Source organism: Eschrichtius robustus, chromosome 3 (genome assembly GCF_028021215.1).
Source record: "Eschrichtius robustus isolate mEscRob2 chromosome 3, mEscRob2.pri, whole genome shotgun sequence".
Lineage (NCBI taxonomy): Eukaryota > Metazoa > Chordata > Mammalia > Artiodactyla > Eschrichtiidae > Eschrichtius > Eschrichtius robustus.
In genome coordinates this window covers 108,712,075-108,774,622 of record NC_090826.1, presented here as the reverse complement: position 1 = coordinate 108,774,622, position 62,548 = coordinate 108,712,075, and the positions used below count along the sequence as shown (strand labels likewise).

Genomic DNA, 62,548 nt, shown 5'->3' with positions numbered 1-62,548 from the left:
AAAAAAAAAAGAATTGGGAAACACCTGCAAGATTTAGAATCAAAGACTCTTTTATGTCAGCTTCTATCCCATTTGTCTCCTAGTGACACTTAGTATAAATAACTCCTTTTTTATTTCTTCCTCATTGTGGAAACAGCTTTCTTTTTATTTTATTCGTATGCTACTTCTTTCTACATATATATCATTTTATGGTTATTCACATATGTTCGGATCTACTGTAAGTGGCTACTGGAAAACAGTAGGGAAAGGTGCAGAAGAAAGTAGGTCCCAACCAGGTACTTGTGTAATAAGGTTCTTTGGCTACCTCCCCTAAAACACAGAGGCACATACACACAGATGCATCCTCATCAATTACGCTAATAGAACTCACACAAAAACTGAAGCCCTGGACTTCCTTGGTGGCGCAGTGGTTGAGAATCCACCTGCCAATGCAGGGGACATGGGTTCGAGCCTTGGTCTGGGAAGATCCCACACACTGAAGAGCAACTAAGCCCGTGCGCCACAACTACTGAGCCTGCGCTCTAGAGCCTGCGAGCCACAACCACTGAGCCCATGTGCCTAGAGCCCACGCTCTGCAACAAGAGAAACCACCACAATGAGAAGCCCGCGCACCACAAGGAAGAGTAGCCCCCGCAACTAGAGAAAGCCTGCGCACAGCAACGAAGATCCAATGCAGCCAAAAATAAATAAAGATAAATAAATAAATAAATTTATTTTAAAAAATATCTAAAAACAAAAAAACAAAAAACCCTGAAGCCTGCCTTAGAGTAAGCCAGGTTCAAAGTACCAAAATAGAGCTAGACTGGGACATGATTATGCTTATCAACAAACTTTTATTGAATGCCTACTTTGTGTCATGCCACTGACTCTTGGACTACCAAAAGACAGTAAGTAGCCATAAAAGATAAATAGTAAAACAAGGTAGCATATATTGAATGCAAAATAAATTATATAGGCAGCAGCATAATATAGTGTAAAGCACTGGATTGGAAGTCAGGAGATCTGGATTCTACGCAAATTCTGATACTGAGGCATATGACCTTGAACAAGTCACTTAAACCAGTAGTCTACAAAGTACTGCCTACCGGTCAAATCCAGCTCCATGCTTGCTTTTGTAAATAAAACTTTATTGGAACACAGCTGTGCTGTTTGTTTATATATTAGGTATAGCTGCTTTGGGCTACAATAGCAGAGTTGGGTAGTTGCAGCAGAGATGTATGGCCCACAAAGCATATATCTATCTGGCTCTTGCTGACCCCTGACTTAAACGCTCAGTCTATTTCCTCATTTGTAAAATGGAACTAATATCTGCTGTCAATCACACAAAATTCGTCATGGGAATCAAATGGGATAAAATATAAAAATACTTTGAAAGAAAAGAAGAGGAAAAGTAGCATTTTTGAGAACCTACAATATACCAAACCTTGTACTAAGCAGTTTATGTACCTGATTTCATTTAATGGAGTAAAGGGCCAAAGACTAAGCATATATATCTTTAATGGAGTGAATAATTGGGAGAAGGACTTGAGTTAGTCATTGAAAGAAGGGTAGGGCTTAGTTAACAGAAGCAGGAAAGGCTGGGCAAGGTGAATGGCATGAACAAGAGTTTAGAGGCAAAAAGGCTTACAGTGTTCAGGGCAAACAACAAAAACAAAAAACAAAAACCTGGAACAGAGGGATCATACAGGGGAGCAGAGGGAGAAAGAGAGACCTTGACTAAAGGTTCTGGACTTTCTTCTCAAAATACCAGGGAGCCATTGAATAGGTAATGACATGCAAAGCATTGTTCCAGGAAGATTAATCTTGTTATCAGTGAGAAGGGTTTAGAGGTAAGAGAGGCTATTGCTATAGTCAAGGTTTAGACCAGAGAGGTGGCAATGGAATGGATAGGAAGAAACAGATTTCAAGAGACATTCCAAATACAGAATAAAAGGGATTTGGTGATTAAATATACCACGTTTTAAGCCTAGTTATATAGAAAAATGATGGTACCGGGGCTTCCCTGGTGGTCCAGTGGGTAAGACTCTGTGCTCCCAATGCAGGGGGCCCGGATTCAATTCCTGGTCGGGGAACTAGATCCCGCATGCCACAACTAAGAGTTCGCATGCCTCAATTAAGAGTCCACACGCCACTAATAAAGAGCCCGCATGCGGCAACGAAGATCCTGTGTGCCGCAACTAAGACCCAGCGCAGCCTCAATAAATAAGTAATAAATAAATAAATAAATATTTTAAAGAATTAAAAGAAGAACGATGGTACCATCATTTACAGAGAAAAAGAGGTTGTAAAAAGGCAGAACGGGACATCTCTAAAAGAAGGATAATAGTTTGATTGGTGAACACTAGAAAAGGTACCAGACTGGAAAATGAGTTCTGTATGACACACTGTGTTGTCTTACACAAGCTACCTAAGTTTTCTCATCTATAAAATGAAGGGGTTGAATTAGATACAGATGGTACCCTCTTGGCTCTAAAATGCTGAAATTTTCAATGTTTTAGTGTTAGTAATAAGTAAATGGAACTGTCCAGCAGAAATGTAGACATTCAGTATGTCATCTCAGGGGAAAGACTGGGACTGGAGATGAAGCTTCAGAAGTCTTCTACTTGAGGCAATAATTAGAACCATGAAAGGAGATGAAACCTTGAAGTGAAGGAATGTAGTTAGAGAAAAGAGCCAAGGGCTGAGCCTAAGGGAACATGCATACTCTGGAGTGGGCAGAAGTGAGGCTATTAAGAGATATAGAAGTTGTTGCCAGATAGGTAAGAGGAGAATTAGGATAGCGTGCTGACATGGGATCCAAGGGAGGAGAGTTTCAGTAGGCATTACCAAGAGTGTCAAATGATACCGAGAGCATGGAGTACCTAGGCTTTGTAAAAGCCCCTGGATCTAGCTATTGACTGGATGGAAGCTACATTATAATACTTTAATTCTGTAAGATCTTCTTAGTGACTTAAGAAGGTGCAGTAGAGTGATAGCAGTGGACGCTAGGCTGCAAGAATTTAAGGACTGAGTGGTGGAAAGGAGTCAGAAAGAGTATGATTAGACTACTCTTTTTTTGGGGGGGGTTGTTTGTTTTTGTTTTTTAATTTTTTGGCTGCACTGCACGGCATGGGGGATCTTAGTTCCCCGACCAGGGATCAAACCCATGCCCACTACAGTGGAAGCACAGAGTCTTAACCACTGGACTGCCAGGGAAGTCCCTGGACTACTCTGTCAAGAATTATAGAGAAAAGATGAGAAAAGGGCAATTGGGCTCAAGAGATATTTTCTTTTTTTAAAAATTATTTTTAAATTTATTTATTTATTTATTTTTGGCTACGTTGGGTCTTCATTGCTGCACGCGGGCTTTCTCTAGTTGCGGCGAGCGGGGGCTACTCTTCATTTTGGTGTGCAGGCTTCTCATTGCGGTGGCTTTTCTTATTGCAGAGCACGGGCTCTAGAAGTGTGGGCTTCAGTAGTTGTGGCTCACAGACTCTAGAGCGCAGGCTCAGTAGTTGTGGCGCATGGGCTTAGTTGCTCCATGGCATATGGGATCTTCCTGGACCAGGGATCTAACCCATGTCCCCTGTATCGGCAGGCGGATTCTTAACCACTGTGCCACCAGGGAAGTCCTTCGAGAGATATTTTCAAGAAGGGGGTACCTGATCATACTTGCGGGAGGAATAATTATTACTTGTAGGAGAACGAAAGAATAAATAATTCAGTAACAAATGGAAGTTACAAGGTAAAGAGGGCGTAAGTGACTCAGCAAAAGTTCCAGAGGTGCAAGGTAATCAAAAGCACAACTGGAGAAGTTTGCCTTAGGGGGAGGGCATGTTGTCTGAAATAAAATGAGACAATAATTCACTGAGAACAGAGGACTTGAGAAACAGGTGAAAGACGTATAACCAGCTATGAGGAATATGCTAAGTAGCCAATATGCAATAACTAAAATGACTAAGTAGTCTGAAACACTGCCAAGGCTGGGAGAGGACATGGTTTTGATGGAAACTGTGACAAATCAGAAAGAGTAATACATGGAGAAGGGTAGATGTAGGTAAATTCACAGACTTCAGTTTTGCCCTTTGATGACACTGGGTAGCATACATTTAGCAGCTGCAGTTTTTTGAATAAGGAGGCCCAGCATCTGAGGGGACTTCCCATTCTGACAGTTCTGGGGCACTGCTTCCTCTTCAAAACTGGCAACCACAGTGGCTGTTCGGGCTTTTGTGTCCCTCCTCTGGCAGCAGTAGATTACATATGCATTTAGCCACAAGCATCAACAGCTCCCAACAAAGCAAAGAGCTACCCCAGAGCAGTAGAACCTGCTAGTCTGGGCCAGCTGGAAGGTTACAAGAGTGAGAGACACAAACAGAAAGGTACTAGTCTCTGAGCCTGAATGAAAAAACAACCCAACTCTGAACCCTGTAACTGTCCCAAGGGTGTTCCCTAGGAAGACAGCAGCAGAGAGTCCCTTTTCCTTTCCCGCAGGACGTATATTGTCCCCTCCAGACTTCTAATTTGGTGGAGCTCGGGTTCACAAACATTCCCATCCCCTTTCCTGCAGCTCAGAGGATAAATATTGGAATTCGAGGCAGAAGGTTTCAATTTCCCCCAGTCAGCAAACTGTTTAGGTATAAAATTTATTTAATCAGAAAGGATTTCTCTTCCCTCAACACAAATTCACACATTAACAGTTAAAAAAGTATATAGAGAGACATATATTTACACAAATTAGAAACTACAGTCTCAAGTCCTGCATTAGGGATTGAGAGGAGGGACATCAGGAGCAACAGAAGGGTGGCTTCTCATCTGTTCTAGGTCTCCCACGGTCATCTCTCTGGTCATGGTGGGTACACCAAGAGGGGATGGGGTACAGCTCCAGTCTGATGGCAGAGTTACTGGCAAATTGTGGCAACAAGGCCCCTCTCCAGAGAGTATCTTAGGATCACCAGGGATGACAGGAGATGCTGTAGTAGTAGATGGAACTGGAGTGGTTGGGGCTGAGTGGGTGAAGGGCCGTACTCCATGCTGGAGGAAAAGGATGACACCAATGCTGGTTCCAGTGCCTAAAGGACCATGGCTAAAGGAGATGGTACCTGGGGAACTGAGAGGGGGATTGCAAATTGGAGTAGTGTGGATCCAAGTGAGGTTCATAGCTGGCCATTCAGTGAGGTGCCAAGGCTGCTTTGGTTTCAATATTAGCTGTCCTAGCTGTGTCTGGTCCATCTTTTCCACAGAAAGTGCAGGAGAGGAAGCAGCTGGATAACTGTGGTGGCCTGGAGAATGCTAGGGAGGGGGAGAGAAGAGAAAAAATTATGTGAGAAAGCTTTCAGATTAACTCCACCTGGTTGCTTAAACATTTGGTTTCCTTGGGAACTCTGTAATGCTAACATACCTTGTTTTATGCAATAGATAATTTCCTGTCAGGCCATGATTAAGTAAAAGTTTTAGTAACCAAACTGTACTTTCATTTATTTAACAAATTCTTGTACCACACACTATATAGGCACTGGCTATTCACACGTATGCAAAATAAAACAAACAGTCCCATTGATTCTCACTATTTATAAACTAATTTATTTTAGAACTTCTTTCTAAAAAGTCTATTTTTAACTGGAATCATCATTTCCCAATTTCTGTATTTTAAGTTCTAATTTCCTATGTTGAGTTCCTTAAGAAGTGTAGATTAATATGCAGGCAAGATCCTCCTGCTTATGTTTATGTATTTATTTTTTAATTTTTAAAATAAATTTATTTCATTTATTTATTTTTTTGGCTGCCTTGGGTCTTCGTTGCTGCGCGCGGGCTTTCTCTAGTTGCGGCGAGCGGGGGCTACTCTTTGTTGTGGTGCACGGGCTTCTTATTGCGGTGGCTTCTCTTGTTGTGGAGCATGGGCTCTAGGAGCGCGGGCTTCAGTAGTTGTGGCACTTAGGCTCAGTAAGTAGTTGTGGTTCACGGGCTCTAGAGCGCAGACTCAGTAGTTGTGGCACACGGGCTTAGTTGCTCTGTGGCATGTGGGATCTTCCCAGACCACAGCTTGAACCCGTGTCCCCTGCGTTAGCAGGCAGATTCTTAACCACTGTGCCACCAGGGAAGTCCCCTCCTGCTTATTTTTAAATCAATTATTCCCACAGCAGTTGAAAACAAGGACTGTCCATTAGCTACAGGAGACTTTCCTCTCCCTCTCATTTGAGTGCCCCCTACATACTCTATTATTTGAAGGCACAGAAAATAGGTCATTCCACACTAGATCTAAGAATCTTTTCAGGGACTTCCCTGGTGGTGCAGTGGTTAAGAATCCGCCTTCCAAGGCAGGGGACATGGGTCCAGGAAGATCCCACATGCAGCGGAGCAACTAAGCCCGTGCACCACAACTACTGAGTCCGCATACCACAACAACTGAAGCCTGTGCGCCTAGAGCCCGTGCTCCACAACAAGAGAAGCCACCGCAGTGAGAAGCCCGCGCACCACAACGAAGACTGGCATCCGCTCGCCGCAACTAGGGAAAGCCCGTGTGCAGCAACGAAGACCCAACGCAGCCAAAAATAAATAAAAAAGAATAAAAAAAAAAAAAGGAATCTTTGCAACACTCTCCTTATGGGTGCCCCATGGGTGCCTTCACCCCTCCCAGTGATGTACTTCTTGTGACCAGTCCTCAAAACCCATGCTTCCAGAGGGATACAAGGGTACTTGGGAAGGAGTAAAAAGAGGGAGAGGAAAAGGGGTTTAGGGGCAGCAGAAGAGAAAAGATTTGCAGAGAGAAGCTGAGGAATCTTCCTGCATGATTCATTTGGCCAGGTAAAAAGCATTCTGTATCTATGCAGAAAGCAGATAAGCTACAACATGAGGAACAGGGCTAAATTCCATGGAGTTCCTTGAAATGATCCAAACAAAATAGAACCCCAAAACACCTAGAAATCAAGACAATGAAGGAATTTTAGGCATTCCCTTCCCTGAAAAGAAAACTTGTTGAAAAGATGAAAAGATCCAAAAGAAAATGGAAGAGGGAGCCCATTTTTGCGTGTACACTTCATTTCTTTGGTTATTTCCCCACCTTTTCCTCAGGTTTATAAGTTCTCACCTTGGTCAGCTGACTACGCAATGATGACTTCTGGGCAGCTATATGAGGAAACCAAGTCTTTAACATTCCTTCTACCTGTAGCAGGGTTCCTAGATAACGCTCTCTGTGGGGGGGAAAAAAAAAGCCATTAGGTGTGAAAAAAGTAACAGGACAGGATTGGAGATAGCTCCTTTTTTATGAAGTACTGAGGAAAGAATCAAGAATCAATTACCCCATCTGTGGCTTCTGCAAAACACCTACTATGCGCTGGATCCTGTCCATTGCCACGCTCTGCTGGAAACTGCTCAATCCTGGGGTCAGGAAAGAGGAAGAGAGATCAAGGATTGAGATTCAAGAATTTAATCAGGTAAAGGAAAGACAGAAGGGCTTAAAATGGATTCACCTAAAGAAATTGTCACAGGAGAAAAAGGGAATCATCCAGGCCCCAAACAAAGACTTAAGAGAAATACACATTCAAAACATATTTTGAGAGACAGAGAGATGAATGTAGCTCAAATGAATACAAGTAATCAGATAACTACCTCTCTCAAATCGACCCATCTTCAGTCCATTCAGTAGGTCTGTGAGAGGGGGTATGAATCCTCGGAGCTCTTTACACTGTAGAAAAACAGGACAAAGGGTATAGAAGACCAAGAACTGCCCACACCAGTACTTATTCTTCCATCTCCCAATCTGAGAGCCAATACTATCCTCATGGGGTCCTTACCAACCAACTGGGTGCTAAGCCACTTGGTCGTTATCTCCTTTCCCCAGCTTTCTCTTACCTTCTGAGCAAACAGCAGGTCTCCTTCTGTGGTACAACCCTGGATGTTTAGACCGGCCTCCAATTCACCACCTCTTGATCTTTTGACCCCAGATCCTGACATAGAAGAAGCCAAGCCCCGCTGTTCCGAGTGAGATGCTGTAGGTTGCTTACTGGAAACCTTGGGTCGTTGCCTGCAGCGGATAGGACCAGGGCTGGGCCGAGAACCTCCCCTCTGACCAACAGTGTCTGGCCTGGGGCCATGGGCCCACTTGTCCTCCCTCTCACTATCGGAGGGGAAGCCAGAGTCACTGTTCACTGGGGAGGTGGAAAAAGAGGAATAAAGAGAGTAGGAAGAAACGCTAGATGGAGAATCCATAGGTTCAGAAGCAGGGGCTGGAGAGCAGCTCCCGGAGTGCCCAAACATCGGGACCTGCAACTGAAGAGCAAAGCGAGGGAGTTTGAAACCAGAATCTGAGTATTAGGAAATGGACTGGGAGACTAGGGTGTACTGTCTGCGATCATAATATCTCTTCTCTCCCTCCCCAATATTACCTGTCTCAGGGACAATAAAAAAAGTCATCTTCCCCGCCTCCCCTCCTCCATTAAGAACCTGGATTGCCTCTCTGGCCTCCGCAGAGCAGCTCTTAGCCTGACACAGACTCTTTCCCCTCAGTTCAGAGTAAATATAATGATTTGACACCTTTCCCCGGTTCGCCTCTTCTGGTCTCATCCTGACCCCGCAGCGAGCCTCCCTACCTGAGATCACGCCACCGGCAAGCCGGAAATCTGCGGCACCCGAACCCACCTAGGGACACCGCAGCAACCTCCCTCCTCTTGCCAATCTTTCTGATCAGGATCCCTGCGCCGGACCATCTCCAGTCGCGCCTGCCACGTGATGCGATCCCTCGCAATACCAATATCCGCGTTGAGTCCCTAAGCCCACTCCCACCGGGTCTGATCCTCCTGCGCGGATCGCTCCCTGACCTGAGTCTCCTCACCTGTGTCGGTCGGCTCAGCCCAGGCAGTCTCCAGCTCCTACTCCGACTCTCGGGTCAGGGCTACCCACCTCCGCCTCCCTCCCACTGGGTCCCGCCCCTTCCCCCTCCCAGACACGTGCAGCTCCGCACGTGCCTTCCCCCGGCGTACACAGACCTCGCACCCTCATTGGTTGTCTAGCCGGTGGCACGTGACTCTCGTTACTGAAGTTCACATTCCATTTGCTACAGCATACAGGGGCTCGGCCAATAAAGAGGCAGTCAGGTGACGATTGGTTGGAAGGTAAGCATTCCGTGCTCCGCCCCTACATGCGGCTAGCGAGGAGGACCCGGTGATGAGAGAAGGAGGAGGATGGAAAAAGAGTGGAAAAGAAGGGAGGGGAGGAAAAGGGCGGAGCCTGTGGCTTTAAATAGGATGGTGGTGTGCCGGATCCGCGCAAATGGAGTGTGCAGACTGGTTGTGTGACCTAAGGGGTGAGCCTTGAGATGTGGGACTCTTGGCTCTTCCTTGGGAACCGACCCCTCTGCCCCCTCTTTCAGCGCCTCCGCTCACGAGTGCAGCACGTGGAAACGATCAGCGACTTGCGTCTGCAACGTGTGTGAGAGAATGGATGTGTGCCACTATGTATACTCTCCCCCTCTCGGCGGCCCAGCTCTCGTGACTGCCCCGTCTCTGTTTCACCCTCCCCTCCTCCTCCTTCTCTTACAAGTTGGGTGCCTCCTGCCCTGCTGGGTGAGGAGGGTGGGGATTGCTGCCGAGAACACCGCGTCCTCTCCCCGGCTCCCGCTGGGGCGGCTCCACCAGCCCTTTCCTTATGTAACCCGCCACGCACGTTACCACCTCAGATGCCAGCCCGCCACGACTCCAGAGGTCAAAGCCCCGCTGGGTTGTTCCTGACTTTTCTACCCTGGTTCCCCGGGCCCTGTGCCCTTAGTTCTGTGTTTCTTAACACAAGAAAAGGAGAGTGGGTAGGTCTCTGATCTCCTAGATTATGTACTTGTGCAGCTTCAGTTTCTTCATTTGTCCTCTGGAGAAGATTTGAAGGACGGAGGGTGGCAAGTCCGGAGTTTACTATTCACTGGCCCTTGCAGTGCTTTGTTTTGTTTTGTTTTGTTTGTTTGTTTTCTTTTGCTGTGCCGGGAGGCTTGCGGGATCTCAGTTCCCCAACCAGGAATTGAATCCGGGTGACCGCAGCGAAAGCCCGGAGTGCTAACCACTAAGCCACCGGGGAACTCCCCCTGGCAGTATTGAGGGCACAGTGGAGAGAAGGGGACAGGACCCAGGGACTGTGGGCTGATTGAAGCTAAAACATCCAAGAGACCGCAAGGGGGCAGCCCAGTTCTGATTAGGGTCGAAGGATAAAAGGAAAAAAAAATTTTTTTCTTTTTAAAGTTTGTCCCTGGGCTTCCCTGGTGACTCAGTGGTTAAGAATCCGCCTGCCGATGCAGGGGACACAGGTTCGAGCCCTGGTCGAGGAAGATCCCACGTGCCGCGGAGCAACTAAGCCCATGTGCCACAATTATTGAGCCTGCACTCTAAAGCCCGCAAGCCACAACTACTGAAGCCCACGCGTCTAGAGCCCGTGCTCCACAACAAGAGAAGCCACTGCTATGAGAAGCCCGCGCACCGCAACCAAGAGTAGCCCCCGCTCGCCGCAACTAGAGAAAGCCTGCAGCAACAAAGACCCAAAGCAGCCAAAAATAAATAAATAAATTTATAAGAAGAAAAAAACAGTTTGTCCCCGAATGCCTTAATTACTAACTGAAAAGGGTACATAGTTAGGAGCTGCAGTGGGGAGATAAGTGGAGGAGGGTGTGAATTTTAAAAATCTATTCTAAGTAGTTTTGATATTTTACGTATGTTTAACAATGTGCTTATTTTATAAAAAGGAAAAAAGGGTTCCACTTCAACTTTCTTTCTGCAAACATACTGTCTCAACACCATATATGATAAAGCAAAACAGTAGAATTAGAGGGAATTATAGGCTGTGAATAAACCTGTTGTTTGTGGGTGTTTTTCTCCATTATTCCCAAAATTTCAGGGTTTATTTTTTCACAGCCCTAATAATTCCCTCTAACTGTACTGTCGCCTAACTCCCTTTCTAATCTACCCTTCCCACACCTATATCCTGGTGCTCTCTTCAGTGTTGCAGCTTTAGAACTGACCCTCATAAAGGAGTAGAGAGTAACCAGATTACGTCATTTATTTATTTAATCTTCCACTCTCCTCTTCCCAAATCCCCATCCAATGAGTCGTAGCAGCCTTCCCTCTCCTAAAAAAAAAAACGAAGAAAGGGAAAAACAAAAAACAAAAAAACAAGGTCAGGGGACTCAGGAAGCCCCTCCCACCTCTATGGAAACCCCCCAGATTTCTTATTTTGAGCTAGATTTCCCCATGACATCCACTAGATGTGTCCCCCTCCCCTCTTCACTCCTTCCTTCTGCTAAACCCCTTCATGCCCATAGTTATTTAGATTACCAACTTAAATTCCTTCCCTATAATACAGGTTTCTCTTCCTTCCCCCTTTCCACCATCTCTCCCCTACACTAGGGAACCACCCCCACTTCTGCCTCTTGACTCTGCCAGGTTGTAGGGCCCCTCCCATTTTGCCCTCTATCACCTGAAGAGCTTTAAACCAGGCCAGCTGGAACCAGCTTTGATTCCTCGAGGCAGACTGGAAACCTGGAGAAGTTTCTTCTCCATTCCACCTGCTTCTGCTCTAGGAGGTCCTGAAATCCTCCCAGTTCAGAAAAAGTAATGACTCTTATTACAAAGGCCTTTGCCTCAACATCTCCTAAACCTCCTTAAAGTTAGATAAGATTTTTCTATATGTGATCCCTCTTTAAGCAGCTGAGAGAGAATTGACCAGGCTGGAAACACTAGCCAGAGATACTGGTAAAATTGCTTCACAGACTCCCCCAAGGCCAGTGGCTGCACTCTCACCTTCTACATGAAATACATCCCCCCCTGAACGAGGGCCCAGGACAGGAGGAGTGCACCAGGACTCTGCAGACTGGATACAGCATTGTTCAGATCTGGACTCTGCTAAAATACAGACATCCCCTCATAGTAGGCTAGTGTCATCCTTCCTACTGCCCACCTCCCACTCTGGAAGGATAACCATCTCTTTACACCAATCTCTGTCTTCTTTCCTCTGAGCTTAGAGAAAGATCCACCCCTCCTCCCCATCACTATAAGAAGTCCTTTCCTCTGTGCCTTTCAGCCATTCCTGACCATACCAGGGAGACCTGACTCAATTCAATGAGATGTTTTTTGTTTTGTTTTTTAAGCTATGTGCATGACACTATGCTAGTCACTGTGCTAGGTGCCATAGGGGGGATATAAATATAATTAAGACAGTGGTTCTGTCCTCACAGAGTTTACAATCTAAAGGGAGCCTACTATATACTTTAAAATATTTATCTGTCCTTATCAAGCATCAGCTTTCCATTTCTACTAATTCTTCCCATCTGTGTTCAACTATATTCAGACTGCACTTTGATCCTGTTGCCCTTTCTAGCTGTTGCTTCTCTTTTTGCATTACCAGATTTCTCAGATGGTTGGTCTATCCTCTCCCTCCACTTCCTCACAATGTATTCCCGCTCTAACGCCACAAAATCTAGCTTTTGCTACATCCACCCAATTAAAACTGCTTTCTCTGTGATTATCAATCACCTCCTTCTCCTTGGCCTCTTGGTAGCTTTTGATTGATTGTATTAAGCTTTCTCTTCTAGACTTCATAATACAAATTTGGCTATCTGCCTACCTCTCCAATCAGCTTGTCTCCATTTCCTTGGTTGATTCCTCTTCTACTAACTACCGGCACAGTCATTGGCCTTTTGGTCTTCTGTGTGTACTGGCTCTAATGAGCTCATCTACTTTTGTAACTGTGACTTTGCACTTAGAACTGTAGCACTGACTTAATTCAGCTACCTTTACGACACCCTCATAGGGCTGTCACTGTAAATTCAGCTTGGCCAATACCAAATTTGTAACTTCACTCCTAAATCACTCTGATCTCCCACAGTTCCCATTTTGGTCAACCATTTCCCCCGATATCCATGTTTAAAACTTTTAAGTTATTTTAACTCTCTCCTCATTTATTGCCCATATGAAATTATCACTGGAGCAAGGCATTTTCTTCAAAATGTTTCTTATTTTTCTCCTCTCCATTCAAAATGCCACTTCCCTAGTCCAGACCTTTAATGGATTGTTTCTGGAATGATGCAAACCTCATGAGTCTCTCTCCACTCCACTGCATCCTTCATACAACCAGATAAATCATTTTTCAAAAATACCACTTTCATTGTGTGTTTACCACACTGAAGAACTTACTAGGCTCCCTATTGCTTATAAGTCTGAACCTTGCCCGGATACTTCAGACTCTGTAATTTGGTCCTATCTTCCCATATGTGAGATTACCAAGCAAGTACTTGGAGCATTGTAAATTTTATTTCTTAATTTCCCACCGTTCCTTTCCATATACCCTCTCCTTCAGTCCACTAAACATACCCTGCTTGTTCTATCCCCCTTGTCTATGCAGCTCTTTCACTCTTGGAATAACTATTCTTCCCCCTAATTGCTTTCATCCTTTCATAACTTCCTGCCAATCGAAAGCTCACCTATTCTTCAAAGTGTATTTCAAACACAATTACCTCCTAAAAGTCTTCCAGACAACTTCAGCCTGTGCTAATCTCTCTCCTTCCACAGCCTAAAGCACTTGTTTGTCATATGCTGTCAAATGTATATGCAATTTAACATTGTGACAAATCTTTTCATTTTGTTTTAAATGTTTCATAAGTGTAAACTTGAGTTTTATGAATACTTTGAGGATAATAACAACATCACAGATTTCTTTTTCAGCATCATCAGCAGCTTTAGGCATAGGTTACTTACACATTAAATACTATTCAACTGAAATTTAACTGCACCAAATCTTCCCAGTGTTCTGTATACAGGGTTAGTGTTAAATCTCAGTGAAAGAAATGATGGCCAAGCTGAGATGAACACCTGCATTGTAGTGCTAGTTATTTGGTTCCCCCATCCACCAAAGCCTCCCTCTGCTGCACGTCACCAGCCCTGGGATCTATCCAGGGTAAGGGTTGTCTGTCTCCCTCCCCCCTTATCCCCAATCCACTCACTGGTTCCATTGTCACTGGTTTCTCTGTTACAGGCTTCTGATGGTCTGCAGGGTCTGTTTCACCACTAATGGTAGTCTCTACTGCTTCCATTACCTCCTTATCCAACTTGTTCTGCCCTCAGTAGGATTAGGAAACACAGAGTTAATCACTGCCTCCATTCAATATCCTCATAGATTTTCTATTTAGAGTTCTTTTCTCCTTCACCACCTCTTCTCCCCCCTCCCCATCCCCCAAGACTTAAACTCAGGGATCTTCCCTACTTCATGTTTGCATGGATTATGTACCCATCCCATTCACCAATTCCCTTGACTCAAGGATTGTTCCTCCCTTTCAGTGTCTTAGCAAACCTACTGCATTCTGGCTTCATCCCCAGCTTTGGTTAACAAATTTGTTTTGGGCTCACTACCTAGTTTCACTTCACCTAACTAATTTTTATTCCTGTTCATCATTTACATTTCAACAATGCCCAGTTTCTTTTTAACTGTTACCTATCCTGATCCTCCTAGAGGGTCATGTAGATATCACTCACCAGCCTGTTCTCTGACTCAAACATAGAGTAATCAACAGTGAAGTTTGCACCAAAGTCATCTGGGGAGGAGAAAAAAAATCAGTAGTAACAAAGGTAGCACTAGATCTGGAAATGAGAAGAGGAAGAAATTGTTCAGAATACTTCAATTTGCTCAAGTTGTAAAATTTACTGGTATAATTCTAATGAACTTTTGATGTTAAAATGTTTGTGGGGGCTTCCCTGGTGGCGCAGTGGTTGAGAATCTGCCTGCCAATGCAGGGGACACGGGTTCGAGCCCTGGTCTGGGAGGATCCCACATGCCACGGAGCAACTAGGCCCGTGAGCCGCAATTACTGAGCCTGCGCGTCTGGAGCCTGTGCTCCGCAACAAGAGAGGCCGCGATAATGAGGCCCGCGCACCGCGATGAAGAGTGGCCCCCACTTGCCGCAACTAGAGAAAGCCCTCGCACAGAAATGAAGACCCAACACAGCCATAAATAAATAAATAAACAAATAAATAAACCCAAAAATTAAAAAAAAAAAAAAAAGAAATTGCTGAACTGTCTATACCACTATACCATTTAAAAAAAAATGTTTGTGAATGTGTATGCATTTATATTTTCAATCTGGTGTCTAAAATCATGTACAAATTTGAAAAATTTCAAGTTGTTTCAATCAATTCCTAAAGGATTGAAAATCACTAGTTTGAGACATGACATCATGAGCTTGATAGTTTTTGCTCATAGCCACATTTCTCTCTGACCTAGTTATACCATTGTAAAGGAAAAGTCAAAGTGTCAGAAGTGAGCATCTCCCAAACCTCTCTCCATCCTGCGAAGGGTCAGAACCTTATACATACTCACCATAGTTGGGGGTGACTGTGTAATAATAGACCACCTGATAATAGTCATCCTCTTCCAGTCCTTCTTCATCCTCATATTCTTGTCCTAGGGGGACAAGGACTAGAGGTCAGGGGGCATCTGGAACTCCTTAGCAATAGAAGGACACCTGACGTTGACCTCAGCTCTATCAGTTTCCTTTCCTTCTGCCTCCCCTCTACTATCTCCCTGCCTCTGCACCTCTAAACCTTTCTCAGTCTTCTGGGCTCCATAACTCTGATGAGACCTGTTACACTGTGCCCTTTCAATCCGGGAACTCCCAGAAGAGAAAACGGGTCCCTTCACATACTATAACCCAAACTAAGCCTTAAAAAGGTAGGAAGCAGAGAGACACCAGAAATTAAGACCTCCAAATCCACTCCTCAGTATGCTCTACACCTACTTTATTTGTGAGAGATGTTCTCTTAGCAGTGGCTCCCACAACTAACACACACACACAGCCTCTTGGACTTGGACTTTAGTTCCAGTTTCAATGCTAACTAGTAGAATATCTCTGAACAAGCCAGTTAACATCCGCTCTCTTAAAATGAGTCAGCTGGACTAAATGATCCATCTGCATTAGTTTTTCTTCCTTTCCAGGATTAAAAATATGTGGCTTGGACTTGATTGGGTCAGGAATTCTAGGCCTCCTGCTAAATATTTCCCTAAGCTCCTTGAATGCTCTCTCTTAACCCCAAGCAATGACACAGAGTCTGGAGGAAAGGGAAACAATGAGAGCACCTGGCAGACTGGGAACAAAGGAGGGAAGGAGCCAAGCTACTTTTGGGACCTTGTCCCTGAAGGCAGACAGTACTCACTATCCTAAAGGCCACCCCTTCTGTGTCTTTACTAATACAAAGCTTTTCTCCAACTCGCTGGGAAAGAAGATACCCTGGCTTCCCTCGCTAGTTTCAGACTGCCCCACCTTCAAAGAGTCCACCTCTCTCCACTCTCACTTTAGTCCTTCTCATCTTGTTCAACTCTGTGGTGATGGCGAGCTGAGTTCACTCTCGTTAGGACCTCCCCATGGCTGGGGCTCCATCCCCGTCAGCTGTCTCTTCTTTGACAGGACTATGCTCTCCTCCCCTTTTCCTGGCCCTAATTTCCAGGTTCCCCCTCTGCCCCTGACATCTAACACAGTTGAGAAAGTGTTATCACTCCTTTTGAACTGCACCTCCCGCCCTCTCCTCATTTTCTTTTCTCCCACCCCATTTATGGTAGAAGACCTGGCTCAAAAGCTCACGGAGAGACGTGTACTTACCCAGGATGAGTGGCACAGCAAGGATGGCTACAAAGAGGACATCCATTCTGGATTCTGCACTAGTGCCTTGAAAGTAAAAAAGGAAATTACAGCGTTTCCCACCAAACTTACCCCGCCTTCTGCCCTCCTCCAAAGCAGGGAAGGAGCTGCAGCAACCCTTCTCCCAGGGGGGGGAGTTCCCCGCCCACTTGCTGACTGACTGGGCCATCAGTTACTACCAGTGCGGTCCTCAGCCACAGCTGCCCAGATCAAGAGAGGCAAAGTGAACTTTGATGGAAACATGTTCATTGAGACCCTCTGGCTCTAGACTAGATCCATTCAGGCCTCCTGCTGCCACTTCCAGAAAAACAAAACAAACAAACAAACCCACGAAAAACCCAAAGAAACCCAAACCAAACAACAACAAAAACCCCAGCCTACCAAGGAGTTTCCCCTCTCCCCTACTTTGCTTCCTTGTTCCCAGTCCTCACAAAAAGCTCACCCTCCCTCTCGCTGTCCCTGACTTACTATCACTATCCAGAACTGCCCTTCTCTCCGAGGCTTCATCACAATCTCTTTCTTCACAGTCAAATTATTCTGAGGAAGGGATGAGCATTTTTCCTAGACTGAAAATAGTCTCCCTTCTCTGCGTGTCTCGGACTACGAAGTATGGGAACAACATCAACATCATTGTCTGACTCTCCAAGCACCTGCTGCATTGTTTCTGATTTCAAAAAAAAAAAAACTTTCAGTCAAGACTAGTTACTTCCTCTCTGCTAAGTACTGATCTCACCTCACCTCCTTCTCAACTTTCTGCACACAGGATAGGAAAAGGGAGGACGCAGGTAGTCTCTTTCCCTGCTGTATATGCGACACCCCTTCTCCCACTTTCAGTCACTTGGTATGTTCCCTTCATTCTAGCCTACAGGGGTGGAGTTCATCTTATCCTTCTCTCTGCTTTTATATTTCCCATTTTCATTCAATTCAATTTAGAAACATCAAACATAACGTATGTGCTAGGCACAGTGTGCTAGGCCTAGTCTGATAGGCAATTCAGGGTTCAGAGGCAAGGGAATAAGAAAAGAATGCAGGTATTTTTTTTTAAGGGAGTTAATAAACATCCATTCAACATCTACTATGAGTCAGACACTATGCAAGTCTCTGGGGAACTACCAATGAACAAGATAGGTTTGATTCCCGTTATTAAGTCAGCAAATGCTGTGGTAACAGCTCAAAGGAGAGATGAGAAGAGTTGTCTTATCCCTATCTCTTCTGGTTTGCTATGCTCAGAAGCAAGACAATAGAGTCTTGAGCACTGGCCAGGATGTTCCCACCCTCTTAACCTTATTGGGGGAGGATTTGCATGGTGACTTCTCACGTACATCTATCTAATCTATTCCTTCAGCTCCTTTCCAGAATTTTCTGGAAAAAAATGTAAAACTCTTATGTGGATGTACATCTATGCATTGCCATAAATCATTTCCAGGAAGGAAAGTAAGCCTGGTTCTCTCTGAAGAATTTCTATAGTTTTTTTGGGTACTTTGATTACTCTCTCAAGAACAATATTCCAGTTTCCCTCACTTTCCCATCCTGGTACTCTTTTTCCTAAACATCCTCCCTAAGGACTAACCCCACCTGCATCCAAATGAGGATACAATACCCTCTTCTCATACTTTAACTTTCTTTCGCTCTAATATGCATCTCCTGTGCCTACCCTTCCCCCCAGCCTGAGGAAAAGACACCACTGAGGTTCATTTTCAGAAAATAAATGGAGGAAGTATGACATAAAAGGAACTGAGTAACTTGGCGGGGTGGGGGTGGGGGGGGTGTCATTTTCCAACTCCATAGCTCTAATTGCTTTTTACAAACAACTTTAACTCTCGATTTTAACTCAAAATCCCCTCTAACCCTCCTAACATTGCTCTCCAGGCTCCTTTTACTTCGCTCTGATTCTCCTGTCATTACGGATGAAGGCTTCATTAGCGATACACTGCATTGCATGCTTCCTATAGTAGCCTGTTCAAAGAGCTCCTACTTTTAAGTGCAACCTTCATCTCTTAGGCAGTAGCTCTAGCTCATTTCCTCTCATTCAAGTAAGAACAATACCCGTCCCTATCTCCCTGCACCCTCTATCCTGTGCTTTCTTTGTATTTGTCCTTTAGGTTCCAACAGGATCTTCCCTCCTCTGCAGCTGTTCAAGAAGCGTAGGATTGCTACCACCCTGCCCCATAAAATAACGAAAGGGAACAGCGACCAAGGTCGAACCGAACCCAGGAACCTGGTTTAACCGGCTGGAGCCACTCCCAGGGCCGAGGTCCAGGAGGAGGGCAGGACTACAACTCCCAGCACGTCGTGAAGCCACGCCCCCGCCTCCGCAGCTCCGCCCCCGCGGGTTCTCCATTGGCCTCCAGGGGGTGGGGATTAGATGGGAGGTGGCCATGGGGCCGCGGCAGGGGTTTGTCCCCTCCTCGGCTTCCGTAGAGGAAGTCGCGCCGACCTGTATCTGGGGTTTCGGTGTCCCCGCCTTCCCGGGGGTCCGGGGTGACATTGCACCGCGCCCCTCACGGGGTCGCGTCGCCACCCGACGCGGACTCCCTGGCTGGCGTGCTTCACCCCTTCGCCTCTCTTGGCCGGGCCCCCACCTCGCCCCCAGCTACCCAGCCATGGGGGCCGCAGTGTTTTTCGGATGCACTTTCGTCGCTTTCGGCCCGGCCTTTGCGCTTTTCTTGATCACTGTGGCAGGAGACCCGCTTCGCGTCATCATCTTGGTCGCCGGGTGAGTTAAGGGGTTGGGGAGACGCGGGAGGACGCCGAAGAGAGAGATCCGAAAGGGGCTGGAGGAACTGGGGCGAGCCTGGAAGCCTGAGAGGGGGAGACAAGTCGGAGGTGAAGATTGGAGAGGGTCGAGTCAGGGATCTGGGTGATTTGCCCTTTCCCGCAGTTGGTTTCCGCCTTCCAGAGATCGCACAGATTCCTCCTATACTCCTCCCGCGACGTCCGAGGAGGCCCAAGGCGAAGACTTGGAAGGGGGCTGTGCTGACCTCGGCCGGCCCTAAGGGAGTATCCAGGAATGGATACCTCGCCCTCCTGTCCTCCTACACTCTGGCTCTCATCACTCTGAAGACTCTTTAATCAGATTTCTTACCCTTTCCCTGCGTTCGGATCCCTACAAACTCCCTTGGTGGAGACACCTATCCTATCTCCTCCCTGTCTCCCTGGACAATCCGGAAGTCTAACTTCCACTTTTTATGCTGCAGCCTCGGTTGGTTCCCCTCTTTGATTTCCCTGGATGCCCCCTACCCTTGCTTGTCTGATTGCCTTTGTCTTTCCTCAGGGCATTTTTCTGGCTGGTCTCCCTGCTCTTGGCCTCTGTGGTCTGGTTCATCTTGGTCCATGTGACCGACCGGTCAGATGCCCGACTCCAGTATGGCCTCCTGATTTTTGGTGCTGCAGTCTCTGTCCTTCTACAGGAGGTGTTCCGCTTTGCCTACTACAAGCTGCTTAAGTAAGAAGATGGGGTGGTCTGGAGGGGAGAAGGGCAGAGGACTGAACTATAAGTGGGGCAGCCCTGGGTGGTGGTTTGGACGAGGAGGTACTAAGGGCAGATATTAGAGGGGAAGGCGATTCCTGCCCTCCCTCATGTTTCCCCTATCCCACCCACCCCACCCCAGGAAGGCAGATGAGGGGTTAGCATCGCTGAGTGAGGACGGAAGATCACCCATCTCCATCCGCCAGATGGCCTATGGTGAGCCAAGGGAGAGGGACTGGAGGAGGGAGTTGGACACTCCTCTCTCCCAGGGAAGTCTCTAAACATCCACATGTCCTAAGCGGCTTCTTGTTTTTCTTCATACCTGACTTCCAAGGAGAGGTGGTCTGGAGGGAGAGTAGGTGTGGGGGAACTGTGACTGGGAATGGGGAGGGATCACTGGTAATAAGGCTATAGTGATCTTTGACATTGATGAAACCCTCCCTCCCCCCAGTTTCTGGTCTTTCCTTCGGTATCATCAGTGGTGTCTTCTCTGTTATCAATATTTTGGCCGATGCACTTGGGCCAGGTGTGGTTGGGATCCATGGAGACTCACCCTATTACTTCTTGACTTCAGGTAAGATCCACTTTCTTTCTTGCCTTCATGCCCCATTCATCCCTGACCCTGATCTGGTTTATTGGCCTTCCCTGGGAGACTTCTTTGGCTCAACATCTCAGGAGGCTGGGAGAAGATGAGGGATGTATCTCATCCCCATCTCCCTCCCTGCAGCCTTTCTGACAGCAGCCATTATCCTGCTCCATACCTTTTGGGGAGTTGTGTTCTTTGATGCCTGTGAGAGGAGACGGTACTGGGCTTTGGGCCTGGTGGTTGGGAGTCACCTACTGACATCGGGACTGGTGAGTTGGGGACAGGGGCCTGAGTTAGAGAGAAAAGAACTTAATGGTGAGTGGGATGGAGGGGAAATATATTCTCACTTCTTAACATTTAAAAACTTATCTTGGGAGGAGGCGGAAAGGTGAGTCTTTAGACGTCTCTCACCTCAGCATCAATTGTATAACCTGCTCTGCGGATGCTCTAGGGAGGAGTTTGAATGGATTAGTCAAACTAATGCAGGTGGCCTGAGGTGAGCAGGAGTGGCAGAAACCTCTGAGGGGGCTGAAAAATCACAAATGCCCTTAACCACAAGATATCGGTGTTCTGAAGGACTGGGAGATTTGAGTGAGATATCTGGGGGAGATTTGGGTCAAAGGCACAAAGAGAATATGGGGATTAGAGGAAGAATCTAACCTCTTTTCTACTCTTCCCCCCATCCCCAGACATTCCTGAACCCCTGGTACGAGGCCAGCCTGCTGCCCATCTATGCAGTCACTGTTTCCATGGGGCTCTGGGCCTTCATCACAGCTGGAGGGTCCTTCCGAAGTATCCAGCGCAGTCTCTCGTGTAAGGACTGACTACCTGGACTGATCGCCTGACAGATCCCACCTGCCTGCCCACTGCCCATGACTGAGCCCAGCCCTAGCCCGGGTCCATTGCCCACCATTCTCTGTCTCCTCGTCGGTCTATTCCACCACCTTCAGGGTTTTGCTTTGTCCACTCATGACCTTTAGTCTCTAGGCTTTACCAGGAGCAGTCTGGGTTCAGCCAGTCAGTGACTGGTGGGTTTGAATCTGCACTTATCCCCACCATCTGGGGACCCCCTCCCCTTGTTGTCCAGGACTCCCCATGTGTCAGTGCTCTGCTCTCACCCTGCCCAAGACTCACCCCCATTCCCCTCTGCAGGCCGACGGCAGGAGGACAGTCGGGTGATGGTGTATTCTGCCCTGCGCATCCCACCCGAGGACTGAGGGAACCTTGGGGGGGACCCCTGGGCCCGGGGTGCCCTCCTGATCTCCTCGCCCTGTATTTCTCCATCTCCTGTTCTGGACAGTGCAGGTTGCCAAGAAAAGGGACCTAGTTTAGCCATTGCTGTGGAGATGAAGTCAATTGGAGGTTCAAGGGTAGACGAGCTCTGAGTTTCCCAGTACCCCCTCCCCAGACTGGATATCTTAGTCTTTTTCTCAGGTCTGAGGGGAACCATTTCTGGTGTGATAAAGGCCCCCAAATTGCCTTTTTTTTTTTTGAGCGGGAGGAGGGAGGAAGTATGTTGGAATTCTTCTCCTAACCTCCTTGGACTATGTTTTCCCTCCTCAAATTGCTCCTTATGGCTGGGCTTATATCTATCCAGCTTTCCCCTTGGTCCCAGGCTTTGGGGGAAAGGAAGGAAGTGCATGTTTGGGAACTGGTATTACTGGAACTAATGTTTCAACCTCCTTGACCACCAGCATCCCTCCTCTCCCCAAGGTGTACTGGAGGGTGCTGCGGGGAGCTGGCCCACCCCAGAGCCGCAGTGCCACTGGGGGAGTCAGCCTACTGTGACATCGCAGGGAAGGAGGGCAGATTTTTTTCTAGTTTTTAATTGGGGGGTGTTGGGGGGGGCGGGGAGGTTTTCTATAAACTGTATCATTTTCTGCTGAGGATGGCATATCCCATCCTTTTAATCAAGGTGATTGTGATTTTGACTAATAAAAAGGACTTTATAATTGTGAGGGAACTTGGCTTTAAAAGGAGGGGATAAAAAAAAAAAAAAAAGGAGGGGATAACATGTTAATTGAGGTTTCTGCCCTCTCATGTCTCTTTTCCAACCTCCCTCCTAACCTGGCAACCTCTGGTTCCCTCCAAGCATAGCTTCGATACAGGGCAGAAATCTGGGCTGGGTGTCTAACATGTCAGAAGCTCTGGGTTAAGCATTTTCCAGAAGTGGATCTCCCCTTCTCCAGAATTGGGGTAAAAGGAGTTATTCACCCATTCTTCCTTTTCCCTACCTTTTGCCCACCTCTGCCATCTGAGGCATTAAGGAACTCTCCCGTTCTCAAGAGCCCCCAAAGTAAGGCCGGAGGCGGGGTCGGCAAATTTAATTTCCTAATATATTGAGGGAAAAAAATACAACAGCAGCAACCCTTTTTCCTAAGGGGAGATCTTGTACTGTATCTAGGGACAGGGATATAAGGATGAGGGGGTGGGGGACTTTGGGGCACATCCCCAGCTTCCCCTACAACTAAACACAGTTTACCCTCTGCATTGTCAACATAGGGCTGTCCTGATCTACATGTTTTGAGAGGCTGAAGGTTCTGTTGTTTTTCCTTGAATGAGAGCCTGTCCATACCTCTGTGTAGGGGCTGTCTGGAGGAAGGAGGGATGTCAGCCGACTCCTACAGTATTTTCTGTCCAGTCCCTGCACCCCACTTTAGAAGCTCCCTGATAGGCGAGGGGAAGGCATCTGTGGTGACCGGGAAGGAGTCTATGCCTCGGTGGCTCGTGCTGAGGTGAAGACCACACTTTTCCGGTTTCCTAGTCTCTTCTTCCTGGAAGAGGGAGAATGGTTAGTGGAAATGACTAATGTCCTAGGCGAAACGGGTTAGAGGTGGAGTAGGCGAATGCTTTTCAACGCCAAAGAAGGGACTGGAGGAATGGAGAATAGGACCTCACCGAATCTTTCTAGCAATGAAATAAACAGCCAGCAGAAGGCAGAGACAGCCAACCAGGATTCCCACTCCCAGACTCAGCATTTCACCTGGGAGAGATAAAGATGGAAGGTGTCAGCCTAAGACTAACATAGATATTGAGCTTTTCCCTAACTCACTGAGGAGAACCCTACCCCGCACTCCACCCCTCGATACCTGGGTAGGCCTGTCTTACCTGTGGTATACAAGGATCCCACTGTAAGGGAAGAAAACTTGGGTCAGTGAGACTAGATCCCCACCCCAGTTGGGAGTAGCACACTGTGCCAGTACTCGGGGTTGGGGCGTGGTTCCCAGTCCAAGCAAGTCCTGGAAATCCCTTCCCCTGTTAGCCTTCTTTTCCTTCCCAGGGATTCCCTAGTTCCTGCCATTGAGTCCCCCAGTTTCCCGTCTCCTTTTCCGAGCCCTGTACAGTTACCTTGGATGAACGAAGCAAAGACCGTTCGCTGATTGAGAGACTGGGGGGCTCGGTAGTTCTGTACCAGGAGCTTAGATGGCTCCTCTTCCGTGGAGAACAGTGTCTCTTGAAGCTTTTCCAGCTGAGAAGTAGAAGAGTGGGATTAAGGGACAAGTGGCACTCGCTCTCGGGAGTGGGAAAGGGTTTGAGGTTACAACTATGTTTTGCTGTCTCACCTCTCCACCACTCACCTGTCCCATTGAAATCTGGGCCCTTCGACTGAAGACTGTCCAGAGCACACTCTGGTAGCAGGGCGGTGTGGTGAGCGAGCCATTGTAACGGAAGAACTGCGCCAGCAGTGGGGGGAACAACTCTCTCAGGTTGAAGGGAGGCACTGAGGTCTTCTGATCTGGGCAAGAACAGACTAGGACTCATCTCCCTCTCACTGCGCCCTCGCTTACCTAGACAGGGCTCCTAGAAGCGAACACCCCGCCCACCTCCGGCCCCAACTCACTGCCTCGTTCCAGGCCTCTCAGGCCTTTATGAGAAATTTCCCTGAAGCCTAATTAATGTTACTTTGTCTTAAGATAGATTTTTAGGGCTCACCTTTATGCCTGATTTCATGCAAGTGACTCAGAATGTGTTCATAAGCTGGATTCTTAGTCTCACCCACCTGTATGGGGAGGAAAGGGCGAGAGAGTTCGGGATGAGTCCATGTTTGGGATAAGACATTTGTGTATAGGATAAATGGTCAGAATGGGTTGCTGACTTGTCTTGAGAGGGCGACCAGCAACAGACATGGGCAAAATAGGACTGAGGGATGCAGAGGAAGTGGAGAGAGACCAAGGAGGGATTGCGGGCCACTGACCTCAATGAGGAAGCCCAAGACAGCCAGGCCCTGAGGCCTCTGAGCAGCCTCACTTAAGCTTTCGTAGGAATCAGAATCATAATGTACGATGTGGAGCTGAGGGAGGGGAGAGGGAATTGAATCATTTAATGTTTCTCCACTACCCCCTCCCAAAAGCTTTTATCCTAGCCACCACCACCACCTCTAGCATGTCCTAAATCTGTCCCACAAAGTTTGCCCTTTCCCCCCAAGTATGACTTTTCCCAGTTTCCAGATCCTTCCTTTCCCCCGGCACCGACAGTGCCTACCACTGTGTCCTAATCCAGGCTTTGCTCCCTGGTACCTCTGCAGCTGTGGCTTCGCCATTGATCTGGTGCTCTGACCCCCCCGGGGATCCTTTCTGACCCCAGTGCAGGTGGAGCTGGGCAGCTACGTATTTTCGGGGAAGTCCTTCCAGATACAGGGTAGGGGGCAGAGAGAGTTGCACTGTGAGGGAAAGAGAGCGAGTTAGGGTTGGTGGACGAATGTGGATACGTTCCCACCCCTGGGTTGCCACCACTTTTGGGAGATTTGGCCAGCCTTTTCTGTCTCCCTGCACAGCACCCACTTCTTCGCATAGGCCACTGCTTTTCTGTTTTCTTTTTAGCCGCGCCCTGCGTGCGGCGTTTGGGATCTCAGTTCCCCGACCAGGGACCAAACCCGTGCCCCCTGCAGTGGGAGCTTGGAGTTTTAACCACTGGACCACTGGCTGGAAGTCCTAGCCACTGCTTTTCTAGTAAAGATCAAGTCAATGCTATGATGCTAACCCGCCCATAGAGCTTGATCATACACATTCAGTTCCCGCCTTTGGCTACAGGAGCCTGATCCCCATTCTCATGTCTCCAAATTTATAGATGAAACCTTCTGAGAATTTAGAAGTTAGGAGAATGCTTCTTCACCTCTGACTCCTAAGATTGGAACTGGAGCTTATATCTCCTTGGAGGCCTGGTCTATTTACCTGTGTGGCCATTATTGTGCAGGTCCAAAGGCTCGGTGCCAGGCTGTTCATATCCATGGGGCTGCAGAGGTAGCAACTCAGGGTCAAAAGTCACACTGTCTGTCTGAATGTTGATGGGGGACTGGGCGTTGCTTCCACACTCAGGGTAAGAGGCTGGCCAGTGGTCTTGACCATGTGGACCTGGTGGGGGTTACCACAGACATCTGTCCTGTCCTCCAGCCCCTAACCACCCTTCAGCAACCCTCCACCAAGCTATACACCCGTGTGGAGGCAGAAATGCACTTCTCTCCACCCCAGATGAAGCTCCCAGTTGTGCGGGGCTGGGTGAGCAAGGCGTCCCTGCTGGACTTGCTGCTGCAGTCCCTTCACCTACGCAGAGGCAGTGATGATTCCCCAGCTCTCCTGATGAACGGGGAGAGTTGCTTTTACTTACTTGTCCTCTTGTTGGAAGGCAAGAAAGCTAAATGAGAGGAAGAGGGGGTGGATAGAAAGCCCGCATACCCGGGAAGGTGGGATTTGAGTAGGAGCAGGAAAACTGGGGAAATGAAATGATCCTAGAGAGGTAGGGTCTCCTTGGGACCCCCCCTATCAGGTGGCCTTAAGACTCAGATCTGCTGACTTTCCATCATTCATTTCTTGCTTTCGCACTGGACCTTGCATTGACTCTGGAATTCGGTTAAGTTATTAATCAGAAACGCAAATGAATCGGGTTCCACTTCTGCCAGGGTCACAAACTGTCCTGCTGGCCTCTTCCTCACCCCTGACCTCAAGCTCTGTCCCAATTCCAGATTCAGGTGGGGGTAGGATCCATCAGGATAGAGAGAGAGCCAGGAGGAGAATTGGCAGCTAAGCTTATGGCGCCTTTCCCCACCCAGTTCCCTTTCCACTCCAGCTCCCTCACTCCCACACAGATTGACTGAGGACATAACTGGCTTTTCTGCTGAATCAGGGTGTGTGGGATTTGCTTGTTAGAACAGGGTCTAGGAATCATATATGTGAAAGCTGGGGCATGGGGAGTCAGGGAAGGGAGGAGCTAGTGTGAGGAGCTGGAGGAAACCTCCCCACCCACGTGGCTAAGTCTTCCCGCCAGGTGAAGAGGTCCTAGTGGGGAAGGGGTGTCGGTAGGCCTTGGGTTCTGCTCTCACCGTCGTATGTCCAGTGTTGACCTGCAAGGCAGAGTAATTTGAGTTACAGCCAGCGCAGCCTGGGGCAGGGCCCTCCTCCACACCGCCCCCCTTTCTCCTCCCTCTGCTCTAGCACTTCCCAAAGGAAGCCCTGAAACTGGACACCTCAGTGGAAAGGTCGGGGGGGGGGGGCGGCTATTTAAAATCACCAGCCAGGCTGTGCTTGTGCTCGCTGAGTAAAGGGGGAGGAGAAATGAAAAGAGATAAATCCAGGAGACTAAAATTAACCTGGATCCAAATGTGCAAAATACCCAACCCTCACTTTTCTACAGCCTCTGCCAAACCAATCTAACCCTTAGAAGATGGGGCTGAGGTGACGGTGTAGGGTTTGGAGGAAAGGGACTGGAACAAAGAGAGGGGCAAGAAGTTCAGCGTGGGCGGGCAGTGCTGCTGAGGGAAGAGGGCGATTATTCCTTTGCTTGGAAGCATTGCATGGAAGAAGGCACTGAGCTGTAAATGAACATTTAAGTTCCTCCTCTGGTCCCAGGAACTCTAAAGGAAACTTTTCCCATCACCAGGAAGCTCTGCTCCCTAGATTCCCAGATGGCTGGGGAAGGTGGGAATCGGGCAGGGTCCGCTCCACGTTGTGGGTAGTGGGTGGGCACAGGCTGCCAGGCTGGCAGGGACAGGATCAAAGTGAAGCATTGTGTGTGGAAAAGAGCACTGCCAGCTGGGTCACATGCCAGGCTCTCGTGCAGTCCTGTCTCCAGCTAAAAGTTCAGGGGTCTGCTGGTCCAGCTCTCACCCAGGGCCAAACTGCTTCAAGGGGAAAGGGAGGCCTTCCTGCAGGTTGTCTCTGCGTTATTCAAATTGCTAGAAACTTCAGAGAAAAATTCTAACTTCCTCCCTGTCTCTCTCTCTCTCTTATTCCCTTAAATAAATCCCTCAGACTTCTAAGATATCCTTGATCTCATCGTTGGGCTCTTCTGCTGGCCCATCCCTTATTTCAGACAATTCTGAAAAGCAGCGCAAGGGAGGGCTGGAGGCAGCCTCTCACTCACCAGCTCAGTGGGACACTTCAACAACTCGAATTCCCTGGTTCTGGGCAGGCTGAGAGCCTTGCCCTTCCCCTCCCACCAAATCCTCAACACAGTAGTTTCACATCTCTTCCTCCTCTTTCCCAATTTGTTCCTTTCTCCTCAGGTGCAATTTACAACTCTCCTCGGCTGGGTGCCCCCCCCCCCATTATCTTCTTTGTGTTCCCCTTCTGCCCTCTGGATACCCCCCTCATCCTGTTCTTCCAACAAATTTTAATTACACACCTGCTATGTGCTAGGCACAGGGATCACAAAAATGAGGGGTAGGGGTTCTGGGGACATTCCTGGAGCACCTCGGCCTGTTCCCCCCAAGAGTCCTTCCTCCTCTCCTGGGAGTTCCTGAAAGTCCTGTGTAAATTGTAAAGGGCCCAACAGTGTCGACTGTTATTGCTACAGCTTTCAGGAAAAACCAGGAAATTAGTCGCCCCATAGAACGGAGAGGGGACTTTGGCCACGAGGTTCATAGTCAGGGATCAGGGTGTGAGTTTGGCAGGAGGTGTAGGAGTATTCCCTCACCCCATCAGTCCTCTATCCTTGCACTCCAGGCCTCTTTGGCTCCCTAATTGGATGAGTTTGTAAATAAAGAAGAACAGGAGGGTTGCCTGGGACCAGGGCAGTGGGGGAAAGAGCTCCGGAGAGAATTTGTAGCCTGCAAAGTGACTCCCGCAGTGTATGTACACATCCTGACCCAGGCTAGTTTGCCCCCATCCCCACGAACAGCAAGGCTGGAATGGCAAAGGGAAAAGAAGGAAAGTGGTCTCCTCCCCAGTCCTGTCCTTTTCCCTGCATCCCTGAGCCTATTATTCTAGCCCTAGGCTTCCTCTTACACTCCTCCTCCTCCATTAAGCATGCATGGCAACATGTGTACATCAGCACACACAGACACACACACAGACATCCAGATGTACCTACCCCCGTTGGCAGCCAGGGTCCAAATCACTTCTAGCAGGAGGGTGAAGAACAACATGGTATCCCTGGAAGGAACACAAGGTACTGGGAGTTTGGGGACTAGAGGACTAGGGCAGGGGGCGGGGGGAAGAGAGGAGGGGAGAGAGAGAGGCAGAGGGGTGGCGGAGAGAGAAGAGAAGTTTCCTGGAGTTGCGTGTATTTAACTTTTTCTCTTGCTTTCTTTGTGTCTCTGCGGGCTTCCAGGGGATTTGGTTTTCAGTGGGGTACCATGAGTTTCTGGGTCCCCAGGATAAATCTCTCTCTGCCTCTCTTTCTGCCCTCTCTTTTTTATATCTCCCTCTGCAGTCTTCACTCCACTTGCTGGCCAGCTACTTCACAATTGCCTCCCGCTTTTAAGGTGGCTCTGGACGGGTGTACGTGGGGAGTGGGGACTGTCTGGGTTGCTGGCGAACAGCTCCTTAAATAGCCGATTAAGCATGCAGGATGGCCTTGCTCAGAGCGAAGCGTGGCGGGTTTCACAGGAGCCCTGGCCCTGGCTCAGGAGCCCAGCTGGGGTGAGCTCTTCCTTCCTCTGCTATTCACACAGACACTGTTGAGAAGGGTGTCCCCTGGAATGGGCTGGGGCAGGAACGGAGGGTTTGGGGGTCCGATCCTTTGGGGTCCCATCCAGCTCCCTCAGGGGTTCTTCTTCTCCATCTGGCTTCTCCTCTGAGGAGCACCTCCCTGGATGGTGTAGGGCAGATGGTGGGAGGACCCGTTCCCCATGCCCTGCAGAATGTGAGCAGCCCTGGAATAGGAAGAGCGCAGAGTTAGGAGAGAGGTAAACCAGAAGGAGCTGGGAGACTCAGGGTGCGGGTGGAGGGGAGGAAGTCAAGGACCAGAACCTGGGTTGTGGAAAATAAGGAAGAGAAGTGAGGCAAAGAGAATTTGTTTGGAGCAATCTCTTTCTCCTGCGCCTGTCGCCACCCGCTTCCCACGGTGAGGTTGGGTCCACGTGCCTGTGTGGCCTGGGAGGGGGGGTGGTTTTGTTTGCTGAATAAAGCCCATTTGTGTGCCCAGTGGGGGGAGGGGCTGCAGCAACACCATAGAGAGACAGCGGCTCCAACTGTCAGGCCCAGCCATCTCCCTCCCCAGGGAGCCCAGATCTAGGGCGGCTTTTGTCACCAAAGAGGACACTGACCCCTGGCACGGTGGCCAGGGCAGGAGGAGAGACGGGGTGACCTTAGAAACAATCACTACCACCATCAGAAAAAAGGCGGACTCCAGGGAAAGAGAGGGGAGGGAGCAGAGAGAGACCATGTGATCCCGCTGGAGTGGAAGAGGGGCCCAGGGTCTTCCCTCCTGCCCAACAAAGGGCTGAGGCAGGACTTTTGGGGCTGAGCGAAACCTGCCACCAGAGAGCTGGGCAAGTGGAGCATAGAGGCTGCCGAGTCTCAGGAATGTGGGCTGGTGCTTGTTCCCCCACGGGACTGGAAATCCCGATTGGAATGTACATCCTAAATCCCTCATTACAGAATGTGAAACCCAAAGATAACTTCAGGCCAGACTTTGAAACCTCTTTTTCCTCCATACCCTTCACCGGAGTCACAGCCAGAAGGATGCACCCGTTTGAGCTCCCTCTGCCCTCCTTGCTTCTGCCAAGTAGCAATAAATAGCCAAAACAAAGGGAGCGGGAGCTAAATAAGGGTGCAGGATAAAAGCCAAGTGAACAGAGTAATGCATATGCTAGATCATCAGCCCCTGCAGAGGCAGGAGCCTACCATGCTTTTCTGTCCACTGTGATTGATCTGCAAAGCAAAGCCATTTTGCAGATGTCATTTCCTTTTTAATTCTTTCATCACCCTCCGAATTACTTTTCCCTTACAGATAAGTTTTATGTTTTGAAGTTCCCCCAAAGCCCCACTCATCCCATCTAAGAAGAAGAAAAGGCTTAAAGTGTAAATTAGACTTCCTGGGAATCTGGACAGTTAACACAGAGGAACAGAAAAAAGAAAGAAAGCAGAGACATCTTTTGCAAGGTAGGAAAGAAGAGTCCCGTACAGAATGACCTCTGCCAGGACAGAGTTCCCCTGGAGTGTCTGGGGCTCTGATGCAGCCTCCCAAGGTAGGTAATGTGTCTTACCAGGCGCCACCTCCTGGTTGTCTATGAAGTTTTTAATTTTTAAAGTTTCAGTTCAAAATGTTTTGCGTGTGATTCCTCCTGGGAAGTGTTTCACTGCTGGTGGGCTTTGGGATTTTGCCTACACAACTGAATAATGTTTCACAAAGATGTCTTAGCCCCAAATCAGCACCTTCCCACTTCTGAGTGAGCAGCCCCTCCAGGCCCTCATGCTTCCCAAAGGGACAAAGGCCCTGGTATCTAGGAGAGGGGGAAGGGAGGCAAACTCCAGGGACTTGCCTTTATTTATTTATTTTTTAACATTTTTATTGAAGTTGCCTTTATTTTTACCTTTGGCTTTACTGTGGATATTTCTGTTGTCACCAGGCTGATTTGCAGTAGTGTCAGGAGGATCCCTACATGTTTAAAAAAAAAAAAAAAGCCCCCCCCCCCCCCCCCCAGTTGCTACTCAAACTCTGACGCCTTTGTTTTAATTCCTACTTCTCCCTCTCTAGCCCTTTGCTCACTCTGGGGTTGGCTAAAACCCTACTAAAACCAAGGCATTCTGCTGCCTTCTGGCGCCATCTCCTGTCCTTCCAAATGCAGTGAAATGTGAACCAGTCAGAGAGTCAAAGGTATCCAAGTGTGGTGACTTTTGGGTTTGTTTTTTCTTGCCTTGTTTTATTTATTTATTTATTTGGCTGTGCCGGGTCTTAGTCGCGGCACGTGGGATCTTTGTTGTGGAATGCATGTGGGATCCAGTTCCCCGACCAGAGATCGAACCCGGCCCCCCTGCATTGGGAGCGTGGAGTTTTAAGCACTGGACCACCAGGGAAGTCCCAAGGGTTTGTTTTTTCTTAAGAGGTCCTTTTTTTTCTTTTTAATAAATTTATTTATTTATTTACTTGTGGCTGCGTTGGGTCTTCCTCTAGCTGCGGCGAGCGTGGGCTACTCTTCGTCGCGGTGCGTGGGCTTCTCATTGCGGTGGCTTCTCTTGTTGCGGAGCACAGGCTCTAGGCGCGTGGGCTTCAGTAGTTGTGGCACGCAGGCTCAGTTGTTGTGTCTTGAGGGCTTCAGTAATTGTGGCTCACGGGCTCTAGAGCGCAGGCTCAGTAATTGTGGTGCACAGGCTTAGTTGCCCCGAGGCATGTGGGATCTTCCCGGACCAGGGCTCGAACCCGTGTCCCCTGCATTGGCAGGCTGATTCTTAACCACTGCGTCACCAGGGAAGTCCCTTAAAGGGTCCTTTTTTAAAAGGATATTTAAACTTACTAAATATGGTAAATAGTCTAAAACACCTTACAGTAACCCACTAAGTGCTCTGAGTTTGTGTGGTGGGGAATATGAGAGTTCAGTGAGGGAGGGAGGCAGATCAAAAGGAAAGAGGAATGGTCAACACAGGAATTTGCTCAAACAGTACAGGTGGTGACTAATTGCCTAGAAGAGAGAATCGATGAGGAGACAGAATTAGATGGACTCAGTTTCCTAAAAGGGCAAGCAACTTTGCGCCATGAGTAACATAGACCCAGAGATAGTCTATTTTGATAATCACATTTATTATCACATGCTTGTCTTCTAACACACTGGTACTGAAGTCCCTTAAGCAAACACAAAAGCTTTCAAGAATTAAAGTCAAAGTAATTTGGGGGAGGGTCTGGTCAGAACTCTGGATCATTTTCTCGGTTTTCCAGTTCACATCGCATGACAGATGCAGTATGAGAATCTTGTAGACAGAAGACAGGTCAAAGTTTGTGGTCTGAAATGTTGCAACTTTAATTAAAAAGGAGTAACTTTGTGTCATGCGTTGATTCCATGCTCAGAACACTGCCTGGTACATAAATATTTGCTGATTGAATGAATGAGTCTAGTCACTGGAATATTTATTTACTTTCTTTCTGCCTTTTCCCAGAATTTTAGGCCAGGAGGGTCCTCAGGCATCATTTCAACTCCCTTGTTATACCCTATAAAGACTGAGTTTTGAGGGATTTATGGATTCTCCCATGGCTAGTCATAGAGCTGCTAAGCTAAACCAGAAAAAGGACATAGGCGCCATTGAACTTTTTTTGGTTTTCAAACGTCATTGTACATCAGAATCACCTGGAAAGCTTGTTAAAATACGGATGTCTGGGCCTCTGCCCCAAGGTTTCTGATTCTGTAGGTTTGGGGTATGTCCAGAGATTTGCATTTTTTGATAGGTAAAAAGTAGATTTATTAATAACGCTTTGTAAAGAGGTTGGAGAAAAGTGGGGCACAAGAGGATGGTCATGTCCCAGGTCTTGGGCAAGTTCCTGGGACAGGCTGCCAAGTGAGGGTCCTTGGCTTCACTCAGGAAAGAATTCAAGAGAGAGCCATAGTAAAGTGAAAGCAGAGAGACACATTCCATAGGCAGAATGTGGTCCTTCTCAGTAGGTGAGAACGGCCCAGAGATTTGCGTTTCTAATAGGTCCCCAGGTGACCTGTTAGATGGTACTGGTCTGAGGGCCCACGCTTGAGAATCAGTGCTCTACACCTATTGGAGGAGAAGAGGTGGTAAGGAGTTTGCCTTTTTTTTTTTTTTTTTTTTGCCGCACCGCGTGGCTTGATCTTAGTTCCCCAGCCAGGGATTGAACCTGGGCCACGGCAGTGAAAGTACCAAGACCTAACCACTGGACTGCCAGGGAATTCCCAGGAGTTTGCCATTCTTTGTAGAGATTCCAGCCATCTGGAATTGTTCTTTGCAGTCCCTTTTGCAAAGGTTAGCAACGATACTTTCACTAGTTTACAAACATATATTGAGTACTTCTAGGTGCTAGGCAACATGGCAGGCCCTAGAAATAAAAAATTAATGACATAATCCCAGCCCTCAAGAACTTCACAGTCTCTTTAGGGGATGCAGATACCTTACCCAATTACAAGAATACAACAGTGAGAAGTTCTAAATAGTGGTAGAACGAAGTGTTATGTGAACCAAGGGGGGTGGGCAATTAGCAGTGAGATTTTCTTTAGCTGATGTCAACAATCTTTCCACAGGATGGGTGCATAACCAGGGCCTATAGTTATATATGAGAACATAAAAAGTGCCACTCCACAGCAGGCAGACCCATGCTTCACTGTCTCTGAGATGACACCAAAGGATATGTTATGTCAAAGCAGGATTCTCCTTAATATATTTAATAAACTGCTTCCTCTGCAAGGAAGGATATCATGGCGCCCTGGAATTATAATAATTTGTTCCATCTGCTCTGGTGGCCTCCTCATTCTGCCTGACTTCTCCCTTTTCTTTTTATTCTCTACCATTCATCTAACTCAAATGAAGGTTGTGTTCCAACCCAAGCAAAAGACAGTAACACTTATGCCTCTTCCCTTTAATAGTGAGAAGATTCTAGTTAAAGATATCTTTTTCTTTGTTTTTTAAAGAATTGTTATGTCTGAATTGCTATAGGAATAGAAATCAGATGATAATATAGCAAAATCTTGTGACGATGGTAGCTTATTACTGGTTTAATCATCCCCCAAATAAGAAGTCTGTTCTCAGATCAGATTGTGACAAATGATTTGGGTTTTCTTTGAAACCTTAAAGGAAAAGAGCTTGCTGTGCTTTCATCGACATTTTATTTGCTTCAAAATATCTATACTTTTTTTAAAAAAGAGCATGAGTCTTGAAGGGTAAAATGACTTGGCTGGGGTCATGTAGAAATATTACTAGGACAAAGCAGCAGGCTCTGACAGACCCACCACTCAAAATGTAAGATACTTTAAAAACAAAACCAAAAACCTTTAAAGGAAACAGACATTTTTGACTCCGGCTGCTTCTGCCTCAGTTAATTCCCTGTAGCTGGTGGGGAGTCATTGCCTTGAGGATGAAATACAAATACAAAACCAACAAACCTTATTTATTTATTTTTTTTAAAGGTTCAAGTCATTTCTAAGGCAATACCTGCAAAAGTGAAATGCAATTATTTATGAGCTCATAGATCCTGCATTCTCCCCATTTTTCTACCATCAAACATGCTTATTGTTTCATGTATTACATATATTTTATTTAAATAGCACCATCACCGGCTGGTTACAAATCCATGCACATTGGCAAGAATTTCTTTTTGTTCCTCTTTTAAAAAATAAAAAGGAAATGTTGGAGTTGGCTCCAGAATGGTAGAGAATATCAGATCTTAGCAATGGCTTGTCACTTTTCCTCTTAATTATTATTTTACAATATACAAATAATACCTGATTATTTTAAGGAAAAGAGAAGATTCCAAAAAGCAAAAAAGAAAAATAACATCACTCAAAATTCTCCCAATTAGAGATAACCACTGTTACCATTCTGCTAACTTACAATCTTTTTTCTATGATGCTATATCTAAATGCATATATTTTGCGTGTATAAATATTATTCTTTTTACAAAAATAGGACCAAGCTATATACATAATGGGCCTATAACCTTTTTTTCTTGACACTGTTTTGTGAACATTCTTCTGTGTCAATAAATATATATCCCTGTCAGCAATTTAAACTGCATAGTATTGTATAGTAGAAACCCAATGTGTTTAATCCTCTGCCTTTGGACTGGTAGGTTTTTTTTGTTTTTTGTTTTTAAAAAAATTTTTACCTATGACAAACAATACTTCAATCAGAATATTCTTGTTCATATATATTTACACATTTGTCCAACTCTTTCCCAGAAGTAGAATTGAAAGAGGGTGTATACTTTTTAAAAGAACTCTTTATTATGAAAAACTTCAAACTCATTCCTTTTGTTAAAGTCAGGTTTCTGGAGGTATAATTTACATGGAGTAAAATTCACCCTTTTTAGTGTAGAGTTCTATGAGTTTTGACAAATGCATAAAGCCGTGTAACCACCATCATAATCAGGACATCACCCTGTCTCGGACATAATTCCTGATCTGTTTCTGACCCTATAAGTTTGCCTTTTCCAGAGTGTCTTATGCATTAAATTATACAGCATGTAGCCTTTTGAGTCAGGTTTCTTTCAGTCAGCATTCTTTCATGTTGTTGCGTATCAGGAGTTTGCTTCATTTTACTGCTGAGTTTTTCCGTTATACAGACGTACACAGTTGGTTTATCCATTCACTAGTTGAAGAATATGTGGGCTGTTTTTAGTTTTCAGCAACCACAAGTAAAACCACTATAAACATTCAAGTACAGGTTTTTGAGTGTACATATGTTTTTGTTGTTCTTAACTAAATACCTAGTGCTGGGTCATGCGGTAAGTGTATGTTTAACTTTGTGAAAACTGCCAAACTGTTCTTAATAGTATTTTTTATTCCCACCAGCAGTGTTTGAGAGCTCCAGTTGCTCCAGCACTTGATAGTCAGTTGAAAAAAAAGTAGCCAATCTAATAGGTGTGTAGTGATATTTCATTTTGGTTTCAATTTGGGGTGTGTACTATTTATTTATTTATTTATTTTTGGCTGCGTTGGGTCTTCGTTGCTGCGCGTGGGCTTTCTCTAGTTGCGGTGAGCGGGGGCTACTCTTCGTTGCGTTGTGCGGGCCTCTCATTGCAGTGGCTTCTCTTGCTGTGGAGCACGGGCTCTAGGCGTGCGGGCTTCAGTAGTTGTGGCATGCGGGCTCAGTAGTTGTGGCTCACGGGCTTTAGAGCGCAGGCTCAGTAGTTGTGGCGCATGGGCTTAGTTGCTCCGTGGCATGTGGGATCTTCCCGGACCAGGGCTCGAACCCGTGTCCCCTGCATTGACAGGCAGATTCTTAACCACTGCGCCACCAGGGAAGCCCTGTTTCTTCTGTTTTAGCCCTATGCTCACCCTCATCTTCAAGGGTTCTTAGTGTTTCCAAATTCAAAATCTTTGTGGGGTTCTACAGAGTAAATCGATTTGTGTCTCAATCTCCTGCAGGCAGTAAGGTTTCAACTTTCTCCTCTCTGCTAAGACAATTACCTCTAGTCTAATGGGGTCTCTGAGGGGGTCTCAATAATAGCATTCCTTCTTTGTGCAAGCATCCTGAACAAGTTGAGAAATAAAGCAAAAAGTAAATATGGAGGTCAACATATCTCCTTTATTGCTGTTGGAGGCCAGATTGGAGCATGCAGCTTGGTTTGAGAGTCAGTGGGCCAGCTAACGTACCCCAGAATCAAGCAGCCTGGATTGGGGCAGACCTCGGTGTGGAGGAGCACAGCAGAATGTGTGTTCTAATGAACAGGCTCCCTCTCCCAGGAGCACAGAGGATGGAGGGGAGTGGAATACTCCACTTAGGGTGGATGAACAAAGGACTGGGAGAGGCCCAGCTGTACTAACTGAGCTCTTTTTTTCAAGAAGGAAAACATCAGAAGTGAGGAGAAAGCATTTCTGAACTACATGGTTCATCAGCTTTACAGATTCCATAATTCTGTTGAGCTCTCTCATCAACTGTCTTCTCTTTGTTCAGTCTCTTTGTCCTTTTGGGTTTAGGTTTATTCCTTCAACATCATTTTATTAGGTTTGGGAAGGAATGGAGGTAAGTATGTACTGTATTAAATTCTCCATGTTTAACTAGAAGTTTCAAGTTATTTTTTGAAAGTTACCTTGTTATCAAGGTTACACATATCTTTTAAGGTAACTATTATCTGTGCTACTGGAGAAATGCAATGATGCAATAATTCTTAGAGTGCAAAATCTCTAAGTCATTTCTATTTGATATTGCAATATAGATGTATTTCTAGGAGACTTACTCTCCCAATTTGGTTTTACTTTGACTAATGTTAAAACTGGTTTGTACTCCCTTAGCATATAAAGAGGTGACTCAAACTGGGAAATATCAACCTAGAATTTTAACCTTTTGCAGATATTTCATAGAATTTGGTATTCATACAGCAAAAATCAAGAGTTTATTGTAATGGTATGCTTCCCTCTTTGCCACTCACTGAAAATCCCTACAGAGAAAAGGTTCTCAAATTAAAGAAAGAATGGGATTGGAAAAAACCTGGAAAATGTGTGGCAGTTCAATCATTTTATAGTATTCATGGTGCCAATCAAAACCTTTTCTCAAAAAAAATCTGATAAATATCTTCAGCTAAGTTTTAATAGAATAATTAAGTTTACTTATTAATTATCGTGGAGTGCTTACATCTCAACAGGGGTCATAAGATTGAACATCTATGTGTGGCATTTTGGGCATTAATGGGGGTAAGAATATTTTAGGGAGCAGAACATTTTGTGCACATGAATTAAACAGGATTATAATGGTCACCCTCGGAAAAAGATGTGAACTTTGATCAGAGGAACCGGGTTTGAGATTCATCTTCACAAAGCACTAATCATAGGACCTTGAGTATATCCCTAGTTTTGCTATTGTTTAGTTATCCATTGCTAACAAATCACCTCAAAACTGAGTAGTTTAAAACAACAACCGTGGGGCTTCCCTGGTGGTGCAGTGGTTGAGAATCCGCTTGCCAGTGCAGGGGACACGGGTTCGATCCCTGGTCCAGGAAGATCCCACATGCCGCGGAGCAACTAAGCCCGTGCGCCACAACTACTGAGCCTGTGCTCTAGAGCCCGCAAGCCACAACTACTGAGCCCGCATGCCGTGACTACTGAATCCCACGCGCCTAGAGCCCGTGCTCTGCAATGAGAAGCCACTGCAATGAGAAGCCCACGCACTGCAATGAAGAGTAGCCCCCGCTCGCTGCAACTGGAGAAAGCCTGCGCGCAGCAGCAAAGACCCAACACAGCCAAAAAAACCAAAAAAAGCAAAAAAACCCCACAACAACAACCGTGCTGGGAACTCCCTGGTGGTCCAGTGGTTAGGACTTGGTGCTTTCACTGCTGGGCCCAAGTTCAGTCCCTGGTCGGGGAACTAAGATCCTGCAAGCCATGCGACATGGCCGGAAAAAACCAAAACCAAAACCATGCTTTATTTACTTAAGATTCTGAAATTTGGGCAGGGCATGGTAGAATGGCTCATCTCTACTCCACATGATGTTGGCTGGGACAGCTTGACAAGGGCTGGACAATCCAAGATGGCTTCACTCACATGGCTGGGGCCTCCACTGGGGTGGCTGGGACAGCTTGGGGGATGTCTGGGCTCTCTCTCTCTTTATAGTCTCTCATCCTCTAGGGCCTGTCTCTAAATATGGCCTCTCTCTCCAGCAGCCTAGTTGAACTTCTTTATTTGAGAACTGATCCCTATGAGAGGAAAAACAGAAAATACCAGTCCTCTTAAGGGCTAGGCCCAGAACTTGCACAGTGTTATTTCCACTACATTCTATTGGTGAAAGCAAATCACAAGGCTATCCCACATTCAGTGGGAGGGGAAATACACTCCACTTCTTGATGGGATGAGTGCCATATATGCACAGGGTGGGAGAGATTGTCCATGGCCATTTTTGGAGACAATTTACCCTACCATTTAGCCGTAATAAACTTCAGGGTTTTTTCCTTTGGAAAGGTAGCTCATTTTAGATAGATATAGATATAGATATAGATATAGATATAGATATAGATATAGAGATATATAGCCCTTAACTCTAAGATCCTATACAAACATAACAACTTACTTTGCCTTGGCGGGTGTTGACCTGGAAGCTTTTCACAGAATATTAACACGATGAGCCTGTAGAATTGTTCATATTCTTTGAGTCTTGATCATCTATCCTGGTGCCAAGAGGGGCAGTAGTGACCCTGTTGGATGGTTTTCTGGGATTTCTCAGAGGTATGGGTAGGAAAAATTTCTCGTGGTTCTAAATCAGTCTGAACTCTGGAGAAAATGCACTGGCACCAGCTTAGTTTTGTCTTGAGACTGCAAATTAACTAGTTTGGAAAAGGGAAAGGTAAAAAGTTAAGAGGAAGAGAAGTTTGCAGTTATCCTTAACTCCTATTACTTATTCCTCAAGAAGGCATCAACCAAACTCTATATTTCCTAATGGAAGTATGAATTTAAACTACCATCTCAGAGATATTTGAGACATAATCAATTACTGAACATGTCTTGAGTACCCACTGTGTGCTCAGCACTGTGCTAAGGCCTGTGAGTGATGCCAGAGGAAGCCAAGTTACTGACTTGGTTTTTCTCTAGGAAATTCCAATCTGGTTGGGCAAACTTGAATTAGATAACACCTATGAGACGTTGCAAGGCAGCATAGGATAAACACTGAATACATTTAATAAGTCCTAAGGATTCAGAGGAGGTAAAAATCATTTTGGTTAAAGTAGAAGAACAGCATAAGCAAAACTAAAAAGAGTAGAATGACTATCACCAGTACAGAGCAAAAGGGCACTAGTGAGACTTGATCAGAAAAATGTGATCGAGGGGGTTGTTCAAGTTACTATTGCTGTATAACAACTCCGAATTTAGAGGTTTAAATTATCATTTTAAACCTCTAATGATCATTTTATTCTCTCTCGTGGTTTTTGTGGGACAGGAATTGGGGACGGGTTCAGCTGGGTGGTCTGGCTCCGGATTTCTTATGTGGTTGCAATCAGACAGTGGCTGGAGCTGGAAACAGTGGGGCCTGGAGAAACTGAGGGCTGGCTGGGTACCTCTCACCTCTTCATGTAGGCTGGAGGCTTCTCCATGTAGTTTCTCCCATAGGTCAGTTTGGGCTTTCTCAGAGGGTAGCTATGTGGAGAGGGGCTCTGTCACATGTTTGGTTCCCTAGGAACTCAACTGTGAGATGGAAATAGCATTCAGGATATTTACCGAGGAATGCTCTTGGGACCAATACCTGTGGAAGGGAGGAGAAGGAAGCAGGATTAAGCTGTGGGAGAAACTGAATGGCAATGCAGTCCAACAAAGGCCTCAGTCAACCCCTGGGGGTGCTCTAGAGCTGGGATGAATGAGTCTTGAGTTTAAGTCAGGGCAAAAGGGCTGGCTGGGCCTTTATACCTCAGTGTTGATCACTCACTGGATGTAGGATGCCCCCAGAAGGAGGTATAACCTTGGGCAAGGCAACTTTCTTCAGCTGAGGCAACCCCTACAAGTACTGACAGCTGAAGGTCATCTTCCGGCAGTACTCCCAGTACTATGGAATAAGTCCTCGTTCCTGAAGGAAAATCTGGGTGGTGCATCACAGTGCTGGCTATAGCCCCAAACAGATCTGTGGCTTTCAGTAGAAGGAGTTGGTGCTCTTGTACCCACCTGACACAGAGGCAGTTGGGGAAAAAATACTCCAACCTCAGTCTCCTGCAGACTTCCGATTTCCTGTCAGTGCCCCTCCCCCATGGACCAAATGCAGGAAGTCATAGGACTTGATGCAGTTCATGTGGGTTTTGGGTAGCAGAGCAGGGTGGAGAAGGGTGAAGAGTGGATCTGGAGAGGCAACAGAAGATATTCGGCAGCAGAAGATTAGTTTTTGAACATTAAAGATGTTGAGTTAATAATATCCTGATGCATGCTTCTTATTGGTGCATTAAAGGAATGTTCTGAACCGTCCTCTCATTCATTCCACTCCTCGCTCCTTTGCTCCTGAATCATTAACCGCACTCTTTATTCTACCATTTAAACCCTGCCTCATTACTTCAGCTTAAAACATGTTTTACTTCACGAGTTTGGCCTTTTTCCTGACTCTATTTCTTTTTTTTTTAATTTAAAGAAATTTTAAAAAATTAAAGTATGGTTGATTTACAATGTTGTGTTAGTTTCTGCTGTACAGCAAAGTGATTCAGTTATATATATATATATGTATATATTCTTTTATTTATTTATTTATTTATTTATTTGGTTGCGCCAGGTCTTAGTTGTGGCAGGCAGGCTCCTTAGTTGCGGCTCACAGGCTCTTTATTTGTGGCATGCGAACTCTTAGTTGCGGCATGCCTGTGAGATCTAGTTTCCTGACCAGGCATCGAACTCCGGCTCCCTGCATTGGGAGCGTGGTGTCTTAACCACTGAGCCACCAGGGAAGTCCCTATATATATATTCTTTTTCATATTCTTTTCCATTATGGTTTATTATAGGACATTGAATATAGTTCCCTGTGCTATACAATAGGACCTTGTTGTGTATTCATTCTATATATAATAGTTTGCATCTGCTAGTCCCAAACTCCCAATCCATCCCTCCCCCTTGGCAACCACAAGTCTGTTCTCTATGTCTGTGAGTTTGTTTCTGTGTCATAGATAAGTTCATTTGTGTCATATTTTAGCATCCACATATAAGTGATATCAAATGGTATTTGTCTTTTTCTTTATGACTTACTTCACTTAGTATGATAATCTCTAGGTCCAGCCATGTAGCTACAAATGACATTATTTCATTTTTTTATGGTATATATATACACACACATACATACTACATCTTCTTTATCCATTCATCAGTAATGGACATTTAGGTTGTTTCCATGTCTGACTGTATTTCATTCTTTTATCCTTCATTTAGCTCCATACACCTGTCTGCTAGCCTGGTAGTATTCTTCTTCATCCAGCCCCTTCCCGGGCACCTTTCTTTCTGTGTACTAGCCCTGTGGGGAATTTTTATTCCCCTGCATCTTATTTATCCTGGCTTCTTGATTAAGACTAGAAAGTTTCAGGGTATTGAGGTAATGGAGATAAGAGATGATATGAGGGTGGGGACAATGGGTATGGGGGGTAAGGCCCACTTTCGTGGATCCCTGTCTATGCTTACTATGGTGTACTTTGTGCAGTTACTATCCAGTGGTGAAATGAATTCATGGCCTTTCCTCACATTCATTATTTCTAGCCCACTCTCCCATTCTGTCTACTATGTTCTGTTACAAAAGCCCTACCATTTAACCCCCAAAATCATCTCTCCCTTGAAATTCTTTGGCTTCCATACATTTTTTTTCACAAATTCACCTCCTTCTTTTCTACCTGCTCCTCAATTTCTTTGACAACTATGGTAGACAACTTAACTTCTCTCTCCTCTTTCCCCTCAACCATGTTTTGCTCTCCTTTGCCTGATAAGTCTTCTTATATACATCCTCTGTGGACATCTTATTTTGTTCTCATGCCCTCAACTATCACTCATATGTGGATGACTCCCAAATCTGAATCTCCCTCCCTGAACTCTCTCTGAGATTCCATTCCAGAATTCCAGACTCTGCAATGGCTAGTGGGATCAGAACACAGGACTTCTTCCTAAGCTGGTACTAAAATGTGCTTCCAGGTTTCTTTGTACCCCTTTTTTCCTTCTCTTGTTTTTTAAACTCTTCCTTGAACTGTTCCTCAGTTCATTTTGGTTCAGTTTTATATCATCTTGGCTTCCTTTGGCCTGTATTCAAACAAACAAACAAACAAACTAAACTAACTCCAAATACCTGCCCACCCCCACCATGTCATTTTATACCAAAAGCTCTCCCTCTCCCGCTTTTTCATCTTCATAAAATTTCCTTTTCAGGGAATTCAAAGGAAACACTTGGCAAGGAAAAGACAATCACTATTTTGTTTTCCTTTAAAGTACTTAACATGCCAAATACCAGATATTTACATTTTAAATGTAAGCCTATTTGAGGAGCTGTGTGTCTCGGTATGGGAGGAGGGGTGATGTGGAGTGGTTAGAAATCTGTTAGGAAATCCTAAGGTCTCTAACTTGAGAAACTGGAAAAATAGCAAATAAAACACTCAGCTCTGGGAGAGGTTGTACTAAGTCACCCATTTCCTTCCCCAAATCATATGGAATTTCTTTGGGTATTTATCCTGAGAAAGGTATAAGGGAATGGAAAGGACAGAATTTAAGCAAGACCTAAGAAAAACTAGACTCTCAAGACAAAATTTTTAAAAATCATTCTTACACCTCTTTTATATTCCACATTGACAGACTTTTAAAAGCACATTTAAACTACAGATTTCCATGGAAACCAACCAAAGGGATTTTAGAAAGGAGAGGCATTGCAGTACCATTTCTATGCGCGTTGATGTCTGATTTTCGTTAGGCCAGCACTGTTTTCCCTCCAACGTCTTAGTGTTTATTACAGCAACAATTACCTCAGTAACAATTCCTCCAGGGTAGTTTTATTTAAAGGTGCCTAACTTATACCTCACCCAACTGCTTTCAAAATCGTTTAGTCCTTCCTGCTGGAAGTTAAACTACCATCTTTATCCCTGCTCTGGTTCTGCACCAGAAGCCTATCTCCGGCAGGACAGTGCCACGAAGGCGTCCTTTTTATGTGATGTGCACGTTGCTGTACACTTTGGCTGCAAAGCAGGAGCTGTGCTTTAAAACCGCCAAGAGCGGGTGGGTGCCGTGTGCTAAATTATCTGTCTCGCAACTTCCACACGTAAGAAGGATGCTTTCTTCCTTCCTTTAACACTAAAAGCAGGCAAAACAAAAACAAAAAGAAACCCGACAGGCTTCAAAACCGTCCGATCGCCTAGGGAAAGCGCGCCAATCACACAAAGAAAAGGAGGGGGGCTATTGGGATTCAAAATCATTTCCCCGGGACGAACACCTTCCTGGACCTATCGGAGTTAACTGCGCGCTTGGTCGTAGCCAATAGGCACAGTGTTTCTGGCTCAGGTCCACCCTAAAGACTGATAGACATTTATGTAACCCAGTGGAGTAGTGAGATGCTGAAGAATCAACCAATACATTCGGGAGGTGGGTGGAGTGTAGGCCAGGGGGTTGGCGGTGCCGTGTCATGGAGGCTCAGTCTCCGAGCAGCCATTGAAGGGGAAGGAACTGCGGGTGTGTGTATGTGTGTGCGTGTGAGTGCGCGCGCGAGTGTGTGGACAAGGAGGTGGGGGCAGCTGAGTTAGAGTCCCAACTCCTTGGACTCCATTTGCTATTCCCTTCTTTCTCCCCCACATCTATCTGCTGGTGGTGGTGGGCGTTTATATTTGCGTTTCTTTTCATTCATTTCCAAATCTTTTAAAATTTTAGGGTTGGGGGTAGTGGGAAAGGCAGGAGAAGGTAAGGGAGGAGAGTAGTAGCAGAAGAGCAGGAGGAGGACATGGAGATGAAGAAGAGGATTAACCTGGAGTTAAGGGACAGAGCCCCGGAGGAGGTGAGATGACTCAGCCCCCTCCCCTTCCTCACCAGCCCTGTATTCGGAGGATCGGGTTTCTGGGGGTCCTGGTGGGTGTGTGGGGCGGGGTAATGAATTAACCCCCATCTGGGGGTAGGACTGGGGGAAAATATTTAATTTTAACTTTTAAATCATTAAAATCTTTTACTTAAAATGGCGAAGGGTTTAAGTTTCTAGGGGCGTTTTTGTGTGTGCTTGGGGGCTTAGCCCCTTCTCCTCTCCTCGAGTCAGGCGTCCTGGCCTCGTGGAGGCGGGAAGCGGGGTGTTGGGGGCCGCTCGGCCGCTTCGCTCCTCACGTTCCAGCTCCTTGGGGCCGGCGGCGTGGGCGCGATCCCCCAGTCCCACTCGCCTCTGCCGCAGCCATCGTCGCCTGAGAAGTTAGTCCAACTTTTCTGCAGTGCTGCCAACTCTTTTTTTTGGGCTGGGGGGCGTCTCCGGCCTCGAGTCCCCTGGGCGTTGGACGACGTCGCGCCGGGCGCGGGCTGGGGTCGCTCGCGGAGTCCGCGGACGGCCCACTGCTGGCGGCGCCCACTCCCCCGGGAAGCGGCGCGCGCCGCCCGCCGCCAGGCGGAATCTGGGTCAGCGGCCCGTTCTTCGGCCGCGGGTAAGTTTTGGGACTCGTCGCAGTGACCGGAGGTGGGGAGAGGACACGAGGCTTTATCCCCTTCGTCCCCCCGCGGTGTAACGAAATTCGGCGTGTCGTATCGTGGTGGCTGCAACTCCAATTTTGATCCCTGGAGACGGTTTCACAAAACTCAACAAATGGGTCGTAGAAGTTTCGTGTTTTCAAGATGGGCTCGGCGGAACTAAATGATGCGCTCTCGTTGCTGTCGCCTTAGTTAAAGAGACGGGGTTGGGAGGGGCCACGTGAGGCGGGGTCGTGGTCAACTTTTCGGGGGTCGGGCGGGAGGCGTTTCCGCCTCCTTTTCGCGGGCGCCTCCTCGGCTTCACCCAGCTCTCCCCGCCCGGGCCGGAGTCGCTAGGGGAACGCGGGCTGGGAGGTGACCCCCTTTTTCCTTGGGGAGTCCCCGCCCCTTGTGGGGTTTCCCGTCGGTCGGAGCGGCAGGTCGCGAGAGCGGGGCCCATGGCCAACGAGGAACCTCGCATTTCTGGTCGCAGAGGAAAATGTCTATAGGGTCTTGCTAATTGCGGCCTCTGAAATAAACCCCAGAATTGCAATATAAGGGATATAATTTTTTTCCAGCAGGGGTGGAGGTGGTGCTTGTGCATACCAGCGTGGAGGATGAGTAGGGTTTGTTCGGTGGGCTGTGGCGGCGTGAAGGGTGGGAATCCAAGGTCTTTATGTACTTTTAAAAAAGTCTCTGTTTCGCTGAAATTGGTAGATAGCAGGGAGGAGGAAACAGTCAGTACTATCATCCCACAGATAACTTGAAGTTTCCTAGGGCCTAGTCTTTAGGGGCTTAAGGAAAAAACAAACAAAATCAAAGTTAAAATGCTGTCTCGAAGAAGCACACATTTCGAATACTCTTTTATGTCTTGGATTGGAAAAGTGGGTTTGCCCCTCCTTCCCCATTCTTATACCTATCCTATCCCTAGTAATTTCCGTGCCAGTTTTGGGGAGTGCCGGATGTTGCCTTTTTGCAGCCTCTCCTCCTTCCCCTGTGGTGTAATAACGGTCTCCTATTTGTATAGTCCTTTACAGTTTACGAAGCGCTTCTCCTGTTTGTTGTTTCCTCCTTCCGACAGACTTGTAAGGTGGATGGTATAGTTGTAGACTCCAAATTAGCAAACGGAGTCTCAGGGCAGTGAAGTTACTTACTCAAGTGGAAGAACTGGTTTTCTGACACCAAACCTAGTGGCCCTCTGTCCTCCACTCAGCTAGACTAGGAGTCAGAAGACTTACAGTGGAGGCACAGCTCCGCCACATACTGTGACTGACCCTAGGCAGTCATTCTTACCTTCTGGGCCTTGGCTTCCTCCTCTCTAAACAGATTATGATGCCTTCTTTGCTTCCTGAAATAATTATGTCATGTTCAAATAGAGAAGGTAGCATTCCTTGTTGCTAATTTTTATTTCTCAAAATACCTCAAACATATTTTTGCATTGAGAATGGAGAGCCAGGGTTTCCTGCCTCCCTCTTAAGATTAAGTCCATTTAGGCCCACACCAGGAAGTTTTGTTACAACTCTGACCTAAGAGAGGATCCAGCACCCCCTTCCCAAGACTGGGGAGAAGTCACAAAAATTCTACCAGGGTGGCAGGGAAAAATAACATTTTGTCAAGGATGTGTTGTTCTGGGTGATATTGTTTCGCCTCGATATTAGAACAAATAACATCTGAACGCTGGGCTGTCTCAGAAGGAGCTTTCTAACATTTCTTCATGAAGGGTAACAAGATATTTTTGAGTTATGGTGACATTTATCAACCAAAATAAGGGGGTTTAATCTGAAAAAGTGAATAAAACAATTTCCTTTCTTCTCCCTGCTGTTTTAGGACTCACTTAAATCCTTTCTCAGTAGCCTTGGTATCCCCTCATGCATAAGTATATGCCCTGATGTTGAGGGTCTTTTTCATGAGGGTCAGAAACTATTTTCACATGGGACCTTTTTCAAAGTCTTATTTTTTATGCAATTAAAATTTTTTTATTAGTGATTTGAAGCAGGCATTGAACTTCTTAGTCCAAGTTTAAATTTTAAAAAGTTAACTTATAATGATGACTTAAGACTGTATTTCAATTTGGGGGGAGAATGAAAAGGATCTATATGAGGGAATTGGTGGTTTCAATATTCACATTTCCAGAGTGTCAGGACCCAGGTCTTTTGCTAAACAGACTGCAAACTAAAGAATCATTCATATTCTCTCTTATAGGTGACAGAGTTGGTCCTTGATAATTGCCTCTGTGTCAATGGGGAAATTGAGGGCCTGAATGATACTTTTAAAAAACTAGAGTTTCTGAGTATGGCTAATGTGGAACTAAGTTCACTGGCCCGGCTGCCCAGCTTAAATAAACTTCGAAAGGTAAGCTGGCACTAGGCGTGAAAGCATCATGATTTTGATGCCGTGGGCTATTATGTATATTTTTTTCCCAAATGAAACAACCATTCTGCCTTTTAATTAGAAGGTTCTAAGTTTCTAGAGGTAAGAAAACGGGTTATGTAGGATTTTGAAATCAGCTGTCATATTACTTTTGGAAATTTAAATTGACTAATGAAATCGCTTATGGCATGAATTTAACATCTACCAAATGTTTTTCTTTGAAACATAAAATCCAACTATTATACAACTGGAACCAAACCTGAGTTAGAAGTCTGTTATATAGAGATTCTAATATTTTATTTGGCAGTCATAGGTGGGATTTTGGAAATTAAAGACTGTGACAGTCCCTTGAAGCCAGAGAGAATGACAATTGTTTTCTTTAAATTGATACATTTGAGAAATCTTTGATTTGTCCTAAGCCTTCACCATTCTTTGTTTTCTCCCCATGTTGAATATGTAGTTGGAACTTAGTGACAATATAATTTCTGGAGGCTTGGAAGTCCTGGCAGAGAAATGTCCAAACCTTACCTACCTCAATTTGAGTGGAAACAAAATCAAAGATCTCAGTACAGTAGAAGCTCTGGTAAGTGGAAAGGTTTGTCTCTGGACTTGCTATTTTTGGTTGAATTTTTCTGAGATTTGCTTGAATTTTATCTTACTGACTTGTATTTATGTCACTCTTTTGAAACTTCTGAATTTCTTATATGTTGTGATCTAGATGATACTGCTTTATTTTCCTTTGGAGTAAAACATTCAGATAATTTTTTTTTAAAATAAATTTATTTACTTTACGATTTTATTATTATTTTTTTGGCTGCATTGGGTCTTTGTTGCTGCGCACGGGCTTTCTCTACTTGCGGAGAGCGGGGGCTACTCTGCGGTGCGTGGGTTTCTCATTGCGGTGGCTTCTCTTGTTGCGGAGCACAGGCTGTAGGGGGCTCAGTAGTTGTGGCTTGCAGGCTCTAGAGCACAGGCTCAGTAGTTGTGGCGCACAGGCTTAGTTGCTCCGCGGCATGTGGGATCTTCCCAGACCAGGGCTCGAACCTGTGTCCCCTGCATTGGCAGGCGGATTCCTAACCACTGCGCCACCAGGGAAGCCCCAGATAAATTTTTAAATCAGTGAGAAATTTATTTTATCATCAACTGAATATCTGAAGGAATATCTGAAGGAGCTGAATATCTGGTTTTAAAATTTCCAATATTTTCTTAAATTCTATTCCTTTTTCGTTCTTCTTGATTATTTTTATTTGCTCCTTTGTTTCCTGGTATGAGGGAGGGAAAAGGAGATGAAGTGAAACTCTGAAAATCGTTGCTCTGATTTTTTAAAAAAAGCTTGGGAGGAGGTTGAAATTGTTGAAAATAAGCTTGACTGTGGATTTAAACTAACCATGTTATTGTTGTTGCCTATTTAGGCAGAGATTCAGTCAACAAAGTATACTGAGTGCATACTATGAGTAAGGCACTAAGCCAGGTGCTAGAGATACAGCAGTTACCAAAACAAAGTTCCTACTCCCGTGGAGTTTATGTGCCAGGGCCTCATTAAGAGAATTAGCTGTGCTTGATATAATAACCCTTCATTATAAAATTCTAAAAATCCAAAAAATCATTCTCTTGATTTAAAGTTGTATACATGTTCATGAATTAAAAATAAATAGGGCTTCCCTGGTGGCGCAGTGGTTGAGAATCTGCCTGCCAATGCAGAGGACACGGGTTCGAGCCCTGGTCTGGGAAGATCCCACATGCCGCGGAGCAACTAGGCCCGTGAGCCACAATTACTGAGCCTGCCCGTCTGGAGCCTGTGCTCCGCAACAAGAGAGGCCGCGATAGTGAGAGGCTCGCGCACCGCGATGAAGAGTGGCCCCCACTTGCCGCAACTAGAGAAAGCCGTCACACAGAAAGGAAGACCCAACACAGCCATAAATAAATAAGTAAAATTATAAATAAGTAAATAACATGAGATTTTAAATCTTGAACGTAATTTTTAACTTTTTACTTTTCCAGCAAAATCTTAAAAATTTGAAGAGTCTTGACTTGTTTAACTGTGAGATCACAAACCTGGAAGATTATAGAGAAAGTATTTTTGAACTGCTACAGCAAATCACGTACTTAGATGGATTTGACCAGGAGGATAATGAGGCACCAGACTCAGAAGAAGAGGATGATGAAGGTAATCATTCTTAATACGCATAAATGTGTCACAGTTATAGCCTCCAGTCTAGCTGGCAAATTAGATTGGGCCTGGGTATTTAGGTGTGGGGAAAAAAAGACGTTAGTAAGACAAAAATTTAAAAACTCATAGCCCTAGTCCTGTATTCGTTTAGATTTCTGATAGCTTTGGGGAATTTAATGATTGTTATAATATTAAGCTCCATGATATTTTATATTTGTGTAAACTTAACCACCACCCAGTAAAAGTGGTAACTTTTAAAATAGTACTAAAAAAAATAAAGAACCATTCATCACATAATTATCCATACAAGTCACAAAGTAGAAACAACCCAAGTGTCTATCAACTGGTGAATAAACAAAATGTGATAGATCCATACAATGGAATATTATTCAGCCACAAAAATGATTGAAGTACTGATACATGCTACAGTGTGTGAACCTTGAAAACATTCTGCTAAGTGAAAGAAGCCATACTCAAGCCACATATTGTGTGATACCATTTATATGAAATGCCCAGAAGAGGCAAATTCGTAGAGACAGAAAGTAGATTAACGGTTGTCAGGGCTGCGGGAGAGGATGGTGAGTGACTGTTAATGGATATTTTTTTTTTTTGGGGGGGGGGATGATGGAAATGCTCTAGAGAGTTGAATATACATTTTTGGATAAATGGGTGACTAATAGATCAGATGACAGAAAAGCTGTTGTCAGTAATGGGACACTGTTACTACTGGTTGAAAAGTTTTTCACATGTAAGAAGAAATTTGATAGATAAACAGTGTTATAAAATGATGGAATGATGGACAGGCAGGTTTTGAAGTGTCCACGAAGTAAAATAAACTTTAGTCCATGTAATGTTTTGATGAAAAATCTATACGTTGGGAAAATTTTAATATTTAGACACCATATTTCTCAAACAGTAAATGGGATGTTATTAAAGAGAAATCTTAAAAAAAAAAAAAAATCACCCTGAGATACTTTCTACCCATTGGCTTATGAGTTTGAGGGGCCAAGGCAAAAACATTTGCCCAGACATTTGCTTATCTTTTAAAATATTTTTAAAGATGGAGATGAAGATGATGAAGAGGAAGAGGAAGATGAAGCTGGTCCACCTGAAGGATATGAGGAAGAGGAAGAAGAAGAGGAGGATGAGGATGAGGATGAGGATGAAGATGAAGCAGGCTCAGAACTGGGAGAGGGAGAAGAGGAGGTGGGCCTGTCATACTTAATGAAAGAAGAAATTCAGGTGAATAGACCTTCTTATGTGCACTGAAAATTAACTATTTAGGCATAGGGTTAAGTAATATAAAAAGTAAGTTGTGTAGAAATCTGAGAGTTGTTTCTAACTTGTGTGTGTGTGTCTGCCTGTCTTTTTCCCCACTGCCCCCCAGTTCATATTATATCCAGATAATCATAAACCCTATGATTTTACCTCCTAGATAGCTTTCAAATCCGTTCTTCCCTCAGCAGCCTGGGATAGTGGAAACATTTTACAAATGTTTCTGAGCCTCAGTTTCTGCATTTATAAAACTGAGATTATACCAACTTCATAGGGTCGTTAAGGATTTAACAAACTAATATGTGTAAAGTATCTAGTTGCTGGCACGTTATAGGCACTCATGAAAACTTTCCTTTCCCCTAATTATTTCTTGCTTATGCTTTTCTAGTAGTTTTCTAAATGGTCTCTTTGAGAACAGCGTCACCACTTTGTTGTATCCTCTATAGTGCTTGCCTGTGTAGTCTGCATGCAAATGTGATCATATCAGTAGCCTGCTTGAAACCCTTTAATGTTTCCCTGTTGCCACCAAGACATACAAGGCCCTTCATTATCTAGCCTCTGCTACCTTCTCTAGCTTCATCTCCCTCAATACCAAATTAAATCATCACACGAAGCTATTATTGCCTTTCTGTATACACATTGTTTACTCATCTGAAATGACTTTCTACCCATGCCTTCTAATGAACTTTACTTTCTTTTTTCTCAGGTAAACATAAATGTACTAAAGCATGTAAAGTGGACTGATTTTATGTACAGCTCCATGAAATTTTATATATGTACATACTTGTGTAACTACCACTCAAATCATGCCTCGTGATTCTTATCTTTAAACACTCAACTCTGGCGTTGCCTCATTATTGAAGCTTTCTGTAATTTTTAAGAGACAGTCACTCCTTCCTCTGTTACCTTTGAACCTTGATTAGGTGTATGTTGCCTGTAGACACTTCTGTAAAAACTTGTTTATTTGGCCACTTCCTACTAGATAGCTCCTTCAGGGGAGGGCTGTTCATTTTACTATCTCAGCATCCAGTACATTGACTGGGACATAGTAGGTTCACAGGAAATCAGTTGACTTGAACAAATGATCTTTAGTCCCTGGGAGTTTAGATAAGTTATTTTCTTCTAATGTTAAATTATTGAGTTTTGTTTTCATAATTCATAAAGTAATATTTATTATTAAAAATAACATCTCTTATTTAGACTAGAAATTGTATTTTTATTTGTTCTCCTAATGACTTTTACATTAGTTAGATAGACAGTATCACTGATTAATGATGATTTTTCTCTGATACCATTTTTTTAAAAAATTATTTTATTATTTATTTATTTATTTTTGGCAGTGTTGGGTCTTCTTTGCTGCGCGCAGGCTTTCTCTAGTTGCGGTGAGCGGGGGCTGCTCTTCGTTGCTGTGCACGGGCTTCTCATTGCGGTGGCTTCTCTCGTTGTGGAGCACGGGCTCTAGGCGTGCGGGCTTCAGTAGTTGCGGCACGCGGGCTCAGTAGTTGTGGCTCACGGGCTCTAGAGCACACGGGCTCAGTAGTTGTGGCTCACGGGCTCTAGAGCACAGGCTCAGTAGTTGTGGCGCACCGGCTTAGTTGCTCCACGGCCTGTGGGATCTTCCCGGACCAGGGATTGAACCCGTGTCCCCTGCATTGGCAGGCGGATTCTCAACCACTGCGCCACCAGGGAAGCCCTCTGATACCATTTTAAATATGAAACTAGTGTAGAAAAAATGGGACTTAAACTTGTTTGGGGCTTTCGTGAGTTAGCTTTACAATAGTGAAGAACGGAACTTTTAAGTATTTTAAGTATTCAGGGAGAAAGGCAACCTATTCAGTTTACATCAGCATACAACTTGAATATTTTTCCCCTAAGTTTTAATTTACTTAGTAAAGTAATGGACTTGTTATTTTGCAGTTTGACTTTGTTTTATTTTGTTTGTTTGTTTGTTTGGCTGTGCTGCACTGCTTGTGGGATCTTAGTTCCCTGACCGGGGATCGAACCCATGCCCCCTGCAGTGGAAGCATGGAGTCCTAACCACTGGACCACCAGGGAATTCCCTGCAATTGACTTTTTATTTTCTCTGCCAGTAATTCTTCTTTAAATAGTATTAAGTCATTTAAAAATGACCTTCAGCTAACTGCAAATGTTTATGTTTATCATTCCATTGAGTACTGGGAAATATTAACTAAAAATGATGTGGTGGAGTATAGAGCAAACATCTCTAAGATAATACATACAACATTAAGTCAATGTGGTACCCAAGTAGCTGGGACCAGAAGTTTTCAATCATGATGAGATAATTTGGATGTTTTTTAAAATGAAGTCTTGTTTTTATTTTTATTTTTTAAAATAAATTTATTTATTTTATTTTTATGTATTCTGGCTGCATTGGGTCTTTGTTGCTGCACGCTGGCTTTCTCTAGTTGCGGCGAGCAGGGGCTACTCTTTGTTGCGGAGCACGGGCTCTAGAATGTGGGCTCAGTAGTTGTGGCTCACGGGCGTAGTTGCTCCGCGGCATGTAGGATCTTCCCAGACCAGGGCTCAAACCCGTGTCCCCTGCATTGGCAGGCGGATTCTTAACCACTGCGCCACCAGGGAAGCCCGAAGCCTTGTTTTTAGAAGCTAAGAGCCAAAGAAACTTCAGAGACTATAAGATTTAAAAAAGAAATTAGAAGGAAGTAGAAATGGTATTTGATTAGTTATGTTTTGTTTGAGTCTTATTTCTATTTCAGCTGCTCTTCAGAGGTAAGGAATTAATATGTATAAAGAAGGACTTATGTATGTGTAGTATACTTCATTAAAAATGGAGATGGGGGCTTTAGAAGAATTGGGAATTATGGTGTTCTTGCACTATTCATAGTACAAATGAGGAAACATTTTATTACCCACTAGTTAGGAACTAAGACCATAATCCTTACAGAGCAAGTCTCTGGTAATCTAATAGATGATATTTTTTTTAAAAGGCATAAAAACATGAATTGATTAATCATGTTTTGTTTAAAACAAAATCCAGAGAAGTAATTTGCTTTTTAGACTTGGGCTTTTCTAAATTATCATGAATAAATGTGATTAGTATTTCAAGTGGCTTTTAAAAAATTATAAATATTTAAATACCCTCATTTATCATTCCTTACAGATTTGAAATGTTTAAAATGTCCTTTTCTTTCTCCTTCTTTTCCTCTCTCTTTCCCCACTCTTCCATCCCCTCTCTCCTCTACCCCTCTTCTCTTCCTTTCTTTTCTTCTTTAAATGTAAGCCCACACGTTCTCCTGATTTTTACTATAGTTCCTTAGTTTATTTGCTACCCCATCTATTGCTTATGCTCCTGGCAGCTTGGGTGTTCTGGTATGGAATGTTTTAGTGTTTGAATTGACTGTATAAGAATGATTTCTGATATAAGTGTCATGCAGTTTAGTTTCTCAGGGGCTTTAAGCTAAATGCTGAAAACATAGGTTCTGTTTAATATTTCTAGACACAAATAGAGCTGTGGATACTTTTTTTTTGTTTGTTTTTTTTGTGGATACTTTGAAAAGTGTGGGTTGTCCAAGTTTTTCCTAACTACCCAGCAGTTCTTAACATTTGCCATTTAAACTATTTTTAAGGAGTAAACTATTTTGGGGTTGGAGGGGGGACCCTAGCTTGATTCCATTTTTTCAAACATATATTGGAACTTAACCGTTTGGAACACAACCAAGCACAAGGCGGTAACTGTAAAAGGTATACGTAACAAAAGACATTTTCTTTGTAGGAGATTATTCAAGCCATTATTCTAATCCTGTTTTCTCTTTTATATTCAGTTCTCTGGTAAGCTTGTTGATCTATTTTCTGAATCCGTAGCAGATTAAAATTGAAATAGTAACTAACTGCAAAAGAGAAGGCATAAAAACTAGGGGAAGATACAACTCAAAGTAGAGGCCAGGGTCATTTTAAAAAGGAGAAAACCATCTTATATATATTAATAGGCTTTGAGAGAATTGGCATATACTAATTAGCGTACTGCTCATGGTCACAATGGTGACTATGACAATTCAAGAAAAAGATTTGTTAGGTTTAGCATAAAATGGTAGAAGTGTGCAATGCACTTTAGAGATTTTATCCCAGTTGGCTAAAGTAAAAAAAAAATGGTTATGATGTTTCAAAGCTATGTTTAAATCTTAGCTATCCAGAACAACTCATTCCACAGGAGTTGTAGATCAAGTTTTATTGTGATTTTTATTGACTTTTGCTATTTTGATGTGTAGATTTTTAGATGTAGAAGGAACTTAGAGATCTTTCTATATGAATACTTTCTTTCATTGATTGGAAAACTAAGGTCCAGAGAGATTAAGTGACTTATTCAACACGTGTAGCTGTGTTCAGGCTAAGATTCAGGTGATCCTTCCTCAGTCTATAAAACAGAAGACTGTGTCTTTGAAATAGTCAAAAGTTACTCTGTCCATTAGCCACTGTGCACATTTGTTTATTTAGTTAAAGTAAAATAAAATTAAAATTCAGTTCCTTATTTGCACTGGTCACATTTCAAATGCTCAGGAGCCACCTGTGGCTAGTGGTTACTGTATTGGACAGCACAGATACAGAACATTTCCATTGTTGCAGAAAGTTCTTTTGAACATTTCTGGTCTCAAACATAACTTGTTTTCACGAAGAAACTAGATCTAGTTGGGTTTTTAAAAAGACCTCTGTAAGTGAGGCAGAGGTTGTCAGAACACAGGATGACCATAGTTTTTGCTCCTGTTGGAATGTATTATTATCAAACAGTGAATAGCCCATGTCATGGCTTATTTATTCTCAAACTGAATTTTTTTCTTTTAATTGAAGTATAGTTGATTTACAATGTTGTGTTAGTTTCTGGTATATGGCAAAGTGATTCAGTTATACATATATATGTATACATATACATACTCTTTTTCATATTCTTTTTCATTATGGTTTATTACGGGATATTGAATATAGTTCCCTGTGCTATACAGTAAGACCTTGTTGTTTATCTATTTTATATATAGTAGTTTGTATCTGCTAATCCCAAACTCCTAATTTATCCCTCCGCCACCCCCTTTCCCCTTTGGTAACCGTAAGTTTGTTTTCTATGTCTGTGAGTCTATTTTTGTTTCGAAAATAAGTTCATTTGCATCATATTCAAACTGAATATTTGAATCTCAAGGATGAAGAAGATGATGATGACTATGTTGAAGAAGGGGAAGAAGAAGAAGAAGAGGGTGAGTTACATTAGCCATTCAAAAATCCTAAAAAGCTATTATTCATGGATTTTAAAGAATGAGTCTATAATTCAAATTATCACTGATCTCTTTGATGCTGGTAACATATAATAGAATTCCTTGAAAGGTGTAAAACCTTTTTTAAAGAGGAGTTGTCTCAGGGTATTCATTAATTCCATTTAAAATAAAAAAACAGCTTGTAACATTTATTTTCTAAACAGTAATGAAGAGATAATGGAACCATAAGCTCAATTTATTATTTTCTTAAGGCCTTTCATTTTGGAGAGGGTGAAACCTTATTTATAAGAGAAGAACAGTTGACCTCCAGATAATGCCCGTTTTAGATTTGCTCTCTGCTTCTCTTTACCTAGGCTTTTCAAGAAATTTAAAAATTCACTAACAATTCCGATGATGTCAAGCCCTTGGTTTCTTGATGTGTACTTCATGACTTGGCCACAAGGGTGCATAGCAAGCTGTCATTATTTATGGATTTCTAAGTCTATTAAGGCTGTTTCAATACTGAAATTGAAAGTAATGCAGAGGGGAAACTTAACCTATAATTTTCTTACGCCATTAACTTTTCACTAAGATTCAAAATTCTGTAGCTTAACAAATATTCATTTGTTAAAATTAAGTATTTTACAGTTTTCCTTTTACTCTTTCAGAAGAAGAAGGTGTTCGAGGGGAAAAGAGGAAACGAGATGCTGAAGATGATGGAGAGGAAGAAGATGACTAGATCATTCTAAGACCAGATTCCCTAATGTTCCTGGGTGTGCAATAGAGTGATCACATCTTCTTTGTTTCTTCATGTATGATAGCTATCCCTACAGAAGATAATGTGTAACTTTTTATAGGAAAAGTGTGGTTTTACTATTTTTGCCTTACCATTCCAAATAAGATTAACTAGTCTGTTAATGATCATATTGTATGTAGAGAAAATTTTTCATTGACCCCATTGTGAAATTCTCTAGCAATTTATTTAGAATCTTAATTTTTCTAATTAAAGCTCACTGTGTTAGTCATTTTTAGCATAATTAAAACATGATTGCTTTTACACAGGCGTAATATGGTGCATTTCATTCATAGGGTTTTAAAGTTATTTATAAATTAACTGAAATCACAGTTGGCTGGAATCTGGAACGAAAATAGTCTCTTGAATGATAAGTTGGTTATTTTTTTAGAGGCAACCCAGAGATCTTTAGTTTGAAGGCAGTGACTTTTTTTTTTTGGCTGAGGGTATTTGGGTGCTTTTTTGTCACATGAGTAGCTTGGAAAGTAGGAGCAGAATAGTAAAGGTTCTATTCAACAATATAGTTCATGGCTTTTGTGAAGGCTTCTAAAACCTTTTAAGCCAGGTGACTAAGAAGATTTTAGTTTTCAAGGAAAAATTGCTTATACTGAGTTCAGAGACATGTAGGGGAGCCCTTTCTTCTTCAAGTCGAAGATCATGACCTGCCAACGGTTGTTATTTTGTTTTGTTTTAAGTGTGCATTCTTCGTTTTCCTCTCAGTGTTTCTTTTATGATCACCTCCCTTTCTTGTTTCACTCCCCTCTTCTCAAAAAAGAGTTGGAAATCTTATGGATACCCAAGATGACTTTGTCTTATACCTCAACCACCTTTTCAGACCTGTCTTAGCTTTAAACAAGCTAAGTGAAAGAAATTGAGTATTTTCTGAAATACGAATATTATTATCAATACAGTTTTATGCAACAGGCTCTGCTTACTGTAAATCTCTTTCTTGACAAGATGTACAGACTGTATTAGGAGGATGAAGAAAGAAAAGAAGCAGAGGAGGCTCTTGGAAGCAGCATGTGTGTTCCTCAAAAGTCAGAACAATTGCCTGTTGATAATTAATGAGACATTCAAATCAGATTAGCTTCCCACATGATTTAGATACCACTCTGCAAAGTATTTCTAATTTTCCTGAGTAGAACCTTTAATTATTCTTTCTATAGTTTTAAAGCATTACCAGATATAGCATTTAATTGAAATATACTGGACAGTTGGAAAAATATTTGAAACTAAATCAATATTAAAATTAAGATTTGGTTTCAGGTGGATGTCCATTAAAAATAGAAAAATATTTGGGATAACTGTGAGTGTGTGTTTCCTTATACAGCTACTAAATATAATATTATGAGTAGGCAAGTACATCTCCTTTTTTTGTTGTGGAGGCTCCATGTTCAAGGCAATTGCTTTCTTAATTTTGGCTATCTAAAAATTTTTCCCCCTTTGTTTTGAATATTTGTAAGTTTTTCAAAAGTTAGTATCAGCAAATTAATGGAAGTTATACTTTCGTACTGGGACACATTTAAATTACTGAATATAGTATTGCTTCTTTTTTGGTTTAAAATGTATGACGGGGTTTTAAAGTAAAAAATGATAAAGTTATTTGTGGATAAACTAAAAAAGTTGCATAACTGACTGAAATAAAACTGTTGGGATAAGTTTAGTGGGGGGGCTGGAATCTCCAAAAGGCTAACATTTTACTCCTTTTTAACAATTATAATGCCCTGTTTTAGTCCGTTAAGGGTTCTCATTGCATAGTATGCCAGATTATAAAATACTTATTTTAAAAGTTAAATCTGTATATTGACTTTCTTATCAATCATCTTATTGTGCAATCAAAATGAGAGTTCTTTGGTTTGAAAACAACACTTAGAGCCTCCAAAAAACTTTTTAAGACTTACTTAGCTTTGTGGGTGGTATTTTCATGCAAATAAGTAAGGGTGGGTTTTATATTTTGTAGAAGTTTTTGGTCCTATTTTAATGCTCTTTGTATGGCAGTATGTATATAGTGTGTTGAATTCCTCAAAACCCTCCTTAAAAACTTTGAAGTTAATACTTTTGTGCAACTGTGTTTTGAATAAAGCCATGACAGTGTTAAAAACAAACAAAAAAATGCAGTACTCCTGATTATTCTTTTATTATTTCTGACTGTTCTGTGTTTTTTTTTTTCTGTGACTGCTGTTAACTTAAAGTTTTTGAAACTGAATTGCTTCAAATAAATTGAAGATTTGTTGTTAATGATTAGTTTCACTGTATGACATTCATTTTTTGAACACCACCATTGGGGGCTTTGAAGGTCTTTTTAGAAACAGAATCAGCTTGAAAGTTAACATTCAAACGCTTGGATGTGATATGAGGTACTACAATGTAATAGTTTAACTCATCAGCTTACTAACTTTTTTTCCAAAGAGCAGAAAAAATTGATTTTCCTTTTGGAGTTGCAAATTGAGCCAGTACTTTTTGTATTTTGATTTGAAGTAATAACTTATTACCTACAGTTGAAGTAACTATATCTATAGTTAACTAAAGTGATTATAAACCTCTTGTACACCAAATAGTTTTCTAAAATGAGTCCAAAGTCTCCATTAGTACTGTATAATGTTTATCTTCAGAGTCCTTAGGTAATGTAAATATAAATAATTCTTGCATATTAACCTTGAGTAAATCCAACCTGAATCAAACATTTTTTCTGCTCTCATTTTGGCTTTCCTGTGATGAGTGATTTTTAAAATGTTTCATTTGTAGACAAGTCTGGAATCTATTTATAAAGTCAAGGCGTAAGTGTAATGTTAAGTAATGTTTTCATGATTGCTTTTCAGTTTAATATCGAAAGGGTATTTTAATTATGGAATTCTGCTTCCTGAGAGATGGAAAATATTGAAGTATATTTCAACTGCAGGAATTATTTATTGAAATTAGTATGGTATTTTTTGGTTTTATGGCTTAAAATATTCAAAGCCTTTCCCCTCTTGGTTAAAGAAGATGGTAGAAATACACTAAAAGTTTTTGGTGGAGGTGTTAGGTAAAGAAGCAATTCTGTGACAGATTGTGATTCAAAAATACTTTTAAGTATTGTTTATTCCTTGTTCTATATTTTAAAGAGAGGCTTTGGAACACGTGACATTTATTCTCCCCGTTGCTGAAAATTTCCCCTCTGTTGTTCCTAGTACTGGATGCAATGATATTCTGCAGCTATTGCTTAATAATAGCATTCTACTACTGTATTCCTTTTTCATGTACTAATCAGCCTAAGATTTGAGAACCAGGCTTGGGTAATTTGGCCTGAGGCAGTTACTTGTGTTACTACTAGTCTAACGAAGAGCCCTAACTTGAAGGAGAACAGGTTCTACCACAAAATGGAAATTACAAAATGATTTCCAGGAGAATCTATAAAAAGGCTTTATATATTGGTAAAATACTTTTATACAAATCTAGCCACTTTTTTGGGTGGTAAGACCCTGAAGCAGGGTTATCCCATGACAGCAGTTCTGCTTGAGTAGGAATCAGAAGCAAGTATGACTTTCAATTTTATGAATATTTACAAATAATTTAGATTTTTGTTGAGGCATCATCTGTACCTGGTTACTTATAAAATGGGCACATCCACATTACTTGTCAATACTGACACAGGCCACCAAATAGGCACACAACACTGGTGAAAACAACTCATTCTAGCTGTTCAAGAAGTGACTTTGTAAACAGTTCCCTATTTTCTCTGATTCTCCTATTAAATACTCAGACTGCACCATCTTGCAGATGAAGGCCATGACCTGTGCCCTCCACTTTAGTTGTAACTTTTCCTGGTTAGACTCACTCCACAGCTCCAGAATTAACTCGCAGAGGCTATTGGGTTTCTCCACTGGAAGGCATTTTCTCCCACAGTCGTCTTCTCTTGGCACCAAGAAGCCAGTAACAGTGTACTCAATGGAGCTCAATGTCATTTATATAGACAGCTCTGTCTGAGGAATACTGGGGTTGGTAGAAGAATCTATAAGTATCATGGAAGGAACTGAAGTTGGAGCAACTATATTTCTTAAGAACCAATGACAGCAGCAACAGAGGAAGCTAGTGTCTGCAAGGGAAGCAGCAATTACCATCACGCTGCAACTCTAGCAGAAAAGCCAGTGCAGGTTCAGAGCTTTTAGCTGTGCACCCCGCCCCCGTTTTCTGAGAATATTCTGAGTTATGAACAAACTCATTTCTGCAGTGTTGAGGATTTATTATTTGTAGGAAATGAGTGAACTCTTCCTGAACAGGATTCCAGGTGAGGGGTCTTATTTTTACCAAGCTATCCATATTGCGATACGTGGAGGGAAATTTCCTTTTTTTATTGTTTCGACATATTCGGCATTTTATCCTTTTGCAGTACTGCTTGATTTCCCAATGCTAAGGTTCTTGGGCTGTAAAAGTCAGTTCATGATGGATCAGAACCCTAGAAATCAGCCCCATCCATCTTGCTTTTACTCCATGCCCTTCTCACTTCAAGGACGCCAGCTTTAAGACTGAGTTTCTCTAAAGCCTGTTTCTCGCCACACTCCTCTGGGGCGAACCAACCACATCTTGCAGGTAATCTTATCCCACTATCATTACTTCAGATTCTTGATAGCAGCCTGGAATAAACAGAGCGGGAGATTTTACTTAAACGCTTATATTGAAATAAAGTAGTCTTTTAGGGTATGTCTTTGAGGTTATCTGTGGTAGTCCTATGGGACACTTGCCTCTTTAAATTTTTACCTTAATTTCCCTAATCCTCTACCACTGAGATATAAAGCAGTTTTTCTCTTCCTAGGGGATTGATTTTACAGAAAGGCGCCCTCCAGCGATTCTGGAGTCTCACGCAGTAGGAAGAGGACTTGAGCGTGCTGGGGAGAGAGCAACAGGACTTGAAATTACAGAAATACACTCTAGTTATAGAGAAAAATAAATAAAAAGCGCCAGTCACTTTAGAGTGTGCCACTAAGTTGATTCACGGAACACACGGCAGAAAGTTCTGACAAACTAAATTCTTAAATTCAAGAGCGGAGTCAAAAAGCCAGGAAATTACGGACGAACAGGGGCCACCCGAATTGCTCCGCAACGGCGCTTTCCGAAGCGCCTCGGATTGGGC

General features: G+C 44.1%; 5 protein-coding genes across 12 annotated transcripts; 2 read left to right on the top strand and 3 right to left on the bottom strand.

Annotated features, from left to right (window-relative positions):
• Positions 1-4,643: 4,643 nt before the first annotated feature.
• On the bottom strand, positions 4,644-8,869 carry CIART (circadian associated repressor of transcription). 3 transcript variants are annotated; one of them, XM_068538181.1, is made up of 6 exons: positions 8,807-8,869; positions 7,828-8,244; positions 7,585-7,660; positions 7,275-7,353; positions 7,064-7,166; positions 4,644-5,268 (listed from the first exon to the last, which is right to left on the bottom strand). In XM_068538181.1, exons 2-6 carry the CDS (start codon positions 8,230-8,232, stop codon positions 4,741-4,743), a joined length of 1,191 nt encoding a protein of 396 aa, XP_068394282.1. In that variant the 5' UTR covers positions 8,233-8,244; positions 8,807-8,869; the 3' UTR covers positions 4,644-4,740. The 3 variants fall into 3 exon arrangements, with proteins under 3 accessions (XP_068394282.1, XP_068394284.1, XP_068394283.1); XM_068538183.1 differs by having other exon boundaries at positions 7,828-7,999; positions 8,807-8,851; XM_068538182.1 differs by lacking the exon at positions 8,807-8,869 and having other exon boundaries at positions 7,828-8,462.
• A 2,028-nt stretch (positions 8,870-10,897) lies between these two features.
• On the bottom strand, positions 10,898-18,879 carry C3H1orf54 (chromosome 3 C1orf54 homolog). 4 transcript variants are annotated; one of them, XM_068538177.1, is made up of 7 exons: positions 18,849-18,879; positions 16,592-16,657; positions 15,316-15,399; positions 14,475-14,533; positions 13,946-14,056; positions 11,748-11,849; positions 10,898-11,076 (listed from the first exon to the last, which is right to left on the bottom strand). In XM_068538177.1, exons 2-6 carry the CDS (start codon positions 16,635-16,637, stop codon positions 11,751-11,753), a joined length of 399 nt encoding a protein of 132 aa, XP_068394278.1. In that variant the 5' UTR covers positions 16,638-16,657; positions 18,849-18,879; the 3' UTR covers positions 10,898-11,076; positions 11,748-11,750. The 4 variants fall into 4 exon arrangements, with proteins under 4 accessions (XP_068394278.1, XP_068394281.1, XP_068394280.1 ...); XM_068538180.1 differs by having other exon boundaries at positions 11,748-11,846; XM_068538179.1 differs by having other exon boundaries at positions 18,841-18,876.
• A 129-nt stretch (positions 18,880-19,008) lies between these two features.
• Positions 19,009-22,637, top strand: APH1A (aph-1 homolog A, gamma-secretase subunit). Its single transcript, XM_068540696.1, has 7 exons — positions 19,009-19,346; positions 19,905-20,075; positions 20,242-20,315; positions 20,551-20,673; positions 20,827-20,954; positions 21,375-21,498; positions 21,838-22,637. The coding sequence occupies exons 1-7, from the start codon at positions 19,009-19,011 to the stop codon at positions 21,900-21,902; spliced, it is 1,023 nt and encodes a 340-aa protein (XP_068396797.1). The 3' UTR covers positions 21,903-22,637.
• Positions 22,638-22,741: 104 nt separating this feature from the next.
• Positions 22,742-29,044, bottom strand: CA14 (carbonic anhydrase 14). Its single transcript, XM_068538176.1, has 11 exons — positions 28,990-29,044; positions 27,002-27,022; positions 25,857-26,036; positions 25,203-25,345; positions 24,881-24,976; positions 24,619-24,685; positions 24,264-24,421; positions 24,034-24,154; positions 23,794-23,814; positions 23,584-23,668; positions 22,742-23,459 (listed from the first exon to the last, which is right to left on the bottom strand). The coding sequence occupies exons 1-11, from the start codon at positions 29,042-29,044 to the stop codon at positions 23,396-23,398; spliced, it is 1,011 nt and encodes a 336-aa protein (XP_068394277.1). The 3' UTR covers positions 22,742-23,395.
• Positions 29,045-44,606: 15,562 nt separating this feature from the next.
• Positions 44,607-59,596, top strand: ANP32E (acidic nuclear phosphoprotein 32 family member E). Of its 3 annotated transcripts, none has more exons than XM_068540692.1 (7): positions 44,607-44,970; positions 47,820-47,969; positions 48,448-48,570; positions 49,989-50,154; positions 51,218-51,399; positions 56,597-56,651; positions 57,317-59,593. In XM_068540692.1, exons 1-7 carry the CDS (start codon positions 44,917-44,919, stop codon positions 57,385-57,387), a joined length of 801 nt encoding a protein of 266 aa, XP_068396793.1. In that variant the 5' UTR covers positions 44,607-44,916; the 3' UTR covers positions 57,388-59,593. The 3 variants fall into 3 exon arrangements, with proteins under 3 accessions (XP_068396793.1, XP_068396796.1, XP_068396795.1); XM_068540694.1 differs by lacking the exon at positions 44,607-44,970 and adding an exon at positions 45,546-45,595 and having other exon boundaries at positions 57,317-59,595; XM_068540695.1 differs by lacking the exon at positions 47,820-47,969 and having other exon boundaries at positions 57,317-59,596.
• Positions 59,597-62,548: the final 2,952 nt, after the last annotated feature.

Excerpts from the sequence above, each read along its gene's own strand:
- CA14 (XM_068538176.1), bottom strand. The coding sequence starts at position 29,044 with ATGTTGTTCTTCACCCTCCTGCTAGAAGTGATTTGGACCCTGGCTGCC. Across the intron at positions 24,155-24,263 it reads CCCAGATTTCAATGGGACAG|CTGGAAAAGCTTCAAGAGAC; the intron begins GTGAGTGGTGGA and ends TCTACTTCTCAG. Across the intron at positions 23,815-24,033 it reads CTTTGCTTCGTTCATCCAAG|TGGGATCCTTGTATACCACA; the intron begins GTAACTGTACAG and ends CTTCCCTTACAG.
- CIART (XM_068538181.1), bottom strand. The coding sequence starts at position 8,232 with ATGTTTGGGCACTCCGGGAGCTGCTCTCCAGCCCCTGCTTCTGAACCT. Across the intron at positions 7,354-7,584 it reads GATGGGTCGATTTGAGAGAG|GATTGAGCAGTTTCCAGCAG; the intron begins GTAGTTATCTGA and ends TCCTGACCCCAG. Across the intron at positions 7,167-7,274 it reads TTGCAGAAGCCACAGATGGG|AGAGCGTTATCTAGGAACCC; the intron begins GTAATTGATTCT and ends TCCCCCCCACAG.
- ANP32E (XM_068540692.1), top strand. The coding sequence starts at position 44,917 with ATGGAGATGAAGAAGAGGATTAACCTGGAGTTAAGGGACAGAGCCCCG. Across the intron at positions 44,971-47,819 it reads GGGACAGAGCCCCGGAGGAG|GTGACAGAGTTGGTCCTTGA; the intron begins GTGAGATGACTC and ends TCTCTCTTATAG. Across the intron at positions 47,970-48,447 it reads GCTTAAATAAACTTCGAAAG|TTGGAACTTAGTGACAATAT; the intron begins GTAAGCTGGCAC and ends TTGAATATGTAG.
- APH1A (XM_068540696.1), top strand. The coding sequence starts at position 19,009 with ATGGGGCCGCGGCAGGGGTTTGTCCCCTCCTCGGCTTCCGTAGAGGAA. Across the intron at positions 20,316-20,550 it reads CATCCGCCAGATGGCCTATG|TTTCTGGTCTTTCCTTCGGT; the intron begins GTGAGCCAAGGG and ends CCCTCCCCCCAG. Across the intron at positions 20,955-21,374 it reads ACCTACTGACATCGGGACTG|ACATTCCTGAACCCCTGGTA; the intron begins GTGAGTTGGGGA and ends CCCCATCCCCAG.
- C3H1orf54 (XM_068538177.1), bottom strand. The coding sequence starts at position 16,637 with ATGGATGTCCTCTTTGTAGCCATCCTTGCTGTGCCACTCATCCTGG. Across the intron at positions 14,057-14,474 it reads TTGAGTCAGAGAACAGGCTG|AACAAGTTGGATAAGGAGGT; the intron begins GTGAGTGATATC and ends TACTGAGGGCAG. Across the intron at positions 11,850-13,945 it reads AACCAGTGACAATGGAACCA|CAGAGTCCAGATCTGAACAA; the intron begins GTGAGTGGATTG and ends TCTGTATTTTAG.